The sequence below is a fragment of the Gossypium hirsutum genome, chromosome D13, assembly GCF_007990345.1.
Source record: "Gossypium hirsutum isolate 1008001.06 chromosome D13, Gossypium_hirsutum_v2.1, whole genome shotgun sequence".
NCBI lineage: Eukaryota > Viridiplantae > Streptophyta > Magnoliopsida > Malvales > Malvaceae > Gossypium > Gossypium hirsutum.
The window spans coordinates 21,992,312-22,064,400 of NC_053449.1; the positions used below are offsets into that span (position 1 = coordinate 21,992,312).

At 33.2% G+C, this 72,089-nt stretch overlaps 1 protein-coding gene, 1 non-coding gene and 1 pseudogene across 11 annotated transcripts; 1 reads left to right on the top strand and 2 right to left on the bottom strand.

Annotated features, from left to right (window-relative positions):
- Positions 1-8,369: 8,369 nt before the first annotated feature.
- On the bottom strand, positions 8,370-11,681 carry LOC107920233 (glycine-rich RNA-binding protein RZ1A). Of its 10 annotated transcripts, none has more exons than XM_016849829.2 (5): positions 11,545-11,674; positions 10,007-10,100; positions 9,730-9,848; positions 8,675-9,207; positions 8,370-8,568 (listed from the first exon to the last, which is right to left on the bottom strand). In XM_016849829.2, exons 3-4 carry the CDS (start codon positions 9,838-9,840, stop codon positions 8,689-8,691), a joined length of 630 nt encoding a protein of 209 aa, XP_016705318.2. In that variant the 5' UTR covers positions 9,841-9,848; positions 10,007-10,100; positions 11,545-11,674; the 3' UTR covers positions 8,370-8,568; positions 8,675-8,688. The 10 variants fall into 10 exon arrangements, with proteins under 10 accessions (XP_016705318.2, XP_016705316.2, XP_040964822.1 ...); XM_016849827.2 differs by having other exon boundaries at positions 9,730-9,856; XM_041108888.1 differs by having other exon boundaries at positions 9,949-10,100.
- Positions 11,682-38,088: 26,407 nt separating this feature from the next.
- LOC121225817 (small nucleolar RNA R71) lies at positions 38,089-38,194 on the top strand. The gene has a single exon (XR_005923720.1). It is a non-coding gene; the product is annotated as a small nucleolar RNA R71 (small nucleolar RNA).
- Positions 38,195-53,618: 15,424 nt separating this feature from the next.
- On the bottom strand, positions 53,619-53,719 carry LOC121225895 (uncharacterized; annotated as a pseudogene).
- Between the last annotated feature and the right edge of the window lie 18,370 nt (positions 53,720-72,089).

Consider the following 72,089-nt stretch of genomic DNA (forward strand, 5'->3'; position numbering starts at 1 on the left):
TCAAATGCATGCCATAATCATTTGGACTCATGCCCCGTACTTAGACCATCAAACTTCATACATTCTATACATGCATGATCATAAAGCTTTCATTTTGTATCAGAGTTATTGCATCATACTTTGCTAGTTTCAATTTCACTATTTGGTCACTTAGCATAGAAGTTCCTAGAACGTACATACTACATGCAAGAGCCAGCCTAGGGACTCACCTGGCTTTCATTTTTGACTTCAGATTTCAGATCTAGACTTCCATAGAATGGTTAGCTTCAACTATTTCTTGGCATTAAGCTCTCATAGGTGGAGATTCATATCAGCACATCAACTTTCGTCAAGGAAGGTAGCATTCCAAGTTGATTCAGATCTAGACCAAAAAAAAAATTTCCTGAAGAAGAAAGAGGAAAACTCCACTTTTTTCCATTCCTGATTACCTAATATACAACCTTTATCCCTATAAGAACTTGACATGCGTCAAAATCCTATTCTATCTGTCATATGGGTGGTTTACAGCTATGAGGGAAACATGTACAACAATCACGGTTATAAGTATAAATAAATGTTTCCAGGTCAAGCTCATCGTTCGTTCCTAACCATCTTATTAGAATATAACCAACACCTTAACTAGTCAAACTTGGCTTATAATGTCTTTCGGCGATATCCTGATTTTCTCAAAATTTCTTAATACTTCACTTAGTTCCACTTCTAAAGATGTCTCACTTTCTAAGACAGTTTTCATTCGTTACCCCAATGTTAACGGTTCGCACAATCTATCCACCAAAGTATCATTTGGGTGGATGGAACTATGCTACTGCTTACCTCTAACTTGTTCACCTAACCAAGATTTTGCCCAAGAGCATACCTGTATACTTCGGCTTTTTGGTTCAATTTAGCACCTTACTTACTCAAAATTGATTCCATAATTATTACCTATAAACAACACTCAAGCACTAAGGCTTCGTCGAGTGAGATGTCACATTTATAGTCTCATTATGTTATTAATAAGTGGTATATACCTAAGGTTGAGTTGCTCTTATATTGAGAAATTTAATTTTGGTACTTTAGATGGAAAATGTTAACTTGAACATGAATATATGAATTGAAGTAAATAAGTGTGAAGTCGTGAATAGAAGTTGAAATGTTATTTATATGTTAATTTAATGAAAGGGATGTTTAAATCTTGAATGAAAGCAAATAAGCACTTGATTTTATATACTAAGTTGACTATAGCGTTGAAGTTATAGTTTAGCATATGAATTAATGGTCAAAAAGGTGTTGTAATGAACTTTGGCCATTTAGGCCACTTGGTATTGAATTTAGCAAGTTTAGATTGAATGAGTTTTATATTCTAGAGGAAGTTGCCTCTGAAGTCGCGACACTGCCCCATTAATGTTGCTACACAGAGCTTTTGTTTCTATTGCCGCAATTCTCTCCTATTGAGGTCGTGACATTGAATCCTTTGCCCTCAATGTCACAACGTCCCTTGCTGAAGTCACAACTCACCTTGATCAAAGTTATGACGTCAAGCTTGTAACACCCCCTAACCCAAATCCATCACTGGATTAGGGTTACGAGGCATTACCGATCAAAACACGGTTCAGAACAGTCATTCATTACAATTTAAGCACAAAGTAATATAATCTCCTTTACATTTTTTTCCGAACTCAACTAATAACCATCCTCTTATTCCTACTAATCAAATTCATAAAATTGAATCACATAGTCAACCTATATCACACGGCATATTATTCATTAGCATATAAGACAATAGCTAACATTACAACATGGCCAATATACTTTTGATACTACTAATTTATGGGCAATTCACCAGAATAATAATAGCTATTTCTAAGTTCAATTGCCGAACCAAACATACCAAATTTCTATGCTAAGCATCATGCCAAAATTTCATATACACAACTAATTCACTTCTCATTTATTCGGCTAGCAAATTAGCCTCAAAATTCATTCCAATTTCCATCATTCAATATTAAGCTAATTATACTATTTCATAACCTAATACAAACACCAATATGTCACTTTATAACTATATATATAACCAACAAAACATACCTAAAACATAGTCATTATTTACCAATTAGAACCATACCTAAATAACCAACCAATCAATCATAAAACATATTCATTCTTTGCCATCATTTAATCATCAAAACATCACCTATCATAATAGGCATGCTAAACACATAGCTAATATACATACACATCAATTACCATGATTCATCTCATAACATAATCCTAAACACAACTCCATCATATATACCACTTCTAGACCAACTCACATGGCTAGAATTACAATTCAAAATATACCAAAAGTTCACTAGCTTATATACATGCCATATACCATATATACAAAGCTTCAAAAGTACCAACAAGATGATCGATAGTGTGATGACGTTTCTCGACGATCCCCGAGTCCAAGCTAGCTTTGATAATCTATAAAACAGTGGAAGAATGCACAAAGTAAGCATTAGAAGCTTAGTAAGCCATAAGTAAATAAATCATTTCAATGATATCTATAATTCAATTCAACTAGGTCGAATTCAAATATATCTCAAACATATATACATTTAACTAACTCATATAAATTCATATTATTACATTAAGTACTAAACTTACCTTTATATTTCATAAACATATAGCTTCACACATACCTGAACCATTCAGCTCAAATTCACATTCGGATTTGTTAAGAACACACAGAAATCATATAAAGCTCGTACAATGCCATATTCCGGATATGGTCTTACATGTTAACGCATATCGATGCCACTGTTCCAGACATGGTCTTACACATTTTCTTACTTCGATGTCAATGTCCCAGACATGGTCTTACACGAAATCACACCTCCGAAGTCCTAATATCATGTCATCAATATCAAATACATTTTCTAAGGTTCATTCAGAGCTATCGACTTCGTAATTAAATCATTTCATACACGAAACCATTCATCCAATGCTCAAATCAATTCAACAATATATATTCATATACGAATCAAATTCGGCAACTTATCTTCATATACAAACCAATTTCGATAATGTATAACCATAGACAAATAAATTTCAGCAATTTACAACCATATACGAATTAATTCAGCAACTTATATCCATATACAATTCAATTTCAACAATGTATAACCATATACAAATTAATTTCAGCAATGTATAATTATATACAAATTAATTCGGCAACTTATCTTTATATACAAATCAAATTCAATAATGTATAACCATATACAAATAAATTTCAGCAATGTACAACCATATACAAATTAATTCAACAACTTATATCCATATACAATTCAGTTTCAACAATGTATAACCATATACAAATAAATTTCAGCAATGTACAACCATATACGAATTAATTCAACAACTTATATCCATATACAATTCAATTTCAACAATGTATAACCATATACAAATTAATTTCAGCAATGTATAATTATATACGAATTAATTCGACAATATATATATCTATAATTAATCAAATTCAGCCACGTATATAACATTTACATTTAAATTTAAAAACATTTATTTACTTATGAACTTACCTTGTTTGGAAACGAACGGATCGAAATGACTATCCGACAACTTTCAATTTTCTCCGATCCAAATCTAATTTCTTCCTTTCTTGATCTAAATCAATTAAAATTTAACTTATTTAAAGACATATTCATTCAATTTCATCCAAAAACACATAAATGGGAATTTTTCACTTTAGCCCCTAACATTTCACATTTTCACAATTTAGCCCCTATTTCACAAAATCACAAATTACACAAAATTTTAATACACCCATGCTTACCCGAATTTATTAGAGGTCCCTAGCAGCCCAAAACTTGCATTTCTTTCACATTTCAACCACTCAATTTACACATTTCTTAATTTAATCCCTATTTGACATTTTCATCAAAAATCACTTTATAAAATATGAAAATCTAACATCAAATATTCATATTTCACCATTAAACATCAAAGAAAACATAAGCTCATCAATGGAAACTATCAAAATCTTTAACAGTTTTGAAATCGAAGACACGGGTTAGCTAGTACTAGTTGCAACGACTCCAAAAACATAAAAATCATTAAAAATGGGACAAAAATACTCACCATGCACCCAAGGATATGGCCGAACCTTAATAGCTTAAATGGTGTTCTTCCTTAGCCAAAATCGGTTGAAGATGGTGAAGAAAGATGATAACTATGTTTATTTACTAATTTACTTTATTTACTAATTTACTTTAATGCCATTAATGAAATCATTAGAAAATCATATAATGGATGGCCATTTATGTCATTATCCACTAACTATGGTCTAATCACATCATAAGGACCTCACATTTAATTAATCATAACAATTGAGCACTTTAACAAATAGTATGCAACTTTTGTATTTTACACGATTAAGTCCTTTTATCAAATTAACTAACCAATCGGTAAAATTAAATCACGAAATTTTCACACATATTAAATAACATAATTTAAATACAACAAATAATATTAAAATAATTTTACGACCTCAAATTTGTGGTTCCAAAACCACTGTTCCGATTTAGCTAAAACCGGGTTGTTTCAAAGCTTCTTCCTTAAATCTCGCGATGTATTCCCTCATGGTCGCAACGTCAACTTGGTACTTTGGAAATTTTAAATTTTAGTCTCTCAATCAATATAAACTTTTCACAAGATCTTTCGTATGCTTGTATATAGCCTAGATTTGATTAAATAACACAATATAATTAAGAATTGAACATACTAACTTGTGTAAATTGTTTATTTGATATGCAAATGAAGTTGTAGTTGTTTTGACAATGAATGTGATATCTCATATCTTGGATCCGGCAATCGGGTCGGGTGTGGGGTGTTATATTGCATAAATTTTGTTGATTAACAAAGGGGTTACTATAATCTGTTGAGGATTAATTCAAAGTAGTGGGTTGTTTAGTTGACCAAGTATCTCGATAGAATTTTTGTTAGTTCCAGATTTTCAGTTTAATTGAATAAGTTGTTAGCTATTTTTGTGTTAACGTAGTTTCTTTGTAAGCCTATAAATATAGGCATTTATGTTTTGTTTTATCAATTCAGTGTTCATCAATAATAGAATAACTTTGATGCATATTGTAATTGTCTGTTTCACGTTTTCTTCTTCAACATAATCATTAACCATGGAAGCAACAGGTTTTATATTGACATAGTGGAAACTAAGCCGACCGATGCCATTAGCATCATCGATATAGATTGTGAGGTCGATTTCATTCCAGCTTTGATTACGAAGAGCCTGTAAATCCTATTTCAGTTAATTATGGTTTAAAGGAGGAAGAAACTCAAAATTCCAATTTTAAACCTTTCACGGGTTTAGCTAGAAAATTAAACAAAGAACCATGTTGCAATATTTTTGCCTAATATCAGTAGAAATAGGAAGGTTGGTGAAGCAAATTCAAAGACAAGTTCAATCTTCGAATCGAAGGTTATGAGAGAAAATAAGAAAATTGAGAATAAGCCAAAGTTTCAAGCGAGAAGGTATACATTAGGTGGGTGATCTCATCTAGAGATTTTATTCATCAAAATCTGCTTGATTTTGTTTTTGTTATTATTATTATTATTATTATTATTATTATTATTATTATTATTTCAATTCAGATCAAACTTTTTAGATTTTTTTGGGTTTAAGTTTATTTTTAATGTTTCATTCGTTTTTGTTATAAATGTTTTATTTAATAAAAACTTAAATTTAAATTAATCGGAGAAAAATTGGCAATGTTTAAAAGTTCTTCCAGTCTTTCTTGTATTTGTTGTTCTATTTGCTGCAACTTGGCAAAAAGAAACTTCACTCTATGAAACTATTAGTGGAAAGAACAAGGTAATTGAAAATCTGGGAAGAAATAAAGAGGAAAGATCAGTGGAGATTTATCCATCAAAATCATAGATTAATGTAAAATTGTTATGATAGCAAGCTAATGGAAATGTATGATACCACATTATCAGGTACATTATAGAGATTATTGTATTAATAGAATGTAAAATTATTTAAAAGCACAAGTGTTTAAGAATTTGATTATTTTTACTTTTTGTTATTTGAATTTGACTTTAATGTTTAAATTTATATTCTTTTTCTTTTCAAATTGGTACTTATATTTGGCTTCATTTACACAAAAAGATCCTGTTCAATTTTTAATTATGTGGTTATTTTAATTGACGTTCTTAATTTTCCTAAAATATGTTAGGTTTTAAATTTATATATATAAAAAAAAAGAAGTTCCCGATTGTCCTCTGCATAGCAATCTGTTTGGGATTCATGACTTGTTATTCAGAAGAGTCTGTAATTTGGTCTATTTTAATTTCACAACTAAATGTATTATTCAAAGGAATTGGAGGAAAATAACTTCTAAGGGATGTTATACTCCATAAAGAATTTGATGCTTTTTAGCATACTAAATATGAGAATTGCTTTTACCCTAATTAAATTTCCTTTTATCATACCAAATATCAAAACTTTTAAAGCTAATCAGGTATATTATTTATGAATATATGTTTTTAATAACTAACTAGTGTGATTTCACCTAAGCTTCACATTGGATTAATTAATTATTTTTTAAAATAAAAATTTAAAAGTTATAATATACTCAAGGTTATTGTATTCTTCATATTGAAATTTAATCTCATACTTTAATTTTTAAGAATTTTCTCTCTCTACTTTTTAAATTTAAAAATTTAGCTTCATTTGTTATCACCATTATAACTCTTTTGTTAAATATAGTAACGTAACATTTTGAAAATAAAAAGAAACTCAATTGATATCCATGCAACAAAACCAATGAGACCATAATAGACCTAAATTTAACAAAAAAATTTAACTGTGTTAACAATCCTTAAAAATTCACGACATTTTAATCCATATAAAATATTTAGACCAACTAATGACATTATAAGAATCGAGGTGTCAAAGTATGTCAAAATTGAAGTACAAAAATTCAGTTTCAAATTTGAGTGAAATATAGAGATCAAAATTGAAATTTAACCATTCTTATATAATCTCAAAAAATAAAGGGTCTAAAGATGAAATCTTTTAAGTAAAAGCCTTACTTTTATATAAAGCTGTATAGATGTAGATAGTAGATTCCAAGAACAGGAGTGAAAAACGAGCAAACTCAACAAACAATTGATGCACGGAGGCAGTAATTAAACTAGACAAAATAAGTAGGGCAATGAAATTATAAAAAGAAAAAAAGAAAAAAAAAAGACACTAAACAACACAAATAAGCATATCAAAATCTAAATACCACATATAAATAAATATATAAATACCCTAAAAAACCGGTTATAACTAAAAAAATATACAAACACAAACGAATATGAAAATTGTAAGGTCTAGGTCTAGCAGCAATGCAGGTAAACCAAGAAAATATTCCATCACGCACCAATAATTGGAGGACAGAAGGTCAAAAACTTCAAGTAGCAGTAGGAAAAAATAACAACAAATTCAAGATCTAGGAGAGGAACCAAAGAGCAATTTCATTTCAGCAGAAAAAAATGAGGCATCAATCTCCTACACAGCCACTGGTAGACCAACCCCTCAAAAGAGTTTGGAACCATTAAGAACTTGGAAAGCACGATCAAGCTGAATGAATTACATTAACCAGTTTTTTTTCTCTGAATTTTAGCCAAAACAGATCAAGACGCGGACAAGGCAAGAATGGCAATCTGCACCCAAATAGAGCTACACAGTGTAGACTCATGAGAACCAAAAAACAGCAGTTGCTACTCATCAAAGAGCTTCTAAACAACTTGCCATGCATGTGTTTAGAGGAAATGGAACTCTTCCATCAATGTCCCATGACGAACATGAGGTGTGATTATCTTTCAGTTAGTATGGTAATCCCTTGTATCCAAAAAAACTCCCAATTTTAAGGTGTTTATAAAACCGAGTCCAATTAGCAACAAAGAAACCCAATCAAGTATCCATAAAGGCCAGAAATAGCCAAGCATCCCTGCCAAAATGTCAACAATATTAATACCACACAAACTATTAATTAAAGAACTAGGACAGAGCAAAGCAATACATAAGAAGAATAAATTACCCGATTGACTCCTGTTTATTTAGTAAGATACTGCAACCAGGGCAGCCAAAACTTGGAATTTACTTCTAAAGAAAGATTCTACTCCTCAAGTGAGAATAAGCAAAACCTGAATGGTGGATCCCTCCCCATCATTCTTCCGTATGCAAATATCAAACCATCTTCCGTAAATTCAAAAATGTCATGAGATGTTGGATGGAAATGAAGGCAATGGCTGTCGACAATGCATGTCACAATAAATGGAGCATTCAGAGAGCATAAGACCATATTTGAAAGTGCATGTCATGAAAGTACAAGACTCCATTGGACCAAAATATCAAACACAGCATTTTAGGAACACAGTTGTAGATCTGTGCAAGTTTCACACTTCATAGGACAGAACTATTATATTGTTCCACCCAGACAACAACAAAGAGCATATCATGCAAAAAAGGAACTTCTTGCTTCACAGAGCATAAAAGCAGCAACCCAAGTTCATCAGCTGCAATCAAAATATGCTACCATGAGTAAAATGATATTCATCAGTTTGAATTCAAGGTAGAAAAAGAAGAAATTAGCAAGAAATAAAGTGAGCAAATTATGCATACCACAATCAGTCATCTTATGAACGAGGACCTCCAGTTCCACGACGCTCATACGGTCCAGAACGATCACGATTATATCTATCACCTCCAGCTCCAGCCCCCCCACGACTACCTGCATCCCTGCTGCGCCCACCAAATCGATCTCCATTCCGGTCAGGACCATAACGACCACTGCTGCTGCCACCACCTCCACCATAACGATCCACCCTACCACCATATTTACCCCCGTCACTAGGACACTCCCTAGCAAAGTGTCCAGGTTTACCACACTTAAAACACTCCCCACCATGTGATCCACGCCCACCATCATAGCCCCAGTTACGATCACAGTCATGATCACGTCCATGATCACGGCTACGGTCACCATCAGAATCTCTACCTGACCCTTGATGAGGCTTAGCTTTATCAACAGTTATATTCCGGCCATCCAAATCCATTCCATTCATTCCTTCAATAGCTTCCTCCATTGCTGCTTTATCGTCAAAAGAGACGAATCCAAATCCACGAGAACGGCCAGAAAACTTGTCAACAGCAACCTTAATCAAATGAAAGCTCTCAGTCACAGCTATTTGATCATTTAACTATAAAATATGGTTAGAAATGCAGGCCAAAACCAGAAAAATTAATGTCATAATGCATTCAGAAAATAATAAAGCTCCTCAACAGTTCATCAGTTACATTCCTTAAAACAAATAAGGCTATAATGATTACTAGATTTGTTTCAGAAAACTCATAATTTCATCCGAAGTACTTGAATCTTTCAGGTTTTGAATTGCCTTCACTCTAAATTGCAGAATAAATTGACACCTTAGGGTAGAAGAATAATTTTTGAGGAGGTGGGTCAGGCATTCAGAGACAAAAGGTGGTTACATGGAAGCAAAAACAAAGGCACTGACACAGCTTACAGACTAATGAAAACCAACTTTCAGTAAGAGATACAATGAAAAATTACAATTCTTTGACCAGGATCGAACTCAATGATCATACTCAGTTAAGCCAAGTATTTAGAAAATAAATAAGAGAAGGGATGTCATGAAAAGAGAGATTCAAATCATTACCTTAGCGTCAAGAAGATTTCCAAACTTTTCAAATGCATCTTTTAGGCCCCTATCTGTTGTTGTCCATGAAAGATTACCGATAAAACAGCGGTATTCTACGTCTTCTGACATACTGTAAGCTGAATTTCTTTCAGCAAAGGAATATCACACAAATATATCCATCAGCACATATGTGTTATATCAACTTGATATATCTTCATGGATTAAACATGCCATTACCAGATCAGTAAGGAAACATGCTCTAAAAAGATAAGAATAAAGATGGAGCACAAGGTACCCCGTGTGTTGGTCTGATGGCCAGGGTGTTCACCGCCCCAGGTGTGGCCTGGGTTTGAGTCACGCTAGTCGCGTTGTTGTTAGGGCTTTACCTTCTTCTTGTAATTCACCCAAAAAAAAAAAAGATGGAGCACAAAGAATTCAAAGTAATGGCAACAAAAAGAATAAAAATCAACTTATGACTGTTAAAACTTCTATGACCACGAGAAATCAATTTTCTTGCATTCACAATATCTTTTATTTGAAAAGATCACAACCTAAAAGATTGGAAAACTCCAAATAATAAATGCCAACACACGTTCAAAAGCAATCACTTATGAGAAATAAAAATGGCAAAAGGTATGAAATTTTGATAAAATAAAAATTAAATGAACATATGACAAAATCACTTAATTGCATACAGTTAAACAATTTCAAGTAGAAAATATTAGGCACTGCTTGGTTGTTGCTTTTACACTTCCACAAGTGTTGCTAAAACAGAAAAGCAAATAATAGTAATTGAAAAAAGAAACATATTTGATTGAAAGAAATGGCAGATGATAAAAATCCTACATATATTCAATTATGTGATGTGGGATGAAATTCACGATTGTTATTTCTGTAATTTTCAGTAGTTTTTATGTTTCTTTTGCAGTGGTAAAAACTGTGTGTTCTTGTTTAATGAAACGGTGCGTTCCATGGTAAAACCGTTTGATAGTCAGTTAATAAAATCGAGAGGGAAGGGCCTGAAGGCTCATGACAGTTTTGCACAACAAACTTTCTATTCTCCTTCTCTCAAATTTTCTATTCTTTCCCTTTCTTCTTCTTGACTGAATCTTCTTCTTTGCTCCTTAATCTTCCATTCTCAAATTGGTTCATAACATTATGATTGCTCCATATTAAAGTAAAAATATTATGCCTTTAACTGTTTTAGAAATTTTAGTTTCAACTTTTCAACTATGTTAGTATTTGCTTTTTATATATTCGTGCATCTTGCTCCTGATAGTATTACGTGATTGCTAGTAGAAACAACGAACAGAAAATTGATTTGACCTACAATGCCCCAAATCTTCACCATAGATTAATTACCGAAATCAAGAAAGCCCTTCAAAGAAAAAAAAAATCCATCCTTTCTTAATCATCAATTGTGTCATCCTAACGATATTATCAACCATTTGAATGCAGTTTTGCACCATATCAAACAACCCTGAGTTAGCTAACAGTAAGCATTCAAATTAAAAATTAGTCTCAGACATTCGAGGTTTTCACAAAACCCTAAAAAGGAGTTCGCAACAAATTTGTTCATATAGCTTATCAACAATCGAAAATGATTCCAGAATGTAATAAAAAACCGTAATAAAAAAACCGACTAAATAATAACAGATTGCATTTAAAATCATTACAAGTAAATTCAATCATGTGAAGCCAACAAACAATCGAGCAGAACTTAATCGATATCAAGACAATAAATAAAAGATTGTAGAAAAGAAACACATTTTAACAAGAAAGATTAGGGATTAAGAATAGAGAGAGAGAGAGAGAGAGAGAGAGTTAGCGTACCAAAGAAGAAGAGACGATGGAGAAAAGAAAATTTGCTTTGTTTCGAAGACAAAACCTACAAAATGAACTGTGGACAGTGAGGGAGCGAATCAGCAGCCAAAGCAGTATCCGTGCATCCGAATAAGCAATTTGCCCACCATAAAAAAATAATATAAAAATAATGGTTAAAGGGGTATATTATGTAAATAAATAGTAAATATTATTTTGACTTGTATTTTAAATGTTTAATTAAAAATTTTATTAGAAAATATGATTCTTATTTAATAGAATTGTGAAAATAATTTTTTTGGAAAATTTTTAACAGAATTTTTTTAAAAATAAAACTTTAAAAAAAATTTAACAAAAATATTTAAAAAATCTGATATAAAAAAATTGTAACAAAATATTCAAAATGAGAGTGGATTTAATATATTTTTAATAAGAAATTGTTTTTGAAATAAATTAATTAGATGGATTCAATATCTTAGTAGGTTTTTAATTATTAGTTTACTGGGTTTTTCTCCTCATGCGATCTACAAATTTAAAGTGTGTATAAAATTATTTGGAATATATTATAATTAATATATTACATGCATAAATATTATGAAAGACAAATATTAATATTAAATAAGTAAAATATGCAAAGATAAAATTATAAACCTAAAATTGATTTGGAAACATACTTTTTTATGTTTAGGCCTTATTTAATTTTTATATATATATGATGTAAATTTGTATACTCGTGCTATACGATTCTATTTAATAATAAAAATATATTAAATAATTTTATATTAATAATTTTTTTATTTTTATAGGCTATATATAAAATACAACAAAAGAATATAATTTAAAAAAATAAATTTTAAATACAATTTAGATTATGAATCAATCACTATTATGACATTAAGTATAGCATTAAAGATAACAATTAAAAAGGAATGTTAAAAAAAATTATTATATTTAAAATTATTTTATTTTAATTAAAAGCATAATGTTTCATATTATTTTTAGCCTATAAAGAAAATAATTTTATTTATCAAGCAAAAATCTCGAGGTTAGAAATTGTATTTGAAATAAATAAAATAATTACGTGGTTCAATATTGTAATAGTTTTTTTTAATATTAGTATATTTTATATTGTTTAAATCGTATTTTAATATTTTTAAATTATATTTTAATAATATTTTAAACAAACATTATTATACCATTGTTAATGTAGGAAGCGCATTTTTATTGGTGTTATGAGTAATTTTAAAATTTTTATTTCTATTTTTAAACATTGTTAAATTATCTGTTAACATTTATAAAAAAATCAAAATCGTGTTTAAATAGTTTAAATTTTGTATATTTTTAAATTTTAAAATATGTTTTTAACCAAATATTAATTATGTTTTTTATTAGTTTTAAATGGTATTGTTTAAAAAGATTTTTAAATTGTTTTAATTTAAATAGAGTGGTGGTTAAAGTTTTTGTTAGATACTTATTTGGTACGAGTTCGAACTGTGTTACCCTCATTCTTTATTTTTAATATTGTATAACATAAACTTTTAAATTTTATTTAAATATATAATTTTTTGCAATAAATATAATACGTTTTAAAAATTTATTTATTATATCTAACAATTAAAAAGAATATAAATTTTAAAAATAGGAAAAAAATATATATTGAATTGTTTTAAGATATTATATTTTAGTATTCATAAAAAAGTAGATTTTAAAATTTTAAAATTTGTTGCAAGATTTCAAAAGAACTATTCAAGTTGTAATTAAATATTTTTACTTTATATATGTTTAAAAAATTACTTTAAAAACCAAAATATGTTTAAAAGAATATTTATTATTTTATTTTTAAAAAAACATAATTACATTATTTTAAAAAAAAAAACAAGGTACGTTGTTGACTTAACTCTTTTAAAAAATTTGAAATATATAATTCATAAGATTTATTTACCCCATTACCAAAAAAGAAAAAAAAGAATAATTAGTTTACCAAATTATCTACAAAACTTAGATGTTTATTTATGAAATCAGTTTTAAGACATGTTTGTTAAATTAGATTCAGTTCCATGTAAACTTAAGAAATATGTATTTATTTTGCTTTTGAAAACTCAACACCCTAAAATTATAATGATTTTGTTTTATTTACAATTGCGAGAGAGTAATGGCTTGAGGGTTTTTAAACTCAATCAAACACTAAAAATCATGTAAGCCTGTTCTCATATGGTGAAAAATGATTTTAACTTACATTCAAACTGAAAAATGATTTTTGCTTTAAGAAAAATCAAAACCCATAAACACTTTAATTTTATTATTTCATTTGATTTTTATAAGTTATAGGGTAATGACTTCTCTACTTGGAGAGTATTAAAACCCTATAAAACCCTAAAACCACCGAAGCTTTCTCTCCAACCTGTAATTTTTAATTATTTTGATATTTGTAGAAATTTTCTAAAAGTTTTGAATCTGTATTTTTTCAAAATCGAAATAAATGATGTAACGACCCGATTTTTATTGGTATTGAAAATTTTAATTTTACGATTGAATCTATTAAATTGAGATAGCTAAAAATTAATATTAAGTAATTACGTGTTGAATACAAAATGTAGGATCAAATTATTCGATGAGATTTAGTTAAATGGGTTGTTAAATATAGTACAGTGACTAATGTGGGAAATTAGTAAATTTGAGAGAACTAATTGGGGTTTTGAGCATGTCCTTGTTAAATAATTTAACAAGGCCTTAGAAGCAATTATCCCATTATTAATGTAAGATTAATGGCTAGAAATTATCTAAACCGTGGATTTCCACTATGTTTGGTTAATTGTTAGCCATTCATTTAATGATTAATTATTTTAAATATAAGGTTAGTGAGAGAGCTAAAACATGAGAAAACCCATAACTTACTTCGTTATCTTTCTATTGGAACATAAATCTACTTATGTCTAGTTATTTTTTCTCATACTTTATCGAACCGACATTAGATTAGAATACATCAAAATTAGTCTAGTTTAAAACTATAAATATATAATTAACTTAAAAATCAATAAAATAAAATAATTAAAATCTAACAAAATTAAATTATAAAATAAAATAAAGACCCTAAAATCGTACTAAAATAAGGAACAAATAACTCTAAAATAGTTATCCTAAAATCCTAAAACCCTAACAAAAGAAAATGACACTTAGCTACCCTACTTAGATCAATTAGTCCTAATTGTTCTCAGAAATTACCTCAATACCTTAAATGAAAATTAAGTTAAACAATCTCAAATTCTAAGTTTCCTTCTACAATTGATACTTAGTGTGTGTGAATGTTTCAAATTTAGCAATTAAGCATCGAATTACAATGAGTTAAACATTATTGAAAAATGTCTAATACATTTTCCTTTCAATTTATCTCTTCACTAATGCATGACAAAACTTAGTTAAAGGTCAATAGAACTTTACTCGGCTTGTAGCATATGCTCGGGTTAAGGTATGGATGAAGAGTCAATTTAGGCTCAAACCCTAAGCACTGGTTACTTATGGATTGAATATAAGCTAAAAATATCGTTCCCCCACTTCTCCATGCTAAGCACTCAAATCATGTTCAACTCCAGCCTTTACAGCTCACCTCATTATCTCTCAATTCCTCAAAGACAAAGCATGATATAAAGGTAACAAAACCAACAGGGACTCCAAAAGAAAACTAAATTTAAGAAGTACTAAACTAAAGAAACATGAAGCACCTCACATTTGTTTTTTTTTTCAATGATAATATAAGTGCTTTCATTCAAAATTTTTTTTTGTTTTCCCTCTTTTTTTCTATTTTTTTTCAAAATAATATAATATAATAAAATAAAGACACAAGGAAAAAAAACATGTTTATCCTCTCTCTTTCACCAAAAATATCCACCTCGATGTCTCTACCTATCCCAATTGATACCTTAAGCTAAAAAGATTTATCCATTAAGTACTAATAATTAAAGTAAACAAACAAAGGACTGAAAAGGGTTAATGATACAAGTCTCAAGCCCAATTTTAGACCCATGGACATGATGGGCTTACACTACCTCAAGGTCCAATGACGAGGTCAAAGGCCAAGCAAATCAAAGCAAGACTAAACATGACCATGCAAGACTTCGTTACAAAGGCCTTAGATGCACAAATGAAGGAAAAAATAAAGATTCACTTTCTTGTTTTCAAGAAAATGAAGAAACCTAATATTGCTCCAATTATGCAGTTTTGGAGATTTCAAGAATCAAGTAAATCAAGATATCAAATCTTGAAACTCTTGGTCCAAGAAACCGAATCTTGAAGTTGATGGATTACACTTGCGAGCTTGAACGTGCCAATTTTGGGAGCCAACGGGTCACAAGTCCAAGTTCTTAAAAATCGGCCTATTAGGATGTCCACAAGCTTATCATGAAGTTTGGAGAAGGACTTAGTTGAATATTAGGCCAAATTTTCTATCCAATTTTAATTAATTAGTGGATGAATATGTAAAAATTCGGTCCAAGGAGCCTATTTGGACCCTTGGATGAATTTCCCTTTCAATTCCACACTTAGATTTATTTTCACAAGTTAATAGTTAGTTAAGTTAGTTATTTGATGAGTTGACATGCTTATTGGCACACTTCAAATCCTATTAGGATTAGGAGACTAGTTAGTGTTGGATCTGGTGCTCTAAGTGTAGTATTTTCGTCCAAGTACACTTGTAATTTTTCAAACAGTTTGATTAATAATAAAATTATTCATGAATTACATTAAATACTTTGTATATTGTCATCGCATGGTTTTTGCACGCAAAGAAAAATGGAAGCAAATGTTGCTCGCTGGTTGTCTAATGGGTTAACTAATATTAAACGGTATTATGTGGTTGGGTCGTAATACATAAAGACAACTTATATTAGTAGACAAACCTAAACATGTCTTTAGTTTAATCGAAAATGAGCAAACTGATTGAAAGACTAATATGTCGTCTATCAAGTTTAGTTAGGGAGATTCTTTGTCTTGGGCATCAGAGCAGATGACTCCCAGAAGATAGAGACATAAATGTGACTGACTGGACTAACAGTACATCGGACTGAACCCAATAAAAATAGATCTTGAATCCATTTATGGATTTTTTCACTTGTGACATTCATAGTGTGGCATACCTAAATCTTGAGTGGATGACAGACTATATATGTGTGACTCGTACACTTTGATGTAAGTAAAAACCTGAATTTGAATAGATAAGGAACTGAAAGTTGGTGCATTGGGTGTACGACTTCTACAGTATGTAGCGTCATTCACAACAGTGGAATTTATAGCCCAAGATTGGGTAAATGATATCCTCTCATTGACATTACATAATTGATGAAAAGTAAACGTGGTTATGAGTCATTTGTCTTTATGATGAATGACTTGATTACTATTTGATAGTAATTGAATTTTCATGAAGGGAGATGTAATAGTTACCATGAGATAAAATAGGACCATATTGGGAGAACGTGTAACACCCCCATTTCAATAGTTTGAATGGCGAACAACAATGTTATTAGAAAGTAGAAATCATTTTGTAAAGACAAAAACATTGTTTTTAGCAGTTAAGTCATTTAATACAATCTTAAAGTGACGTTTGACGAAGTAGTTTTTTTAAAACAAAAGTAGAAGAAAATAAAGGTATATGTTCCAAAATGTTACTTAGCGGATTAAAAGAATTAAGGCATAAATCAAGGAAAAATAAGAGTAACCTTAATTCACGTAACATAAAAGTTAATAAATTGGTGAAGTGCCACCATTTATTGTATACAAACAATTATATAAAAGAAATTCAAATTCATTTTTCAATTATAAGAGACTTTGTAACAACCCATTTTTAGTGGTGCCGGGAAACAGTAGTTTCGGGACCAAAAAACTGTCTAGTGAGTCCATAATTGTTATTATTATATTTTACGAGTCAAATATAGTATTATATTGCATTTTGATCTAATAATTTTTGCTAATTGAATAAATAGTTAAGTACAAGTGGTTTGTTCTTAAAGTCAAATGGTTTTGGAAAATAAGGTATCAGGACCTCGTTTCTGTACATCGAGCCCATAAATATTTTTATTAAATATTTACAGAGTTACTATATTGGTATGTTGAGGTTTGGTTCTGGAATTTTAATATTTGGTTAGTTAATTAAGGAAAAAAGACTAAATTGCAAAAGACATAAAACTTAATCGCTATTGAATTTTATTGATTAAATGGTTAAATTAACATAAGTGGAAGGATTTATAAGTCAATAATACCTTAATATATATGATGGACGGTTAGTGATGTATTTTGATTAATTTTATATGTCAATTATATGTTAATAATAAAAATAATAAAGTAAAAATTTTAACAAAAGCATCATCATCTTTCTTCTCCATATTTGAAAACTTGAATGCACCATTAAATAACATCTTAAGCTTTCGGTCATCTTCTCTACCTAGCAAGGTAAGTAATTTTGATATATTTTTAGTAATTTTTATGTTTTTGAGATCGGTGTAGCTTAATCTAGGTAACCGAGGGACTATTTTGTAAAACTGTTAGAGATTTTGAAACTTCCATTGATGTTGTTTAGATGTTCTTGGTATTAAATGGTGAATTTGTAAACTTGGTAGTTGATTAGGACTATTTTGTAAAGGAATTTTTGTTAGTTTTGAGTTTAGGGACTAATATGAAAATAAGTAAAATTTAGTATATAAATTCAGAAAAATTTCAAGTGTTTGAAAGTTGATATAGGATTATAGTAAATTTGTTTTGATATATTGGTGTTAATTGTGAAGTTTTTAATAGTTTTGGTTTCAAGGAAAATTTGTAAAGTGGAATTTTTAGGTCATATGCATAGAAATAAGTTTGATAATGTATTTGAAATTGATAAATTGGATTTAACTATTATATAGATCAAGAATTGAACCATATGGAGGATAATCGGGGAAAATGGAAAATCGCAGATTAGTCCCCATGAGTTAATTGTCAACCGTTTAAATATTAGGTAAGTTCATAGTATAGATGAATGTATGTATTTATAACTTGTGCTAGTATGAGTTGATTTAATTGTGTTGTGGTTGAGTTTTAATAATAGATTGAAATTATAATTTTTTTACAATTAAGTACATGTGAGAAAGTGAATATTTGATAGTTCTTGAATATTTGGGAAATAGGGTTATATGATTTTGGAATGAACTTAGCTGATTGACAGCATGTGTACAAGTGTATTTCTGGAAGTGCCTCTGATTTATAAATGTGATAAATTATGTTAAAATGCCCGTTTGAACGTTGTAAACAATTAAGATACGATTGGCATGTCAATAGGGTTAGAACGTGTGCTGGTACGGGATTACACTTCGGTGCCTCTATTAGCATTTCAATGCTCTCTGGTGTGATGTGGTTACCCGAGTATCCGAGTTATGCTAATATAGTTCATCGAGCTATTAAAATTGTGATAAATCTTAAAATGATTTGATAATTCTTGTGTTTATCCATCAGAAAGTTTGTGCCAGTGAATGATCATTCTAGACTATTTCACTTTGGTATTGATTCAATGGAATGTATATATATATACATAAGAATTATTTTGATTAAACTATTGATGAATATGAAGTAAAAGATGAATTATTACTAATTTTATTTGTTTTCGTTAATTGTTTGTTAGGTTTAATTAATCTTATTTGTTTTTAGTTTTCAAAATGTTAAATTGAGGTAAGTTGATTTGAATTTTACCTATGAACTTACTAAGCTACATAAGCTCACTTTTTCTATTTTCTTGTTCTTTGTAGTTAACGTTTTGCAGAACTTGTCAGACATATCAACTTCAAGGCTCACACTATCAAACTTCTATCTCGGTAGATTTTGGTTCTTTTTTTGGTTTTGTGGCATATATATAGGGTATTTTAAGTTGATGAATTTAAAGTTATAGATGGAATTTTAATGTGTTAAAGTTAATGTTTTCATGGTAGGCTTACATGATGAATGTGATGAAGTTATTTTGGAAATGTCATGTTGATTCTATTTTGTGAATGGTTGAACTTGAGATTTAAGGTTTGGTTTATGCTTAGGTGATTGGATAAATGGTAACATTGTGGTACAAACATGTGCAAGTATATGGAAAATGTTGTTATGTAATAAGGCAATGATATGAGTTCATTTTGGTATTAGTTGGACATGATTTGGTTTGAATTATAAGCGTGGTAGATGGAAAATATGGTATGTGAAACATTAATGAATATATATGTGATTAGGTGAATGTTTTGAATTATTAGTTAGGTTGGATGTAAAGGTGCCTTCTGGCATATTGGTTTAAATTAGGAATTTGACATGTTTTGACATATTTTCAATGTGTTTTGAGTGGTTTGAATTCATGGTTTTGGTATGCTTGGGACCTAAATAAACCATAGTTGAAAATCTTGCATTTTAAGTTACCATAGAACACACACGGTCTACCATAAGGTTTGACACACGGGCATGGGAGACGATCGTGTGCTTTGTTCGATTTTCATGATTTTAGATCCACACAGTCACAATTAGTTACACGGTCTAAAGACATGACAGTGTGCCTCCTCTCCTACACGGTTTTTGCCTTTGCACACGGTTGAGTGACACGCCATATCTATTGCACCACATGGCCTCCGTTCTGTCACACGGCCTAGCCACATGGTCGTGTGATCCCTGTTTTCAATTTTTACCCTATTTTCATGTTTTGATTCAATTTAATCCATGATTGTTTCCCATCTATTTTTAATGCTTTGTAGGCTTGATTTAAGTCCCGTTTTAGTTTGAATAACATGTTTATTGAATGAAATTTATTAATGATTGGTTTAAAAGTAAAATTTTGAATTGAAATAGTTTTTTTCTCTTCTGTTAATTGTTGTAACTTCCCGTAACTCTACTCCGGTGACGGAGACGGGTGAGGGGTGTTACAAACTTAGTCCATAGGCCACCCCAATTTAATATACATGTTACAACAAAAAGATGAATGGCTCACAAAAGAGTCTGTTGTGTAGCTGAGTCCTTTCAAAGGCCCACTTTCTCAACAAAATCCTGAAATGGTAAGGGAAACTAAGTAAGTTCATAACAAACTCAGTGAGCTCCGAGGATAAATAATAAAATTTTGAACAAGGTTTTCAAGAAGTGAAATTAAGCTAGGATTTTACAACACTTAGTAATACCAACAATTAGGATTCACTGGCGGATACTATCCACCACTAAATACATTCACCATTAACTTCAATTTTCATGCAGATATTAGTTATATCTAATCACAAACACAAACAATTTCAAACTACAACCAAAGTTAGTTCACATGCCGATACCTTTCTCTGTTAAGCACAACTCACGTGGATGCCCATTCATCTAAGCATTATTCATGTGCATTAACTTTGCGTAACATTCACTTGCATACTTTGCATGGGCTGTTCATGGACCCCTTCCCTGCGTTAGCTTCTAATCCACATATCACTCCAAAGATCTATTGTTTCATATTCGCAGTATTACTCCATTGAGCAGGTATTTTTTATATCCAACCAAACCTTCGCAAATCATCCTTTTTAATTTGAACACTTACGTGTTCCCCCACAAGGCCGGGGTATTCACCAATCACGATTTGCATTTTACATGCCATACCAGAGGTAAATCTCATATCATATCATAACCTCCATACATTTCTCCTTTCACATCTCAATAGTTTCCATCATTTCCCCCTTCCATCATTCTGGATATGGAACTTGTGCACCAAGAAAGAGTATCCATTTACAATCATTCATGCATGTACCATTATTATCATTTTAGTTTGGTAACACAGCCATGCACAACTGATTTCAAATAAACTTACTTAACTGGAAGACAATATTATCATAAAATTAGCTGGGATTTAATAGGAAAACAACTGAAAGGAACTCACCATAGATTACTAGGAAAAACTTTGCCTATTCTATGGGTTCTTTCCCTTTTACAATAGGGCATTCTCTCGTTTCTTTAGCCAAATAAAATTAAACACTCTGTTAAGTACGGAAAAAACTAAACTTTAATGTAAAAACACGAATCAAAAACATGAAAACGTTAACCAAAAGGAAGATTCCTTCCCTCCAACCTCCCATAAAAACCTATATAAATGGTTCCTATAATCTTATTATTCCTTGATATTTAACTAAAGAATGACCCAAGAATTTTACCAACAGTTGGCTTGAAAACTGGTACCTTCTTCACGCAGTAAAGAACACACTAAGTTCTTTCTAAAAGAACAAGGATAAACAAAAAAATGGAAAACAAAGTCTTTCTCTATTAAGATTTTATTCTATTTATATAGGAATTAGCCTTTAATTCCATTATAACAGGTTTCCAAATCAATTTACATGCAAACAAAATTCCACTTATCACACACAGTTCCACTAATCTGACACAATTCCACTAATCAAACACCATTAACGAGGTTCTATAGGTGTCATGCAAAATGGCACATTTCTTATTAAAAGTTTGACACGTAACTCATACGTGTCCCCTTTACCCTAAGATTAAAATATTAGATTATTAACTCAGGTATAAAAGAACTCGCCACTAGCGTGTTCACTCACCGTAGAACTCGCCAATGCAGGAGTTTGCCAACACAAAAGAAATGAAAGTCTGCTAGATGGCAGATCACAACGAAATAATTCACCGAATAATTTCACCGCAAAATCAATATAATCTTGCTGATTTGACAGACTAACTTACAAGATTACACTAACCGTGCCAGCCAGCCAAAATATGGATTCCAAGATTTGAAGTGTGATAACTCTCCCACCTTTAAGAGAATTTCATCCCCAAAATTTCTTACCTACAAAAATATAAAGGTATTTCTCTTTCATAAAGCTTTCTCTTTCCTACGTCGCCTCTTCCACCTTGTGGTTGCTCCAAAGCACCTGATGACCGCTGCTAAACGTGTAAACATTTGATTAAGAAATACTACACCAAAATATAATAAATTCAAGTAGCAGTGTCTGCAATTATTGTCACGTGTAAAATGATGTGCAATTTTGTGCAAGCATACATGTCGGTTCAAGTAATAAAGTGATGAGTGAGTATCGTTCCCATGAGGATCAGATTAAGGCACAAAATTTGTCAAGTTATTGTAATATGGTTAATGTTATGGCAAGACTAACGGATAAAATGCTATGGTAAACTAAGGTAAGTATGCAGTGATAATTCAAAGGAATGATGATGCATGCGATAGATGGAATTGATGAATAATTGGAAATTCCATGGCAAAAGTGAGAGCAGAAATATAATGGCAATAACGAGAGTGATTATTCAAATAGAATGTAAATAAAGAAATAAACAACTAAATATGCAGTGGAAAAGATACTACGATAAAGAATAAGGATAGACTGATGTTGATTTGGAAGGTCGAGATTACCCAGAATAGATCTTTACTATCAACAATGCCTTGGCAAAATCGTATCTACTTTACTGTACAAAAGAGTTCTAAAATGGCATGCCTCTTGCGAGAGCAAAACCTTAAGTTACATTGCTTGTGTCTATAGGATTTTTAGATATCTTACATGAGTTCCTTTTGTATAATGTGACTCTATGTCTAGAGTTGACTACAAGTGTCTATCAAATACTTGCTCATTCCATTTAATTTTAATCCAACCGATCCAACCCTTTCAGAATTAGAATTAGTTTACAAGTATGCGAACAGTCTTCTATGTCTAGAGATCATTTGCATTTTAATTAAGACATAAGAACAATAAAATAAAACAGTAAAGTAAATTAGATATATACTGCATCCATAAAAACATTTTAAGGTTTCATCAAAAGTAATCCCAACCCTATGAGACTTAGCTCATGGGTTGGGAAATAAAATTCCAAACCAAAATATTATCCGACATTGTGTTCAACTACTTCAATCAATATTATGAAGGAACAATAATGGAAATAACGAAAGAACTTCGGGAAACAACTTTTACTTTCCCAGTCCACACTGCGGCAGCACAATGTCTTATGATGGCTAAGAAGAACTGCCTTTGACTTCCTTTCCTTTGCGTAGTCGAACCCTTATTCACGCTTAAGGATCTCTCCCACTTTTTTTGTTCACCATTTAGGGTTTCCTTATTTGGCTTTTTATAGCTTTTTTCCTAGGGTAAATCCAACAACCCATGTTTATCTTCTCCTCTTTTTAAATTCTTTTTTCAACAACCCAAGATTATCTTCCTTTTTAAAATTCTTTTCAAGAGTTATCAAGTATACGAGTAAATTTGTAATATAGTATTGTGTTACAACGGAACACATGGAAGTATTCCGAGGATCGTACCTAAGGGAGGATGGATTAAATCTATTGCAAATCTCTTTACAAGAATAAGTCTAAATAGTAGTAGTTAAATTCTATATTACGATAAACCATAAAAGAAATGAATATTAGAAAATAAATAACTAAAATAAAATAAAAAATGACTAAATTGATTAGACCAATTGTTAGCTCGATAAAACATACCGAATAGCCAAGAGGGGGTGAATTGGCCTTTAAAAAAATTGGTGAAAGCAAAGACAGAAGATTAAACAATGAACATAAAGATTTAGAGTGGTTCGGCCCCAATTGCCTACTCCACCACCTTAGCTTTCCACCACTAACGATTTTCACAAATTCGCTAATTGGATAATCTTTGAGGACAATGTTTAACCTTACAACTCTCTTAAGATTTCTACCCCAAATCTTAAGACACAAACCCTCTCAAGGAAATACAAATATGCAAACAAAGAAACAACCCTTACAAGATCAAAGTGTTTACAAATTAAGCTCAAATACATTGAAATACACTTGAGCAAAAGAATAGGAGTAAAGCTCACAAGTGTATAAAAAAGAAATATGGAAATAGTAAGCTCAAAGGTTGTTTGATTGAAGATTTTTACTTGAAAGTGTTTTTTTTATTGCAAGTCTTTGGAAGATGGTATTTATACCCCCTAATTGATTTCCAACTATTGAGGTTGTTGGTGTAATGAGTACGACCGTTGGGGATATAAAACCAGAGCATTTATTTCACTTGCAACTGCGAGTATCGATACCAAATAAAATGGTATCAATATTTTTTTTGTAATAAATGCTAATTCAGTGAGCATTGGGATCTATTAATCGATACCAAAAATATTTTATCGATACTTTTGGAAAAATGTATTGATACCGGATCGATACTTTGTAGGGTTTGTAAGAAACAAAATGCTATTTTGGTATCGATTTTAAGGAAGGTATTGATTTTTTTCAGAAAATATAGATACCTCAAAAAAATTGTATCGATAATTTTTTTTTGGATTTCTGAAAATAGTTTTCAAGTTTGCTCTCACATTTTCTAAGGGTATAGATAGTTCCAAAATTATCAATACTTGGCCAAAATGGTATCGATACTTTTTGGCTTGAAGCAATTCTGACTTGTTTGAAAATCATTTTCATTTTGATGTGTTAGAATCATTTTAACTTGGTTAAAATCATTTTAACTTGATTTTAAAATTGTTTCAAAATTTTTTAAGAGTTGAATGTAAGTATTCAAAACTTTATCTCTTAAACTTCAAATTTAAAAATCATTTTTTCAATTTTAACTTATATTCAAAAACACTTCAATCTTTTATCAAATAAAGCTTGGATTAACAATCTCCCCCTTTTTGATATAACAAAACATTTGGTAAATTTGTTTTTGAATAATTGCTCCCCTTTAATAAAAGACATTTTAAATTTGAGGCCAAAATATAATTTTTCATTCAAGTTGGCGTTCATTTTTTACTTTAAGAAAAATTGGTCACAAAATTTACATTTAGCTAGCATCAAAGAATAATAAAAAAACATAATCAATCAATTTACCTTAATTTACCTTTTCTTCTCCCCTTTTTGCTATATCAAACATCAAATAAAGCTCAAGGGGAAAAGAAGTTTTTTCATCACAATATATAGATAAAATTGAATTAGTAATGAACTAAAAAAAATCAGTGTATCTTAAAATACAAAGAAAGCAAGAGAGTGCAATAAAAACAAATACATAGGCATAAACATAGAAATGAAGGTGAAAATGTTATGAAAATGAAATGTATGTCCTAAAGCTACTCTAATCATCATGAGGAGGGGAGAAAGGAGGCATCGAAGGAAAACATGCAATGAGAGACGCCATTTGAGACTATAAAGTAGATAACCGAGAATTAACGTCATCTCTATGAGATCGAACCTCTTCTCAAAGTCCCCAAACTTCATCGCTATTAGTTCTAACTTCTTCTCGAAGTCTCTAGTCATCATTGTTCAAGGACTGTATGGCATCGAGCATGGCACTATTGATTTCTGATGAAGGTTGAGCAGCATGTGAAGAGGAAGTTAATGAAGGAGCGTGCACAGGTGCCGGGAAATCTTCAAACGCGGCATTGGTTTCATCTTCTTCATGTTCTGTCAGATGGTCACTTTTAAGCCATGTACCAGTGTCGGCATTGAAAAGATATCCCATATAATTAAGGGCCTCATATGTAACAGCCCGACTCTAGGCCTAGTCGGAACAGTGGTTTCAAACCACAAATTCGACGAGAGAAAATATGGTTATTATTATATTTTCATGGTCTACAATTTCACGGAAAATTTTCGTAAAAATTTCGTTCGAAAATTTTGATGTTTGGGCACTCAATTTAGTCAAAAGGACTAAATTGTAAAAAGTGCAAAAGTTGAGTTCTACATCTTAGAGGTATCTAATTGTTATGAAATTTTAAATTGGAGGTCTTTGTGTGGTAATTAGACCATTAGTTAGTTGATGGACAAAAATGGGCATAGAATTAGTGAAATAGATTTTTTTAAGTAAGGGCATTTTAGTCATTTGGTAATTAAATAGAATTAAATGGGAAAAAGATGGCAAAATATGCTCATCTTCTTCATGGTGAACGAAATCAGCAAGGGGGAAGCCATAGTTAGGGTTTTCAAGCTTCCAAGCTCCATAGTAAGTGATCCCAAGCCCCGTTTTTAATGTTCTTTACGTTTTTAGAGTCCCGGTAGCTTAATTTAGCTTATTCTAGCAATAATTCGTGCTAGGGTTCATATTTGGAAAAATACCCATAGGTGAAATGTGTTTATTTTACTGTTTTATGGTGGAATATGAAGCTAGAAATTATGTTAAACAACTTTTGCTAAGCGATTTTAAACGAAAACGGGTAAATAGACATAATCGGTAAAACTACCTAATGTTCAAAAGTGTGTGTTAGAGTGAGAATTTGATGTTGTCATAGAAGGGAAAAATGTTCAGCATGTCATAAAACATAAGAATAAGTGATGAAGTTTAATTTCCGAGCTTGGGGACAAAATTGTAATTATGCAAAAGTTTGGGGGCAATATTGTAATTTTTCAAAAAGTTGGGTGGTGGATTATTTTAATAAATGTGGACATTAAATGAGTTAAATTTTCCATTATAGATCAAGAAAGACGAGAAGACTACCTCAAACGGGGAAAAGAGAAGGTAGTGGAGTAAATTACAAAATTTTGATATTTTGCACCGAGGTAAGTAAACATGTGATTTAATGCGTTATTTTGATATTATTCAATATATGTTATTATTTAATAGAACATAGAATAAATATTTGGCAAGATCCTAAAAATGTGGTTAAGTTGGGAAAGGTGGTAAAGTGTTGAAAATATGGGTTTTGGTTGAACACTCGGAATAAGCCGGAGTACATTGAATATGAAGGGGTTGCTAAGTGCTGATTCCCCGACTCATTGGTGGTTGCTAAGTGCTGATTCCACCGTATCTTTAAATATAAAGGGGGTTGCTAAGTGCTGATTCCCCCAAGGGGTTGCTAAGTGCTGATTCCAACGTATCTTTAAATGTGAAGGGGGTTGCTAAGTGCTGATTCCCCAATTCATTGGTGGTTGCTAAGTGCTGATTCCCCAATTCATTGGTGGTTGCTAAGTGCTGATTCCACCATATCTTTGAATGTGAAAAGGGTTGCTAAGTGTTGATTCCCCCAATCACTGGTGGTTGCTAAGTGCTGAATCCACCGATAACGGTTAACATTCCGAGTGTTCAACGAGGAAACTGGGAAGGTGAATATTTATGTATGGTGGACAAATTTATGGGACGAATATTGGGTTTGATACATAGTCAACCCATGTATAAGGTAAGAGGAAGTATCAAAATCTACAAAAGAGCAAATTAAATATAAAACTGTTTTGAACAACAGCAGTTGGGAAACTTTGAAAAATCACCATAAATGGTGGAAAATGAATTGGAGGTTGAATAATATATGAAATTAAATCTGAGTGAGTCTATTTTCATATGAAAGAAACAGAGCAAGAAAAAGAGTTGTATATTTGGGGATATTTGAATTTATTTGAGACAGGGCTGGATTGATTTTGAAATCCCCTGTTCCAACTTTGGAAAATCACCAAATATTGTAAAAAAATAATTATGGCCTGAAATTTATATGCCTGGATTCCTTATTGAGTCTATTTTTAATAGAAACAAACGATACCATTTTTTGAATTTTTTACAGAGAGTTAAGTAAATTTTAGTAAAGGGAGGTCAGAACCACTGGGTAGTGAAATAGGGGAATCTTTAGAGAATAAAATGTACTAATTTTCCAAACTAAAAATTATGAAAATTTTATGGTGGAAAGTTATATGAGTATAGTTTTGGGAAAAATTTACAGAACTTAATTTAGAGTCTTGTACCTCTAGATAAAAATAAATTAGCATCAGTGACGCAGAAAGACAATTTGCTGGAAATTAAACGAACCTTGAAATTTATGTGCGACTAAAATTATGTTGCTATGAAATCATGTGGGAAATTTATTTATTTGTCATATGTTTACTTACTAAGCTATATGCTTACTCGTTCTTATTTTCCCTTGATTATAGTGACATCAGCCTGCTCGAAATTTGGACGAAGTCAGATAATCATCTACACTATCATCAATGCTTGGGTATTTTGCAACTCATATTTTGGAAACATGGCATGTATAGACGACTTTATGTATCGTGGCGTAAACTAATATATATATATGTTTCGGTTTAAAATGTTGGTATTCATTATTAAATAAATTGTGTTTGGTCATACAATTGTTTTTGGTTGGATTATTGGATCTGTTTGAAAGTGTGATTGAAAACTTACAGGGGGTTGTATGTAAAAACAAGCAGAAATGCTGTCGAAATTTAAAAAAAAATAGTAATACCTCATACTATGTTCCGTTAAGGAATACGGGTAAGGGGTGTTACACCATAGCTAAACGATTGGTTTGAAGTAAGGGGGTGTCTCCATGGGTACGAGTACCTAATTGCCTAAAGAGGTATGAAAAATACTTGCCATGAGGAAGAGTGATATTTGTATTCATCCCCCTTTTGATAGCTTTATTAATGTCATTAAAAATTATTAAGGCAAGGTCGGGATGCCTATCAGATTTAAAGCAATTGAGCCACCAATAATCGGTGTTTCAAAGCTTGGTATGCTTTTTGATAGGTCTAAGGTTCCAAGAGAGAATTAAATGGAGGACACGATCATGGAGATTTAGTTCAGATGCCGATCTGGACAAAATAAAAAAGGAGAGATCAAAACACCCTATTTCATCAGAGGAACCTTTGGGAGGTAAATGAGGATAATCGCCAAACTCTTCGATAGTGAGGCAAATAGGGGTTCCCATTAAAAATAAGGTGATGGTAGTAACAGTATCGCCGGACTCATCATGTTCGAGTTTGGAATTGGAAAAGAAAGCTTGAACAAGATTCAAATAAGTTGGTGAAGAAATATTTTAAAAATGCCATCAACACCTAAATTTGTACAATAGGGAGATAAGAAAAATTAATAGCCTCTAACATGGCTACATGAACTTCCCTAGACTCTCATACACGTTTTGAAGCAAAATGACAGTTAAAACAAGATATTGAGTTAGAGTTTTGAAAACATTCATTAAAGGATGATTCTAACACACTAGAAAGATTAAAAGATGATGCACTAGTCCTAGAACATTTCTTTGGGGCCATTCTAACAATTAACCACTTAGAAAAACACTAAAACCAAAAAAAATCTCTTTGAGGAATTTTATCAAACACTTGGTGGGTTAGGGTTTTGGGTAAAAAATTTAAGAAAACCTTTAAGAATAGGTGACCTCTTACAATAAAACATGATATATGGAGTTCAAAACAACTCAATAAACCATCAAGAAGCACTATTTCAACCTTCATTTTATAAAAGTAACAAGTTGAAAGTTTTAGGTTTTTATCTCAAAAGTGTTGAAATATACAAAATCTTTAAGAAATATTGAACAAATCTTGAGGAAATGATGTTTGAAGATGTTAAAAAGGACAAGATTTGTAAAAAAAAAAATGAACTTGAAATTTTTTTAAGATGAATTGAGAAGTTTTTCGATAGAGGAAAGAAATTTTAGGTTTCTTTGTTTTAAAACTATTGCAAGAACCTTTAAACACCCCGTGGTATTGATATTTTTATAAAAATTTTGATAATATTAAATTGGTATCGATACCAATTTGCGATTTTATTTTCCAAGTGTAGTGAAAAATGCAAAATCAAGATTTTTGAATCTTTAGAGGTTCTAAGGGTCCTAAAATGACTTTAAGAACATCTCTATATGTTTCATATGCAAGGAAGTGTAAAATGAAAGTATAATGCATAAAATTTATAAAGGAAGCTTAGATTTTAAAGAAAATTACTAAATTAGTAAGAATATGACTAATTCAATAAGTGCAAAAACATCATAAAAGCAAGTCATGTTAGATAAATAAGGTCAAAATAGATCAAAGTCTACATAAACTCCCCTATCTATATGCATGCAAGAGCCATGAAATCTTTGCTTAACAAGATTTTTGCAACAAAAATAATCAAAGAACATAGAAAGTTTCAACACAAAGTCAGGGCAAGGTTGTTAAACCTAGTTCTCTCCTAAGTGTCCAAAATCTCTCTTTGTCTAATGGTTTTGTAAATATGTCAGCTAATTGGTTTAATGTGTCTATATACTCTAGAACTATTTTGCCCTTTTGGACATGATCTCTAATGAAATGATGTCTAATTTCAATGTGTTTAGTCCTAGAATGTTGGATGGGATTTTTAGTGAGACAAATAGCACTAGTATTGTCACACTTGATAGGAATGACATCTATATCAATTCCATAGTCCTTAAGTTGTTGTCTCATCCATAAAACTTGGGCACAACAACTATTGGCAGAAATATATTCCACTTCAGTGGTGGACAATGCAACACTATTTTGTTTATTTGAAAACCATGATATTAACATGTTGCCTAGGAATTGACAATTACTAGAGGTGCTCTTCCTATCTAATTTGCATCCTTCAAAATTCACATTCGAGAATGCATGCAAGCTAAAGGATGAGTCTCTAGGATACCAAAGGCCTAAATTTGGAGTGTCTCTAAGGTATTTAAAGATTCTCTTAAGGGTTTGTAAATGTGATTCCGTAGGACAAGATTGATATCTAGCACATAAGCATACACTAAAAATAATATCGGGTCTACTTGCGATAAGATAAAACAAAGAGCCAATCGTTAACCTGTATAATTTTAAATCTACACATTTACCTTCCTCATCTTTGTCAAGCTTTGTAGAAGGGCTCATTAGAGTAGCTTGTGGTTTGAGAGTGTCCATCCCAAACTTTTTGAGCATTTCCTTTGTGTACTTAGCTTGATTGATGAAGATGCCATCCTTTCTTTGCTTGATTTGGAGTCCCAAAAAGAAATTTAGTTCTCCCATCATGCTTATCTCAAACTCACCTTGGATTAGCTTAGAAAATTCTTGACAAAGAAGATCATTCGTGGTACAAAAAATAATATCATCAATATAAATTTGAATTACTAATAAATATTTGTCTTTTCTTTTAATAAAAAGTGTTGTGTCAACCTTTCCTTTACAAAAAACTTTTTCAATAAGAAAATTTGATAATCTTTTATGCCAAGCTCTAGGAGCTTATTTTAAACCATATAAAGCTTTTGAAAGTTTGGAAACATTGTTTGGAAATTTTGGATCTTCAAAATTGGGTGGTTGTTCAACATACACTTCTTCATTTATAAAACCATTTTGAAAAACACTTTTTACATTCATTTGATACAATTTGAAATCATTAAAGCATGCAAAAGCTAAAAACATTCTAATGGCTTTCATCCTAGCTACGGGAGCATAAGTTTCATCATAGTCTATTCCTTACTCTTAAGTGTAACCTTGAGCAACAAGTCGAGGCTTGTTCCTCACTATGTTACCACTCTCAGATAGATTATTCCTAAAAACTGATTTAATACCTATAGTAGATTTACCACTAAGTCTATTAACTAGAGTCCATACTTTACTTCTCTCAAATTGATTTAACTCTTCTTGTATAGCCAATATCCAATATTCATAATTTAATGCTTATTTGATATTTTTAGGCTTAATGCATGAGATAAATGCAACATACTTACAAGTATTTCTAAGAGAAGATCTAGTAATTACCCCTTGAGATGGATCTCCCAGAATCATACCATCCTTCACATAGTTGAATTCTCTTAGACGAATCATTTCCTTTTCCTCAAATGAAAGTTTTTCTAATGCATCTTGTGTTTGTTCTTGAATTTTGTCATTTGGTGATTGATCTTCTTTATCATTGTTATTAAAAAAATTGTATCATTATAATTAACACAAGAATTCCATACTTTCTTTCATCTATTGGGATCCCAGATTTGTACAACATTAAGCAATTGTTGAAGAAAATCCCAATTTATATTTGTCATCATAGCAAAGTACTCAACTTCTTCAACATCAGGTAGGTTGAACAATTCATTAATGGATTTAGAAGTTAGGGTACCTTCTTCATGCGAACAAGAACTTTAGTAGCATCTAGCATAGTTAAAATAGAACTCTCAAACTAAGTCCTTTTTGGGCAATGTTTGTGCATCGCAAAAATAGTTCCAATTGAGGGCATCAATTGTCTTTCATATTGGCCAAGGCACAAACATCTTGTCATTGCTCTCCATGTTGAAACCTTTTCCAACATCATGGGTTGATTTTTGAAGTTGGAATCAAACCTTTCTTTTACTTTCTCATCTTGGATCACAATTAGATTTTCAATAGAGGTCTTAGAGGATCTAGTTCTTTTGTGAGACATGGTGATTTTTTCCCGAAAAATAGGCAAAGTTTTGGTAAAAGGAAGATAAAAGAAATTGATAATGGGTGGTAGCAAGGTTTTTACAGTGGCGATAGGCTTATGACAGTAATTGGATTATGGCGGCGATAGGCGTGCTTCGATAAAAGAACTGCGGCGGCAATGAGGAGGCTTTGTGATAAGGGAAGGAAATCTCAAGAGATTCTTCGGGATTCAAGGCTGATGGCTAAGAGGAAAAAGAATGAGTGGCTAGGGTTTAAGCTATTTGGTTGAAGGGTTGTGAAAATTATTATGGTAGAGAGGGGTTTATATAGTAATGAATCTGGGCAAACTTGTAGCAAAAATTTAGCTACAAAAGGTGACTTGGGAGGAAAGTATAGAGGAAAAGATGTGGTGACACAATTAGGGTTTTGAAGAACCCTATGGACGGCAACATGGGGTGAATTTTCTCCTCTTTATTGTTTCAGGCATTGAGCCCAAATTGTATTTACAAAATAGTCTACTTAAGATAAATTAAACTGATTAGTACTTGGGGCCAAATTGAGCCCCTTATTAAACATAAACAAATAAAATGAACATAAAAAAATGAAAAAAAATTTCAAAATTAATTAGAAAATTTCTTCTCAAAAGATTACATTAAATTAATTCCAAAGAAAGGTTGGAGGGTTCCAATCTCCTTAAACATAACTAATTAAATTTACTAATTTAAGAAAAATAATTTATAATTATTTATTAAAAAGTAAGATCATAAAAATTAAGGGTCTATTAATTTGAACGAGGTTTTAATTCGCTCAACTTCACCATCCCAATAATGCTTGGGACGTTGACCATTAATTTTAAACGTATCTCCATAGTTGTCATATAATTCTACAACTTCATATGGATAAACTTTGTAGATGGTATAAGGTGCTTTCCATCAATATTTGAGCTTTCCCAGAAATAAATTTAGCATCAAATTAAATAACAACACTTTCTAACCTTCTCTATATTCGCGAGGTTGTATACAACTGTCATTCCATCTCTTAGATTTTTCTTTACACATCTTGGCATTCTCGTATGAAAATAAACTGAACTCTTCCAACTCATCAAGTTGTAGCATCCTTCTCTCACCGGCTTACTTAAGATCCAAATTTAATTGTTTCAAGGTCCAGTGAGCTTTATTTTCCAATTCAAGCAGAAAATGACATGCCTTTCCAAAAACTAACCGATAGGGAGTCATTCCTAATGATGTCTTAAAAGCAGTTCGATAGGCCTATAGAGCATCATCGAGCCTTCGAGACCAATATTTTTTATTAGGGTGCACTACCTTTTCAAGAATACCTTTGATTTCACGATTCGCCCTTTCAACTTGCCCACTTGACTGTGGGTGATAAGCAGTAGCAATTTTATGTTTCACGTCGTACTTGTCAAGCAACCACTTAAGCCATTTATTTACAAAGTGAGATCCTTCATTGCTAATTATAGCTCTAAGAGTCCCAAACCGTGTAAATATATGCTAATATAGGAATCATATGACTACCTTAGCATTATTTGTTGGGTATGCCTTGGCTTCAACTCACTTGGATACGTAATCCACAACTACCAAAATATACTTGTTCCCATAAAAAGAAGGAAACGGGCTTAGAAAATCAGTGCGATACATCGAATAGTTCTACCTCTAAAATATTTGTCAAGGGCATCTCGTTCCTCCTTGATATGTTTCCGGGTCTTTGGCATCTATCACATTTTTTCACATATGCATACGCATCTTTAAACACTATCAGCCAAAAGAACCCTATTTGAAAAATCTTTGTTGCAGTACGAGAACCACGAAAGTGTCCCCCACTCTGAGATGAATGGAAGTGGACAAAATCTCATCAATCTCACTTCCAGCTATGCACTTCCTGATTATATTATCTGCATATTGTTCAAACAAAAACGGATACTCCTAAAAATAATACCAACTATCATGAAGGAATTTATTCCTTTGTTGGTATGTCATTTCTTGAGGAATTATTCCACATGCTAAATAATTGGCAAAATCAGCAAACCAAGGTTTTTCATGAATTCAAATTACCTCGAAGATATGCTCATTAGGAAAATTCTCATTAATTGGAAAAAGTGAAGAAGTTACCTCATTTTGTTCCAGCCTCGACAGATGATCAGATACTTGATTTTCAACACCTTTTTGGTCTTGAATCTCAAGATTAAATTCTTGGAGTAAAGGTATCTAATGAAATAGCCTCGGTTTAACATATTTCTTCTTGAGTAAATACTTAACAGCCGCATGATTGGTGAACACTGCAACTTTGGTACCTATAAGATATGAACAGAACTTGTCAAAAGCAAAAACTATAGTAAATAGTTCTTTTTTAGTTATCGTATAATTTAGCTAGGCTACTGTCAAAGTTCTACTTGCATAGTAGATAGGATGAAACACTTTGTTTCTTCTTTGACCCATCACTGCTCAAACAACGAAATTGCTTACATCACACATCAACTCAAAAGGTGAGTTCCAATCAAGTGTAACAATTATTGGGCCTGAGATTAACCAGTTTTTCAATTCCTCAAAAGCTTCTAAACATGCTTTGTTAAAATAAAAAGAAATACCTTTTATTCCAAAGCATACACAAAGGTTTAGAAATTTCTGAAAAATCTTTGATAAACCTACAATAAAAATCGACATGGCCTAGAAAACTTCTAACTCCTTTCACACTAATTGGAGGTGGTACTCTTTCAATTACGTCCTCCATTGCTTTATCCACTTCAATTCCATTTTTGGAAATTTTATGTCCTGAGACAATTTCCTCATTAACCATAAAATGACATTTCTCCTAGTTAAGGACAAGATTCATCTCCTCGCATCTTTTTAGTACCTTAGCCAAATTACTCAAACAAACATCATAAGTAAAACAAAATATCATCCATGAAAACCTCAACAAAATTTTTAACCATACCAGTGAAAATTGCCATCATACATCACTGAAATGTGGTAGGTAAATTACATAAGCCGAAAGGCATTCTCCTAAAAGCAAATGTACCGTATGGGTAGGTAAAAGTAGTTTTATGTTGGTCTTCTAAGGGTACAACTATTTGGTTGTATCCCAAATATACATCTAAAAAGTAGCAAAATTCATTACTTGCCAGTCAATCTAACATTTGGTCCATAAAAGGCTACAAAAAATGATCCTTACGAGTGGCTTTGTTCAACTTTCTGTAGTCACTATAAATTCTTCAACCCGTGACAGTTCTCATCGAGATTAACTCATTACGTTCATTCTCGAAAATCATGATTCCACCTTTTTTTGGTACACATCGTACTGGACTTACCCAAGAATTATCTAAGATGGGGTAGATGATTCCCCCATCTAACCATTTGATCACTTCTTTTTGTACTACCTCTTTCATGATTGAGTTTAGTCTCCTTTGCCCATCAATTATACCTCACTCACCTTCCACTAAAATAATCTTATGTGTATAGAAGGAAGGGCCAATTGCCTTTTAAAATTTCTTTAAAACAACAATTAGTTGCTCCTCTTGGTGTTCTGTCAGTTTTGCTGAAACAATCATAGGCAAAGGAGAACTACTACCTAAAATAAACATATTTTAAATGGGACTGAAGTTCCTTTAGTTCAAGCTTAGGCGGTTCCTCGATTGACAAGTTGGGTTGTGTAAATTCTTGAGCTTCCAGCTCTAGTAGTTTGAACCATAGTGGTTGAACATAACTCCTCGGATTGGCTTCCATCAAAGCCATGTTTTTATTACCTTTTTCATCTTCCAATGGTTCAAACTTTAAAAAGTTCTCCAATGGGTCTTCTTTAAGATTGCTCTCTCATTCCATAAAAACTATGGTTTCTAATTCCTCCATTACCGAACATTCCTCTGTCAGATTGGGAAATTTCATGGCCCTCAAAATGTTAAATGTTACCTAGTCATCTTGAACTCTCATTGTGAGTTCTCATTTTTGCACATCTATCAACATTCTTCTTGTGGCTAGGAAATGTCTCTCTAAGATGATCGGAACTTTCTTATCTACTTCAAAGTCTAATATAATAAAGCCAGCAGGAAAAATAAACTTATCAACTCTTGCCAAAACATCCTCGACCTTCCGCTCGGGATATGCTAACGAATGATCCACTAGTTGAAGTTTCATAGTAGTGGGTCTTACTTCACCTATTCCCAACAGTATGAAAATATATTTGGGCATTAAGTTGATTCTTGCTTCTAAGTTGCACAAAGCTTTACTGCACTAAGATTCTTCGATGCTACAGGGTATAGTAAAGCTTCTAGGATCTTTCAATTTTAGAGGTAGCTTACTCTGTAAGAACGCATTGCACTCCTTCGTTAAAGCGATAATCTCATACTCACTAAGCCTTTTCTTCTTGGATAAAATATCCTTTATAAACTTCACGTAATTAAGCATTTACTCTAAAGCCTCCACCAACAGGATGTTGATGTGAAGTTGCTTTAGAACATCCAAGAACTTCTTGAATTGCACATTTTGTTTCTACTTATGCTGCTGGAGTCTTTGAGGATATGAAACTTTAGGTTGAAATGGACAACTTTTCTGAGGAGGCAATTCTACAAAAGAAGGTGTTAGCTTTTTAGAATTCACTAGTTTAGGGATTACCTCATTAGATTTTTTAGCATCTAATTTTTTCAGTATAGGAACTTCAACTATTGGTTGACTTTCCTCCTTTTCAGTAGGCTTATATTCAATCACAACCTCCTTGGGCTCCAAATATTACAAATTCGTAATGCAACTACCTTGTAAATTTTTTTACCCAAACTCCTTGGATTTTCTGTATCGCTCGGCAAGGCTCTTAACTGACCCATCTGGTTCTCGAGATTTTTTAGTGTTGTTGCTTGACTTTAGATCAAAGGGTCATTTTTCTCCATGTACACCTTTAACAAGTCCTCCAAACTATTTGACGACTCAACTTAAGTTGGTTTTGGAGCTTGTTGACTAAACCTTTGGGATTGATTGGGTCTATGCTGCATACAATTGTTCGATCCATTTCCTTGGTTACTTTAGGAAAAGTTCGAATGATTTTTCCATGATGGATTGTAGAACTTGGAATATGTTCCTTGTCCACCTCTATTTGGATACTGATTCTGTAAATAACAAATAGACTCAGGTTTTGAAGGGAAATTCTCGAAAGAATGACCATCCCCACAATACACACAGGAAACAACATCATACTGACTTGGTGATTGAGTTGCAAAATTATTCAAACCATTAGTGGTAAATTATTTTAACCTTGAGGAAATAGAAGATACCTGAGCAGAGAGTGAAGTTAGTGCATCCACTTCATGCACTCCAACCACTCATCTTCTAGAAACTACTCGATTTGTCAGCTATTAGTAATTGTTGCTAGAGATCCTTTTGATGATCTCATAAGCCTCATTATAAAACTTAGACAAAACCGTACCATTCACAGAAGCTTCTACCATTAATCGTGTATGTGCATTGAGACCGTTATAAAATGACTTTAGTCGGAGACAGTGTAGAATCCCATGATGAGGACACTTATGAAGTAATTCCTTGAATCTTTCCCATGCCTTGTATAAGGACTCTGCATCTAATTATTGAAAAGTAGTTATCTCATTGTGCAACTTTACGTTCTTGCTCGGTGGAAAATACTTTACCAAAAACCTTTCTGTTAATTCTTGTCATGTAGATATTGAACTTGGTGGCAATGAATTCAGCTATGATTATGCTTAATCTCGTAACGAGTACGGAAACAACTTTAACCTTAATGCATCTTCAATCACACCAGTTATCTTAAACAAATCACTCACCTTCATGAATAATCAAAGCTGAAGATGTGGATCTTCCGTGCGCATACTACTAAATTGGCTTACTATTTGGAGTATTTGGAACGTCATTAGTTTCAATTCGAATTGGGGTGCCTCGATATCCAACCTCTTAATTCCCAGATTTAACTTATTAAAGAGTGGCACATCGTATTGTCTTATGACACAATCCCTATCATCAGCAATAAGGATTGCATTGTGCACATGATTGAATCCATTACGTTGTCCATCATTTTAATTTCCAAGGTCCATCTCAGCTTGTCTTTTAGCAAATCTTTCGCGTCTTCTCTACCTAAATGTCTGCTCAATTTTAGGGTCTATAGATAATAGATCGATGATTCGATCTATGCTCATAAACACCTGATAAATAAATCACAAATAAAGAATAAAGAATAAATAATAAATTAGTAATGTTAGAAATTAAATAAAAACCAAACTGCAAAAATAATTTCACAAAGAATGATTAAGGCAGCAATCCCCGACAATGGTGCCAAAAACTTGTAACAGTATTTTGTGTAAGTGTACACAGTCGACCACATACTGATCTAGATCAGGGAAAAGTTAAAGCTTCAAATTAGTCGATCTTGTTTCTATTCCCTAGTCGTTGAGTTAAGTTCGTATGAATGAATATCATTTTAATGTTATTTCAAATCATATGCTAATATGTTATTTGCCATGTAACTAAAAAATGTATGTACAAGCAATGTTATAATGGTTATTGAGTCCCGGTTGAACCTTAGTAATTCGTAAGATACAAATGACATGTCATTAGGGATTTCATGTTTCGGGTGTTGGCCTTAAATGTCTTACCGATAGCTGAGGTTGTACATTTATTGTGGATACTCCAAAAATTGTGTGAGCAACATCGAGTAGCTTACGTTCCGACCCATAGCTCGTGTGAGCAATGATGTAAAGGAAATGTTACAGTTATATGTTTAAGCACACTTTGTGTGAGCTTTCTCGAGTATCCAATGATATTCTAGATGGTTCAACGGCCATGAAAAAGAAAGGAAATGGTAAGTGTTCAAATGAAATATATCCATGTACTTATGAAAAGAAAATGGTCATTTAAATGGTATAAACAAAGATGTAAGTTACTTGTTATGGATGAACTCATTTAAATTATGTATAAGTGCACTAACTTGTGTATTTGTTGATGTCTTATAGGAATTGTGCCAAGCTTATGGTATTAGTTGATGCTTTAATTATGCTATTTACATTATGCAAATGAATGGTAAATTGTGTTTATGTTATACGAATTTACTAAGCATAATGTGCTTACGTAGTTTCTTTTCTATGTTTAATAGATTACGGAAGCTCGATTGGTTTGGAAGCTCGTCGGAGATCTGTCACACTATCCAAAATAAATATCGTTAGTTTTTGATGTTTTGCCAATGTTATAATGGCATGTATAGGTTGACCTATAATGATGTTTAGTTGAATGTTTGGTTGATGATTTGGTTTGTATAAGTTATTTGATTTGTTACATTTGATGCCTTACAAGTTTGTGCCAATATGGTTATGTTGTTGCATGTTTGAATGGCTCAAATGGAATGATTTTGTGATAGAATGGTAATGGTCAAATTGTGGCATATTTGGTAAGTTTTGAAGCTAATTAGTTGATGAATGAAAAGTGGCAAAGTATGCATGTTTAGGTAAGTTTGGATGGTTACGATTGAGGTGCCTTGAATGACACATTGGTTAGTAGATTTTAGGACTTTTGAATTGGTCATTATATGCATGTTTTAGTAAGGTTTTAATGTCTTAATTATGTGCACAAAATGCCTTTAGGTGCATGCATGATTTGGTGTTGGAATTGGTTTAATTTCATGTTCACATGACTTGAGACACGGGCGTGTGACTCAGCTGTGTGTGACACATGGCCTGGTGACACGACCGTGTGTCCCCTATAGGTACTATTACATGCAAGTCAGTTAGTTACACGACCTAGCACACAATTTGGCACACGGTTGTGTAGTGCTATTTCGAGAGTTACACGGCCTGAGACACGGACGTGTGACATAGGCATATGACACGGCCGTGTGACCCTTCTCACAGAGTTACATGGGTGAGGACACGGGATAAGAGACAATCGTGTGTTCCTAGTTCAAAGGTTACATGGTTTGAGACACGGGCGTGTGTCTTAACTGTGTGAGGCACACGGCCTGGCCACACGGCCGTGTGACTCTTACAGTCAAATTTTCTAGCTTTTTCTTCAACTTTTCAAATGTTTCCAACTTGGTCCTGAATTATTTCTAAGGTGTTTCTGGGGCCTCGAGGGCTCGATTAAGGGACGATATGTATCTGAATGAATGTATTTTAATATGTTTTCAATGATATATGAAAAGTTTGTTTTAATGTTTTGTTTGTACGGTAATACTCTGTAACCCTAATTCGATAATGAATACAGGTTAAGAGTGTTACATCTAGTGGTATCAGAGCTATGGTTTAGTCGATTCTTGGACCGAACATAGCATGTATGAGTCTAGAAATACATGCCTTTATATAACCTGCGATAGTGTGATAACTCTTGACTCAAATTGAACTATGTTTTCATATAGATAAAATGTCATCCAACCGAGCTGATTTTGATGAAGTTAAAAGTAACGCGTAAGGGCAATGTCTAGCAGTAGTCGGCCTGTATCTAAAGGATGGGGAGGAGAGGCTAAGGAAGCCTTCTTCCAAATGATGTTTGAGTGGTTCTCAGAGTTCGTGCGAATGAACCCATTGGCTCAACGACCTCCACCCCACTTATACCCCAACTAGTCCCCGTAGTTCCTCAAGGTTTTTAACCAGTAAGAGTAAACAAGCCTCCAGTTGATAAAATTTGAAAGTGTGGGGTTGAAGAGTTCTGAGGTATAGTTGAAGATAATCTAGAGAGAGCCAAGTTCTGGTTGGAAAGCATGGTGAGAGTTTTCAATAAATTATCTTGTACTCTTATGGAATGCTTGAAATATGTTGTTTCATTGTTAAAAGATTCGACTTATCAGTGGCGGAACACATTGGTTGTGGTAGTATCGAAAGATCGAGTAAATTGAGAATTCTTTCAGACTGAGTTCAAAAGGAAATATGTGAGTCAAAGAGTTCTCGATAAGAAATGCAAAGAGTTTCTTGAAGTGAAGCAAGGTCGTATGACAGTAGCTGAATACTAGAGGGAACTTGTGCGACTCAGTAATTATGCCCGAGAATGTATACCAACAGAGGTTGCTATGTGCACTCGATTTGAAGATGGCCTAAATGAAGATATCAAGCTGTTAGTTGGGATTCTCGAGCTGAAAGAATTTGTAATTCTAGTTGGCAGAGTGCACAAAGCCGAGAAACTTAGCAAAGTAAAGAGAAAAGCTGATTCTAAGGCTTGTGATTCAGGGAAGCGACCTATGGGAAAGTCATACTCATCACCATCGAAGAAGTCGAAAGAATTTCATAGTCATTCATCAGCTTCGGTGGGTTATTCTGGAAAGGATAGAGGAAAATAACATTCGAGCTTGAAACCTCAGGCTACGTTTGTAGTGAGCATGGGCATTGTAAAAAACAACAAGCCCGAATGTCAGTAATGTAATAGTCGACACTTTGGTAAATGCAGATTGAAAGACAGATCATGTTTTAAATGTGGTTCCTCTGATCACTATCTTAGAGATTTCGCTGAAAGGTCCGATAAAGAAATGGCTCAGGCTACTCGACTGAGAATAAAACTGCCAGATGGAGACCACCCCAGAACACTAGAAATGCGGGTAATAGTCATAGTCAGACAAAAGATTCTACTGTGAGATCTGAGGCAGGAGCACCAACAAGAGCCTATGTGATTCGTGCTCAAGAGAAAGCTTTAGCACTTGATGTGATCTCGATACATTTTCTATCTTTGATACTAATGTAAATGCTTTGATTGACCCAGGGTCAACACACTCATATGTATGCATAACTTTAGTGTCAGATAATAAAATATCATTCGAGTCTACTAAATTTGTGGTTATAGTAACAAACCCTTTAGGTCAGTATGTGTTAGTTGATAAAGTCTGTAAAAACTATCCTTTGATGATTCGAGGTTGCAACTTTTCGGCTGATTTGATGTTACTACCCTTTGATAAATTTGATGTAATTCTGAGAATGGACTGGTTAACTCTGCATGATGCTGTAGTGAATTGTAGACGAAATCATATTGTGTTAAAGTGTCAAAACGGTGAAAAGCTTCGAATTGAATTAGACAAACTAGATAGTGCGTCTACTGTTATTTTGTCTATATCGGCACAAAAATATGTTAGAAAGGCTGTGAAATGTATCTCTCTTATATATTTGATTCTAGGGTTTCAGAATTGAAGTTAGAATCGGTTTCAATTGTATGCGAGTTCAAAGATATGTTTCCAGAAGAAATACCAAGGCTACCGTAGACTAGAGAGGTTGAGTTTGCTATTGAATTCATGTCAGGAATATCTCTAATATCAATAGCTCTGTATAGAAAGACACCCACAGAATTGAAAGATTTGAAAAACACAGTTGCAAGAGTTGAGAGATAGGGGCTTTGCTCGGCCCAGTTTTTCTTCTTGGGGTACTCTTGTGTTATTTGTTAAGAGAAAAGATGGGTCAATACAACTATGTATCGACTATCGAAAGCTCAACAAAGTCACGATCAAGAATAAATTTCCATTGCCACGTATTGATGATTTGTCAGTTGAAGGGTGCGACGATATTCTCAAAGGTGGATATTTGTTCTGGTTATTATCAGTTACGGGTTAAAGACTCAGCTATGGTAGAATGGAAACCTCCAAGAAATGTATCTGAAGTCGGAAGTTTTCTGGGTTTAACTAGATATTACAGAAGATTTGTCAAGGGATTCTCGATGATTTCTACGTCACTGACGAGACTGGTGCAAAAAGATGTCAAATTCGAATTCTCGAAGAAATGTCAGCAAAGTTTTAATCAGTTGAAAGCTTTGTTAACTGAGGCACCTGTGTTAGTTCTGTAACACCCCCAACCCGTATCTGTTGCAGAACAGGGTTATGGAGCATTACCGAAGTTTAGAATTCAAACGGACAGAAATTTCAAACATTTCATATCATAGCAATAAACATATAAAAAACAAGTCAAATCATACATATTGTCCCTTATACAAGCACTCGAGGCCCTAAATATGCAGTAGAAATAAGTCAGGAGTAAATTAGAAACTCATATAATTTTTCAAAAAATAGTGAAAATTTTCAACACTGCAGAGGTCACACGGTCGCGTGGCCAAGCCGTTTGACTCACACAGTCAAGAGACATGCCCGTGTCTCAGGCCGTGTGGGCATTCAAAGTAGGGACACACGACCGTGTCCCAGCCCGTGTAACTCTCTGACTTGGGTTACATGACCAAGCCATATGCCCGTATGCCAGGCCGTGTAATAGCTTGACTTGCAACCCTTTGAAAGCTACAGGGGACACACGACTATATCACTTGGCCGTGTGTCACACACGGTTGAGACACACACCCATACTTACAATCAACATTGTATATATTTACAAGCCATAACAAGGCATCCAAATCAAGCATAAACAAGCCATAAACATATAGTATAACATCATACAACCAATATGCCCTTAGGCACCTCAAATGACAATATATAAACATGTCTAACCATGTATTTAATTTGACCAAATAATCATCTAACTTGTATGCATATTTGCATCAATACATACCATGTAATTTACTTACCAAAACACAACCATTTGGTACCAAAATGCCATTCTATAACTAGCATCAAATAACCAATTAGATCATGCATATCAAAGTACCAATTCACAACAAGTTGCAAGATGTATACAATATGTACATTCAACTATCATTTCATCAAAAAAATGCCAAATCACAAGCCAAGTTAAATGGCCAAAACAACAACCAAAATATAAGGCCAACATTAACCAAAATACCTATACATGTCATTATAACCAAAATTAAACAACCGAATGTACAAAAAAAGCTGATGGATAGTGTGATATAGCTCAGACAAGCTTCCAACCCGCACAAGCTTCTGATTCACTATAAAACACAAAAAATAACATAGAGTAAGCATTTAAGCTTAGTGAGTTCGTATAATATAAAATAAAACTTACCATTTAGTTACATAATAGGTAAGTAAACATATCATATCCCAACATAATTTGGCGAAATGCATAAGCACATATACATCAACCATGTTAGCCATGTAAATACATAGATAAACCAATAATCATGGATGAGCATATCAAATGATTTATTTCCTATACATTTATCATCAAATTCCGTTTTCCATATAACATGTAACAACATTTCCATGTAATTCATATGTATGCTTGTAATAGTCTGTATCGAACGCTTGCCAATTCGTATTAGAATGTTTCCCGTTGAACCATTAGAATACCTTGGATACTCGAGATAGCTCACACATACTGTGCTAACTCATATAACTGTAATTCGTCAAATCTTGTACATGTATGCTCATATGAGCTGTGAATCGGTATGCTCACTTGAGTTGTAGATCGGTGTGCTCTCACGAGCTGTAAATCGGTATGCTCACATAAGTTGTAGGTCAGAACGTAGCTACACGATACTGCTCACACGAGCTGTGGAGTATCCGCAACACATACAAGACCTCAGCCATCGGTAGGATGTTTAGGACCAGTACCCAAATCATGTAAACCCTAAGGACATGTTATTTGTATCTTATGAACTCCTAAGGTTCAAACGAGGCTCAATAGTAGTCGTACGTTGTTGGATATGTAACCTGTATATACGTATAGAAATTCACAACACAAGTATATTTCAATAAAAAACATATTTACCCAATTTAATTACACGAACTTACCTCGACGAGTATACGTAGATACTAAGGCGATTAATCCGAGACTTTCTCTTTATCCCGATCTAAAGTCATATGAGGTCTATCTTGATCTATACAGATAAATTTACTCAATTTAATATATAACTCATTCCATTTAGCCCAAAATCATATTTTGGCAAAATTACCATTTTGACCCTATACTTTTAATTTCTTTACAATTTAGTCCCTAGCTCATAAAAATGGAAATTCATAAAATTCCATCACAATCCAGTATGGATGAATATCAATTAGGTCCCTGACATGCCCTATATTTCATTTATGTCACAATTTCACCATGTAAAATTTTATATTTTTCAATTTAATCCCTATTTGACAATTTCATCAAAAATCTCTTTACAAAAGTTGTTTATCTAACAATAACTATCCATTTTCTATCATCAAACATCAAAAATCAGTTATATTCATCAATGGAAAAACTCTAACAGTTTAACAGTTTCACAAATTAGTCCCCGGGCTAGCTAGACTAAGATACAACGATCCCGAAAACATAAAAATCATTAAAAATGAGACAAAAATGCATACTAATTAAGGAAACAATGATGGCCAAATGTAGCTTCAACAATGGCTACTCCTTTTTTCTATCTTTGGTTGAAAGCTGAAAGTAAAAGATGATGTTTTGTTTTTATTTTATTTAATTTATCATTTATTTACCTTTTTACTAATTTAACCTTTAAAATTAATCAAATTTACACAAATGCCAAGCCATGCTCATCCACTAACAACTCTAATGGTCTAATTACCATACAAGGACTTCCAATTTAAATTTCTATAGCTATTTAATACCTTTAGCTATTAGAACTCAACTTTTGCACTTTACGCGATTTAATCCTTTTTATCAAATTGAGCATGTAAACGGTAAAATTTCTGAACGAAATTTTTATACGGTACTACTATCATGCTGTAGTAAATAAAATAATAATAAAATAAATTTTTCTAACTTCAGGTTTATGGTCTCAAAACCACTGTTCTGATTTCACTAAAAACGGATTGTTACAAGTTTAGCCAGAGTTCGATAAAGAATTTGTAATTTGTAGTGATGCTTTATTGAATGGTTTAGACTATGTTTAGATACAAGAGGGAAAAGTGATAACATATACTTCTTGACAGTTGAAGTTACATGAAAATAATTATCCGGCTCATGATTTAGAGCATGCAACTATTGCATTTGCTTTGAAAATTTGGCGACATCATTTGTACAAAGAAAAACGTCACTGTAACAGCACGTTTTAAGTGAAATCAGAATAGTGGTTTTGGGACCACAAATCTGAAGTAAAAAATTTATTTTATTATTGTTTTATTACCTAGAACATGGTAGTAGTATCGTATAAAAATTTCATTAAGAAATTTTACCGTTTACATGCTCAATTTGATAAAAAAGACTAAATCACATAAAGTGCAAAAGTGAGTTCTAGTAGCTAAAGGTATTAAATAGTTATAGAAATTTAAAGTAAGAGTCCTTATATGGTAATTAGACCATAAATGTTGATAGTGGATGTACATGGCTTGACATTTGTGAAATTTTAATGTTTTTAAAGGCTAAATTAGTAAATAGGTAAATAAATGATAAATTAAGTAAAACCAAATTAAGGTGTTATCTTTTACTTTTCTTCTTCAACCGGATGTTAGGGCTTGAGAAGCCACTTTTAACCTTTGAAATTTTGACAACTTCACCTTACTAAATTGGTATGTACTTTGTCTCATTTTTAATGATTTTTATGTTTTGGGATTGTTATAGCTTAATCTAGCTAGCCCGGGGACTAATTAGTGAAATTGTTAAACTATTAGGGTTTTGTTGTTGATGATAGTGTAGGAGTTTTGATGTTTTATGGAAGAAAATGGTTAGCTGTTGATATATAAACAACTTTTGTTAAGTGATTTTTTATGAAATTGTCAAATAAGGATTTAATTGAAAAATAAAAAATTATACATGGTGAAATTGTAAAATAAAAGAAATATAGGGCTTGCTAGTTACCTAATTTTTTTCGGCTATGATGGGTTGTGATTAAATTGCATGAATTTCTATTTTTATGGGCTAGGGATTAAATTGAAAAGAAATCAAATGTGTAGGGGCAAAAGTGTAATTTTGCTAACATGTGAATTTGGATTGAATGTAATAGAATAGTTATTAAATTTTTTGAATTTATTTATTTAGATCAAGATAGATCTCAACCAGATTTAAATCGAGGGAAGGCGAAAGTCGTGGATTAGCCGATCGTACTCCTTCGTGATAGTGTCGATGTAAGTTCATAGTAATTAAATTATATAATTTGATTTACTTATGTATTTGTATTTTATAATCAAGTAGTTAATTATTTTATAATTATACCCCTGATCGTACTTACGAGCCCCTATTGTACTTCGGTACCCTTTATCGCACTTACGTACCCTTGATGTACTTCGGTACCCCTGATCGTACCTATATTCTCGTGTTGCACTTCGATACCCCTGATTGCACGTACATTCCCTTGTTGTACTTCGGTACCCCTGATTGCACTTACGTGCCCGTGATGTACTTCGGTACCCTTGATCGCACCTACATGCCCCTGTTGTACTTCGATACCCCTGATCACAGTTACGTGCCCCTGATGTACTTCGGTACCCCTAATCGTACCTACGTGCCCCTGTTGTACTTTGGTAGCCCTGATTTCACTTACGTGCCACTATTGTACTTCGGTACCCCTGATCACACTTACATGCCTCTGTTGTACTTCGGTACCCCTAATCACACTTACGTGCCCCCTGTTGTACTTCGGTACCCCTGATTGCAATTTTGTGCCGTATTTACATTTCAGTAAAATTTATTAAATAAAATAAGAGTTCATTCATTTAATGTCAAGTTAAATAAAATTCTATGTACTTACTAAGCTTTATAATCTTATATGTGTTTGTGTGTTGTTTTGTAGATTACTTTTGTTCACTTGGGACGGATCGAAACTTCGGCTCACACTGTCTATCATCGTTAGTAGCTTTTGAAATGTTTTGGGATTGTGGCATGTATATGTGGCTATAAGTATATATGTATATATGTCTAGATAATTTTGGTATAATAATGAACTACTAAGTTACGTGTTTGGACACTTTGTTTTATAGGTTGAATATATGCATCGTTTTACTTAATAAAATGATATGGATGCAATCACTTGTGATACGATGAATTTGTGGTGAATTGGTATTTAGTATGTATGACTTTTATGGTTAATTGGTGCTAGTTTAGAATGACATTTTTGGTACCAAATGGTTTGCGTTTGCTTGGTAAATCAAATGACATGTGAAGATTTAAACTTAGTTTGAAGTTAGTGAACATCTTGGCAAAAAATCAAGTATCTAATTGTATATGAAATGATTTTATGATTGAGGTGCCTATGGGCATATTGGTTGGATGAGTTTATATCATGCTTGGTTAGTTTGATTATGCATGAATTTGGTGTCTTATGCTGGTTGAAAATTTGTGCAAAAGTGTTTATAAGTACATGCTAGTTTGGGTAAGAAAAATGGCTTCAAAAATAGCTTATTTTTGTCCATACAGGTAAAGGCGCGGGTGTGTGTCTTAGTCATGTGTGACACATAGCCAGGAAACACGACCGTGTGTCCCCTGTAGCTTTCAAAGGGTTGCAAGTCAGGTTGTTACACAGCCTAGCACACGGCCTGACACATGGGTGTGTGGCTTGGCCGTTGGATCCAAGTCAGTAAGTTATACGGGCACAAACATGGGCTGGGACACAGCTATGTGTCCCTACTTCGAATGCCCTCACGGCCAGAGACACGGGCATGTCTCTTGGCCGTGTGACCCTGCAATGTTGAAAATTTTTAATATTTTCTAAAAAATTCTCTTAGTTTTTGATTTAGTCCGACTTATTTCTAACGCGTATTTAGGACATTGAGGGCTTGTATAATGGATAATATGCATGTTTTGAATTGGTTTTAAAGTGTTTATTGATATGATTTGAAAATTTTGAAATTTATGCTCGTTTGATTTGAAACTCCGGTAATACTCTGTAACCCTGTTCTGGCGATGGATACAGGTTAAGGGTGTTACATTTATTGGTATCAGAGTTATAGTTTGGTCGATTCTAGGACTAACATAGCGAAATAGGAATTAGTATATACATGCCACATATACCCTGTGATAGTGTGATGTGTTTAATTCGTTCTAACAATTTGTTTCTTATAGATTCAAGATGTCAGCAGAATCTAATCGAGCTATAGTTAACGAAGCTGAAAGTAATGTTCAAGGTTCGAATCCAGAGGCAAGTAATAGTGCTCTTATTCCTCAACCGATTGGTGATGAAATGAAACATATGTTTATGGGAATGATGAATCAATGGTTCAACGAGTTTAAACAAGCAAATATAGCTACTCTGCCTCTTCCACCCCTTGTTGTGCCTCCTTTGGCACCCTTGAATACTACCACCCCTATATCGGTGTTGGTTACTCGGGTATCCATAGATAAGGATCGAAAATGTGGAGCGAAAGAGTTCAAAGGTATAATAGATGATGATCTATCGAAAGCCGAGTATTGGCTATTAAATACAAAGAGAGTTTTTGCAGAAGTACTGTGTACCCTTGAAGATTGTTTGAGATGCGCGGTGTCTTTGCTAAAAGACGAGGTATATTTGTGGTGGGATACTTTAAGTTTGATGGTATCAAATGATAAAATTAATTGGGGTTTTTTCCAGAATGAATTTAAGAAAAAGTATGTAAGTGGATTATTTATTGATCGAGAAAAGAAAGAATTTCTTGAATTAAAGAAAGGAAACCAAACTGTAGCTGAATATGAATGAGAATTTGTGTAATTAAGCAAGTATGCTCGTAACATTATATCGACCAAGTAGGAAATGTGTATCAGATTTGAAGATAGGTTGAATGATGAGATCCGGTTGTCTGTAGCAGCACTAAAGTTACGAGAATTTGTAGAACTATCCGAGTGAGCATAGAAGGTTGAAGAGATTTGTAAAAGTGAATGACAATCAGATTCAAGATTTAGAGACTATAATAAGATAGGGTCATTCAAGCCTGCTCAGTCATCTCCCTCATGAAATTTAGAAATGACACAAGTCGGTTAGTTGCTCTTTCAGAATTTATTAACCGAGAGAAATTAAGAAAAATCAATTTCAAGACAGTTAATGCTCTAGCGACAAGTGTTGGAAGTTTAAGAAATGTGGAGAGAACTGTCTCGATGTGTGATGATTGTAATAAAAGACATTTTGGTAAGTGCCGATCAAAATTGGGAGCTTGTTTTCGTTGTAGAGCTACCGATCATTTTCTCCGTAATTGTCCTAAGAAGCAAAGTGATTACAGTAATCAATCAAATAAACTCGAAGCAACCTCTCATAAGGGTAGAAGATCTGGAAATTTTAGAAATACTACTCTTGTTAGAGGAAAGAATAGCGAGATGAATGAACGGTCAGAAGCAAGAACATCGGCTAGAGCGTATGCAATCTGAGCTCGAGAATAAGCTACAGCTCCAGATGTACTTGCCTTACTTTTTCTCTCTTTGATATTAATGTATATGCATTGATTGATCCTGGATCAACTCATTCATATATATGCACTACATTAATAGACAAAAAGAAAATACCTGTTGAATTTACTAAATATACTGCTAAAGTTACAAATCCTTTAGGTCGATATGTTCTAGTTAATCAGTTATGTAGCTCTTGCCCACTGAAAATTAGGGGTAACAACTTTCCCGCTAGTTTGATGCTATTACCTTTTGACGAATTCAATGTGATTCTAGGAATAGACTGGTTAACAAGCATGATGCTATTGTGAATTGTAGAAGAAAATATATCGTGCTAAAATGTCAGGATGGTAGGCGGGTCTGAATTGAATCAGATAGATTGGATGGTACATCTAGTTTAATCTCTATTACAAAGGCATGTAAATATGTTAAAAAGCGTTGTGAAGCATATCGCACTTATATAGTTGACTCCAGAATTTCAGAAACGAAATTAGCACCGGTTCCAGTGGTATGTGAATTCTCAGATATATTTCCAGAAGAGTTGCCTGGGCTACCTTCAACTCGGGAGATTGACTTTGGAATTGAATTGATGCCGGGAACATCCCCATATCTATAGCAACATACAGAATGACACCTACAAAATTGAAAGAGTTGAAAGCACAGCTGCAAGAGTTGACAAATAGAGGCTTTACTTGACCTAGCTTTTCTCCTTGGGGTGCTCTTATTTTATTCGTTAGGAAGAAAGATGGATCTATGCGGTTATGTATTGATTATTGACAACTCAACAAAGTGACGATAAAGAATAAATATTCATTGCCGCGTATTGATGATTTGTTTGACCAGTTGAAAAGTGCAACAGTACTTTCGAAGATTGATCTTCGTTCTGGCTATTATCAGTTGCGAGTTAAAGATTTGGATGTGCCAAAAACTGCATTCAGAAATAGGTAAAGACATTATGAATTTTTAGTGATGTCGTTTGGTTTAACCAATGCGCCTGTAGCATTTATGGATCTAATAAACAGAATTTTCAGACCGTATCCAGATAGATTTGTTGTGGATTTTATCGATGATATTTTGGTTTATTCACTGGATGAATTCGAGCATGCTAAACATCTGCGAATTGTTTTACAAACTTTACGCGAAAAAAAATTATTCACTAAGTTTAGCAAATATGATTTTTGGCTTTGAGAAGTTTGTTTTCTGGGACATGTTGTGTCAGCAGATGGTATCAGAGTAGATCTGAGTAAAATTTTAACTATTGTTGATTGGCACAAAGGGCGAAAATTGGCTTGGCAGATAATGCTCGAAGAATAAAATTGAGAAGCAATTTGAAGCATCGAGGAAAATTTATTTCCAGCCTAAGGTGGTCTAAAAATGTGTATTAATTCGTAATATAATCAATTTTAATTTATTCCCAATTTAATTTGGGCTAAATAAATTATTCTTAATGAATTATGGAAAAAAGGGCCCAATTGAACCGCATTGGTAGAATCGAATCTAGTAAACCGAACCAGCCACCAATTGGGTTGCCAAGAACCGTCCATATGCTGATCCAAATCAGCATTTTAGCTGACTAAATAAGCTTGCAAAGAAGCCCTTGCATTCAAACCCCTCCAAAAAATGTGGCTTTATGGATTTGCCCTAGGCCATTTTTAGCAAAGTTGAATCTTTCAAGTTTGCCATGTGTGTCGCCAGCCAAGGGGGGTCTCTTTAGTTGATGGAATTCACTATTTTTAGCAGCCACAATCAGCTATAAAAGCCACCCCTTGTTGATCATTCAACACATCCCTCACACTCACACTCACACTCTCATCTCTATTCTCGTCTCTCACTTTCTCTCAACTTTTCCTTCCCATTTTCCCTTTTGTTCAAGTGCCGATTTCTTCTCTTGGAAAAGAAGTCCTCATTAGCCATTTTTGAGCAGCAATTTAAGTGTTTATAAGCCACCTTGATAGCTGAGGACAACAGAGAATGAAGAACGGAGAAATCAGTCAAGCCACCTTATTTGAAATCGTACATTAGAACCTTTTTATTTTTAAATTTTTTTACTTAATTTTTAACCCTTAGTTTTTAATCATCTTTAAACCAAAATATTTTCCATCACCAAAGTGTTTTAACATTAATTTCATAAATATTTTTTTTACAGTCCTTGTGGTTATGATAACTCGACATTTACTTGTCACTTTATTACTTGTTGCGATTGTGTACACTTGCACATTTTCATCGTTCCAAGTTTTTGGCGCCGTTGCCAGGGAATGTTTTTTAAAAAAAGCCATTATTTGTGAATCTGTTTTTACATTTTGGTTTATTTATTTTCCTGTTTAAATCTTTACTTACTTAATCTTTCTGTGATTATTTCAAGTGTTTATGAGTATTAACCAGATTATCGAGTTACTCCGTGTGGACCCTAAAATAGAGCGAACCTTTCGACAGCGAAGAAGACAAGCAAACCAAAGAAGGACTGAAGAGATAAACTTTGAGAATATGAATCAAGGAAATGGAGCAAACATTGCTCAGAATCCTATCCTTATTGTTGATGATAGGGATAGAGCTTTACGACAGTATGCTGTGCAAGTATTTAATGATCTTAATCTGGGTATTAGGAGACCAAAAATCGAGGCACAACAATTCGAGTTGAAGCCAGTCATGTTTCAAATGCTTCAGACTGTGGGCATATTCAGTGGAATGCCTACTGAAGATCCTCATCTTCACTTAAGACTATTTATGGAAGTGAGCGATTCTTTCAAGTTAGCCGAAGTACCCGAGGATGCATTACGACTGAAGCTGTTCCCATATTCGCTAAGGGATAGAGCTCGTGTTTGGTTGAACTCATTGCCACCGAACTCTATTTCTACATGGCAAGAGTTAGCCAAGAGATTCCTCATGAAGTATTTCCCACCGAGCAAGAATGCCAAGTTGAGGAATGAGATCACTACCTTCCAACAAATAGATGATGAGTCCTTGTATGAGACATGGGAAAGGTACAAAGAGTTATTAAAAAAGTGCCATCATATGGAATCCCACATTGCATTCAACTTGAGACATTCTATAATGGTCTCAACACTCACTGAGGATGGTAGTGGACGCCTCTGCTAATGGTGCTCTCATTTCTGAGTCTCATAATGAGGCTTATGAAATTATTGAGAGGATTGCCAACAACAATTATCAATGGCCAACCAATCAAACAGCGTCAAGAAGACGAGTCACTGCAATACATGAAGTGGATGCTCTCACTTCACTCGCATCTCATGTATCTTCAATATCCTCAATGCTTAAGAATCTTACCACTAATGGGTCTAACAGTTTTGCAGCCTAACCACCTAACCAATTTGAGAATATAGCCTGTGTATTATGGAGAAGGACATTTGTTTGAAGATTTCCCATCGAACCCCGAATTTGTATATTACATGGGTAACCAAAACCTAAACCAAGGGAGGCAAGGACTGCAATCCAACTCTTATAACTCATCGTGGCGAAATCACCTGAATTTTTCCTGGAGTAACCAAGGGGCTGGAACCAGTAACACTTACGCCCAACCTAGACCAATTCAGTCGCCCAGTTTCCTCCAACAACTTTAGAAACCAACCCAAGCGGAACCATCCAATAGCTTAGAGAATCTATTGAAGGTATACATGGCGAAAAACGACGCCACTCTAAGGAATTTGGAGAATCAAGTGGGCCAGCTTGCTACTGAACTCAGGAATCGACCACAAGGTGCTCTACTTAGTGACATGAAAAATCCAAGAAATCTGGGGAAGGAACATTGTAAAGTGTTGACATTGAGGAGCAAAAACACAGTAGAGCCCAACACTGTCGAAGTTTAAAAGGAGCCAGCTGACGCTCAAGATTCACAAGAAGTTCAACCAAGTGTTGAAATTCCAGTTTCACCAGAACCAAAATCTGCAAAACTCGACAAAACAACCTCAGGACCAGCTAATTCTGATCAACTAACAATGTCGTTAGATGCAAAATTGCAGCCAAAGACAAATCAACTAGAATTAGTCCCAGTAATGAAACCTCCACCACCCTACCCTCAAAGACTTCAGAAACAGAAGCAGGAGATTGAATTTAAGAAGTTCCTTGACCTACTCAAGCAACTTCACATCAACATCCCATTGGTTGAAGCACTTGACCAAATGCCGAACTACGTCAAGTTCATGAAAGATATCTTGTCTAAGAAACAAAGACTTGGAGAATTTGAGATGGTAGCTCTGACGAAGGAATGCAGTGCATATCTTTAAGACAAACTATCCCCAAAATTGAAGGATCCTGGATGTTTTACCATACCGTGCAATATTGGAGTAACATATTGTGGTAAGGCATTATGTGACTTAGGTGCAAGTATCAACTTGATGCCTATGTCAATATTTAGGAAGTTAGGAATAGGAGAAGTTAGATCAACTATAGTTACGCTTCAACTAGAAGATCGATCCTTAGTACATTTAGAAGGAAAAATCGAGGACGTATTGGTACGTGTAGATAAGTTTATCATTCCTGCTAACTTTGTAATTCTAGATTTTGAACCAGACAAAGAAGTACTAATCATCCTAGGAAGGTCGTTCCTAGCAATTGGAAGGACCCTTATTGATGTGCAGAAGGGCGAGCTCACTATATGTGTTCAGGATGATCAGGTAACATTTAACGTCTTTAAGTCTATACGATTTCCTAACACAATGGATGATTGCTCTGCAGTGTCCGATTTAGAGGATTTAATAGTGGAGAAGGAACTCAATTGTGTTGAGGACCCACTGGAAAGAATTTTAACATTGGATCCTCCAAATGATGAAGAGGAGGATGAATACTTAGCTTTACTAAAAGCTAATCAAAGGGGATTTAATCTGCAATCCTGTTTTGAATTTTTGGAGTTAGAAAAGAGGGACTATTCCCAACCAAAAGCGTCGATCGAGGAGCCACCTAAACTAGAACTCAAGGTATTACATTCTCATTTAAAATACGTTTATTTAGGTAACGCTTCTACTCTGCCTGTGATTGTTTTAGCAGAATTGACCACTAAGCAAGAAGAGAAACTTATCTTAGTTTTGAAACAATTCAAGAAGGCCATTGGATGGACCATAGCCGATATTCACGGTATTAGTCCATCTGTATGTATGCACAAGATTATCCTAGAAGATGGCAAAAAAGGGATGATCGATGGACAATGGAGACTAAACCCCATCATGAAGGGCGTAGTAAAAAAAAGAGATCATCAAGTGGTTAGATGCGGGTATCATCTATCCCATCTCAGACAGTTTATGGGTAAGCCCGGTCCAGTGCGTGCCAAAAAAAGAAGGTATCACGGTCGTAGAGAACGAGAACAACAAGTTGATACCGACTAGAACGGTTATGGGATGGAGAATCTGCATCAATTACCGGAAGCTAAACAAGGTGACTAGGAAAGCTTACTTTCCTTTTCCGTTCTTAGACCAAATGCTGGATAGACTCGCAGGACGAGATTACTACTTTTTTCTCAATGGATACTTAGTGTATAATCAGATTACAGTAGCACCGGAAGATCAACACAAAATGACATTCACCTGCCCGTATGGTACGTTTGCATTTAGACGCATGCCATTTGGTTTATGTAATGCACCTGCTACATTTCAAAGATGTATGATGTCTATTTTTACTCACATGGTTGAGAAATATTTGGAAGTTTTTATGGATGATTTTTCAGTATTCGGAGATACTTACGATGATTGCTTAGCCAATCTAACTAAGGTACTAAGGCGATGTGAAGAAATGAATCTCGTACTAAACTGGGAAAAGTGCCATTTTATGGTACGAGAAGGAGTTGTTCTAGGGCATCAGATAACGAGACATGCGATCGAGGTAGACAAAGCAAAGGTACACGTTATTGAGAAATTCCTACCTCTAACATCTGTAAAGGGTGTTGGAGCTTTTTGGGCCACGCCAGTTTTTATCGAAGATTTATTAAGGACTTCTCCAAAGTAGCTAAACCCTTATGCAAATTATTGGAGTAGGACTATATATTCAAGTTTGATGAGGAATGCTTAAAAGCCTTCAACGATTTGAAGAGTCGATTAGTCACAGCACCCATAATCGTCACACCAAACTGGGTTTTACCATTCGAATTGATGTGTGATGCAAGAGACTTTGCAATTGGAGCTGTCTTGGGCCAGCGAAGGAACAAAGTTTTTCATCCCATCTACTACGTAAGTTAAACCCTAACAGGAGCTCAATTGAATTATACGGTAACAGAGAAAGAGTTACTTGCTATTGTGTTTGCTTTCGACAAGTTTCGATCTTATCTGGTAGGTACCAAAGTTTGATCTTATCTGGTAGGTACCAAAGTTTCGAACAAAAATGCTAAATCGAGGCTGATCCGATGAGTACTTCTACTTCAAGAGTTCGATCTAGAAATTCAAGATCGAAAGGGAGTCGAAAATCAAGTAGCAGATCACTAGTCCAGATTGGAGCCACAAGAAGGGAATTCTCCTCTTATACCAATTCAGGAGATGTTTCTAGATTAACATATCCTGAAGGTAAATCATGTCCATAATACCCCTTGGTTTGATAATATTGGTAACTATTTAGCTTGTGGTTTGATGCCAATTGATAAGACGTATCAACAAAGGAAAAATTTTCTTCACGATGTGAAGTACTATTTCTAGGAAGAGCCATATGTGTTTAAAAAGTGTGCAGATCAGATGACCAGGAGATGCATGGCAGAAGATGAAATACCGAAGATTTTATACCATTGTCACTCAGCTCCAAGTGGAGGACACTTCGGAGGTTCACGAACAACAGCCAAAGTATTGGAAGCCGGATTCTTTTGGCCAACACTATTCAATGATGCATATGCTTACGTGAAGAGCTATGATTGATGTCAAAGGGTTGGAAATGTCACCAACAGAAATGAGATGCCTCGAACAAACTCATTAAGGTAGAGTTGGTCGATGTATGGGGTATTGACTTTCTTGGTCCTTTTCCTCCGTCTTGCGGTCACAAGTCCATACTAGTAGCAGTAGACTATGTGTCTAAGTCGGTCGAGGCTGAGGCATTTTCGACAAACGATGTTAAGGTTGTGATGAAGTTTCTGTAGAAGCATGTGTTCACAAGGTTTTGAACCCCAAGAGCTATCATCAGTGATGAAGGATCCCACTTTATGAACAAGTGGTTAAAATGGTTATTAGACAAGCACGAAGTGAAACACAAGGTTGCAACAGCTTACCATCCGCAGAAAAATGGGCAAGCTAAACTAGCAAATAAGGAGATCAAAGGCATACTTGAGAAGGTAGTCTTCCTGAACCGACGAGATTTTTCCACAAGATTAGATGATGCTTTATGGCCTTACAGAACAGCATACTAGACACCGTTAGAGATGTCACCCTATAGGTTGGTCTTTGGGAAAGCCTGCCATCTACCATTGGAGTTAGAGCACAAAGCTTACTGGGTTCTTCAACAGCTTAATTTGGATCCTAAGCTCACGAAAGAGAAACGTATGTTCCAACTCAATGAGTTAGAAGAGTTCCGAATGTTCTCATATGAAAATGCCAAATTACTTAAAGAAAGACTTAAGAAATGACATGACAACCACATTCGAGTTCGAGAATTTGAAGCAGATTAGTAATTCTTGTTGTTCAATTATAGGTTGAAGTTCTTTCTAGGTAAGCTAAAATCACGTTTGTCTAGTCCATTTACGATTCACCAAGTCTATCCATACGGAGTTGTTGAACTCCAATGTAAGGGAGATAATTTTCGAGTTAATGCTCAGCGCCTGAAACATTATTGGGGAGATAAAATTAAACGGGATAAAATCTCATTCATTTTATCGAATACTTAATTTTTCGTTTTTCTTTTCGAATAAATGATTTAGGGTATATTTTCAGGTAAAGTATGTTTAAATAAATTCTGTCTAGGAGATTGGAACTTAAGCAGGACTGTTTGTGACCCCTTCAATCTTTCCTGGGAATTTATTTTGACATAATTTTCCAAGAAATTATCCCTTAAAAGGAAAAATAAATTTGTAGTTTCAAATAAAAGGGTCAACTTTGATCCAAGTTTTAATTTGCAACTCAATTTTAAATTTTCATTAAGTCTAGGGACTTAATTGAATTATTTTTAAAATTTAGTCGCTCTTTTCGTAAATAATAAAAAAACTAGGTGCCTTTCTTTGTGACTATTTTCAAAAAGCATCTAGAATAAATATCTTTAATATTATTAATAATTTGATAAACTTTAATATTTAATTATATTATTTATAATTTATATACTAATTTTTATCAATTTAGCTTAGAATTAGGATTAATTAGAAATTTTTTTTATCTCTGCACAATAAAATAAGAGATGGGAATCAAAAGTAAATATGGGCAAGTAGTAAAGTTTAAAGTGTGGCAATAGGTATATACATGTCTAGGATTGGATCTAGGAAGAGCTTGGTACTTAAGCATCAAATTGACTCACCTCCTCTTTTCTGGAATCCTACCTGGTGTATAGTATCTATTCACTTTAAACAATGAGAACATTGTTCATTTTAAGTTGTGGGGACCAAAAATTGAAATTATTTCCACTCAGAATAAAATTTTTCTTTTAATCATGAATATGATATATTATTGTTCAATAAATTTGAATTTTGTTAAGTATGCTAAATTTAAGTATGAATAAAGTTTGATTATTTCAATAAATTGTTATCTTAGCTTAGAAATGATATGAAATGTATTTCTAATAAAGCATGCAAATCATACCATAAAATTTTAAATCTTTAGGAAAGTTAGGTATGCATGAAAGTTTAAGTCTTTAGAATTGACTTACTAGTTTCTTGAGGCGAAATCCTAGGAAGCATGGAACGTTGAAAATAATTTAGGCAACTGTTGTTTGGACCGTTTGAGCCTTTCAAGCCAACTATGATGAAATTTTTATCCTTTGAAACCCAACTTTAAGACTGTATGGCCTAATTTTATTTGAACCCTTACAAAGTTAGCCATCACTTTTCTTAATTATCTTAAAAATGTCCCAAACACTAGACTCAGTACTATTTAGAGTATTCTTTGAAAATAAGTTTGAGGGAGTTGCAAAGAAATATGAAATGCTCTAAAAATTGTAGTACATGCAGTAAAATACTCGAAAAAAAGCATATGTACTTGAAGTAAATTGCACTAAAGAGCATGTGAAAAGGAAAGAGAATTTGATGTATTGAAGGTAATTATTTCGAAAGGTCCGATACAAGCTGAGTCTAGGGTTTTTTTTTAAACTAAAATTATCTATCTTTTACTTGCCCCTAAGCCCAGCCACGTTACAACCTTTTTAAAGACCTATTGATTCAAAGTTCCAATGTTACCTATATTAGTGGAGAGAATTTTCTCTATTGAACATATAAAGACATCAGTTAAGCTTAATGATTGCAGTTTAATTTTGAATAAGGGATTAAAATCAAATTGGTATGGATTAACATGTCTTTATTAAGAAACATTTAGTCTAATTTTGCTATTGTAGTAATTGTTGAGATTAATTTGAACGATATATATACTTAAGTAGCATAATCATCAAATTTCTTGTTTTTGAGCATAAGTATATTGATTTCATGATTTTGGGAAGAATGTTGTTCTGAAGGAGTTTTTCAAAAAGAGTTTCTAAGAAAATTCTTTTCAAATTTGTGCATTACTCGGGACAAACAATGAATTAAGTTTGGGGGTGTGGAAACACGAAAATTTATGTGTTTTTACATGCCCTTTTTAACTTAAAATCATGCTATTTCGGTTAAATTATTGTCGAAAAATAATTAAATATTATAAAATAATTAAATTATGTTAAAAATATGAACATGATGAATTTTAATTAATTTTATAGTTAATTTTGATTAATTTGACTATTTTCGACAGATTCACACAAAGGGTGAAAATTGGCTCGGCAGACAATGCTCGAAGAATAAAATCGAGAAGCAATTTGAAGCATCGAGGAAAATTTATTTCCAGCCTAATATGGTCCAAAAATGTGTGTTAATTCATAATATAATTAATTTTAATTTATTCCAAATTTAATTTGGGCTAAATAAATTATTATTAATTAATTATGGAAAAAAAGGGTCCAGTTGAACCGCATTGGTTGAACTGAATCTAGTGAACCGAACCAGCCACCAATTGGGCTGCCCAGAACCGTCCATACGCTGACCCAAGTCAGCATTTTAGCTGAATAAATAAGCTTGCAAAGAAGCCCTTGAAGAAATTTCAACCTTGCATTCAAACCCCTCCAAAAAATGTGGCTTTATGGATTTGCCCCATGCCATTTTTAGCAAAGTTGAATCTCTCAACTTTGCCATGTGTGTGGCCAGCCAAGGGGGGTCTGTGACAGCCCAAAGTTGACCCTAGTCGGGAAGTGGTTTCGGGACCGCTAAACCGAGTCACCAAAATGTTTGAATGTGATACTTATTGTCTAGAATATGTAATTATGAATGTGTGAAAATTTCAAGCTTCAATTTGGTTGATTTCATGTGAATTTAGTTAATAGGACTTATGTGAGAAAATTCTAAAATGTGATAGGTCAATGTGTGAGGACCTATTAGTGCATGTGGACAAAGGGGGGGACTTGCATGTCAAATTTCCCCCCTACTAGTAGTGGCCGGCCATGATGGGCATGATGCACAAGTGTGCAATTTATTTTATGGAAATTATGGCATGAGTATGGCACAAATAAGATATGTTAATTTGTGTCATAAAATGTTGGGATAAAACAAATAAAATAATAAAAAGGAGTATGGAGAATACAAAAAAAAAATGTGTGTGTAGTTGTTTGTCCCCCCCATTGCCGTGAGCTAAAGAAGAGAAAGGAGAGAATTTTGTTCATCCTTTTCTCATCTTCATGCTTGCCGAAACTAGAAAGAAAAAAAACAAAGAAAAATTTTCTCATCCTTTGGTTCATCCTTGGCCAAAAATTTTAAGGAGGAAAGAAGAAGAAAGGTGAAGAGATTCGGCCATGCATGTAGCTAGGCTAAGGTATGTTTGATGATGTTCCATGAGATGCATGCATGTTTTAGTTGTTAGCTTGAGTTCTACTTGGCCCATGGTCTAAATCTTGCTATGTGATGGAATTGGCACTTGACCATGGATGCATCATTCTTGGTTGGTGTTTGATGTTGTGGTGATGAGGCATGAGGATGAGTTAAGATTCGGCCTAGGTGGAGGTTGTGTTAATGCCATTGCATGCAAAATATGAGGCTTGTTAATGATGCATGTGATGATGGCTTGATGATTCTTGAACCTCCTTTTTAGCATTTTTGTGTGAGCACATATGTGCATTGGTTGCTAAATGGAGAAGAATCGGCTAGCAAGATGTGTGCTAAGGCCGAATGTAACTTTGCATGTTGATGAGCAATGCATGTGTTAAATCGATGAAAAGGGGGAGGATGCTTTACTAGTGTGTGTATATGTGTGTATTAAGTGTTGAGATCGACCCCAAAAATAGACATGCATATTCGGCCAAGGGGAAAGAAATTAGCTAATATGTTGTGTTGATGCATGATTTTTGCATGTATGAGACTTTAATGTCTAATGTATAATTATGGGCTAAGTGCCTTGTGTTCATCTTTTTGATGCCTAAATGATGAAATCAATTTATTTGTTTGATTAAGCTCAAGAGCAAAGGGGAAATAAATCCGATAAAGGGAAGGAAAAAGTGGTTGAATAGCTAGCGGAATCGTTCGACAACACCCGAGGTAAGTTCTTGAGTAAGAGAGCTTAAATTACAATGTGATTAAATCATGCTCTATGTGTGGCTATTGAGCCGAAATCACAAGAATGATAAGTGTCTTGTGTTGGAGTTTTGCTAACGAAAATGAAATACGAATGTGTCATGATTTATTGTTAAATGTGCATGGTTATTTGAATGATGTCCGGGCTAAGTCCCGAAGGCTTTGGGCTAAGTGACCATATCCGGACTAAGATCCGAAGGCCTTTGTCCGAGATACTAAATCCGGGTTAAGTCCCGAAGGCATTCGTGCGAGTTATTAAATCCGGGTTAAGTCCCGAAGGCATTCGTGCGAGTTGTTAAATCCGGGTTATGTCCCGAAGGCATTGTGTGAGTTACTAAAACCGGGCTATGTCCCGAAGGCATTTGAACGAGGAGCTATATCCGGTTAAATCCCGAAGGTACGTGATTTGGTAATGAATGAGCTTGCTGTAAAATTCCAGCGAATACTCGAAAAACATCCCAATATGGGGATATGTTACGTATGTGTTGAATTTAATCGAGCCCTTACAAATAAATGTTCGCTCAGTTGATAAACGAGCTACCGGCCTTCGGCTAAGTTAGTCTATTGTGTATGTACATAAGGGTTGTGAATGTTGTGAAGCAAGTTTGATATCGGTAAATTGCGTATTATGAAATATTCCATTTAGCTAAATGTGTGTTATTCTTTGTTTATGCTGAAATTTCTTGCTCAAAACTTACTAAGCATAAATTGCTTACTTCGTTCCATTGCTCCTCTGTTTTATAGATTTTTTGGTTCTCCAGCTACCGGACTCGGGATCTTGACGTCGAAGTCGCCCACACTATCAAAGGCTCTTATGGGTACTCTTTTGGTTGAATTTTGATATGGCATGTATAGGACGACCCATTGTTGTTTTTCGAGTACTTTATGTGATGTATAAGTTTTGGATAGCCATGTGAAAATGGCTTATATGTGTTTAAGTATAATGTTATAATCATTTAGTGTGGATATGCTTGACAAGGATTGGCCACGGGGATGGTTAATCACTTTCATAAATTGTGCTATGTATGCAAAAAGGGCTAGTTGAACCATGAAATAGGTAAAGCCTACCTTAAAGGTAGATGCTGACAGCAGCAGTGACGTAGATTTGGAAAATCACTAAAAATAGTAGGAATGGAATTAAATAGTGAATAAATTATGTAAACAAACCTTGAAGAATCTACTTTCATAGGAAAGTAACGAAACAATCATATGGACAGTACAGTAAGAGATATTCGGGTTCTTGTGGAACAGGGCCAGAACAGTTTCTGGATTCCCTGTTCCGCCTTTGGAAATTCACTATAAATTGACCAGAGATAATTAGGGGTCATACCATATGTGTATGGATTCCTCTCTGAGTCTAGTTTCCATAGAAACAAACAGAATCAGTATTGAAGCTCTGTGCAGAGAGATATCCAAGTCGTAATGGGAAAAGGTCAGTGTAGTCGACCCCTGTAACATGGGAGACTTTGACTAATAAACTGTACTAATTGGCCCGACCAAAAATTCTAGAAAAAAATACATAGGTGGGGACATGAGTCTAGTTTCAGGGAAAAATCACCAAACTGGTTTTCGAGTTGTGAAACTCAAGATATGATTTTTGAAGCGACTAGTACTCAGACTGGGCAGTGTCTGGAAGGAAATTTTTCAAAGTTTGTTAACATCTCGTGTCCGACTCCGGTGTCGGTCTCGGGTTCGGGGTGTTACAGGGTCTCTTTGGCTGATGGAATTTTCTATTTTTAGCAGCCACAATCATCTATAAAAGCCACCCCTTTCTGGTCATTCAACTCATCCCTCACACTCTCATTCTCTCTTCTCGTCTTTCACTTTCTCTCAACTTTTCCTTCCCATTTTCCCTTTTGATCAAGTGCCGATTTCTTCTCTTAGGAAAGAGGTCCTCATCAGCCATTTTTTAGAATCAATTAAAGTTTTCATAGTCCACCTTGATAGCCGAGGAAAATGGAGAACGAAGAACAGAGAAATCAATCAAGCCACGGAGAAACACCGTATTTGCTTCTTGTTCCCTATCTCTTTAAATTTCATTGTTGTTTTGATAAACATGTTTAGGAATATTTATGCTATTGAAATGGTTATTTTAATCACTCTAGCTTGAATTTAATCCGTGCTGGGTTGGTAATATTTTTCTTGCTTGAATTATTAAAATTGTGTTTGTGCTGTTATAGGCCTCGGTAAGATGCTTGATTAAGTAAAATCATGCCTAAGTTATTCTTGCAATATTAATTGTTAGATAACTAATGAATTAATTATTAAATCGTATTGAAGTTGTAATTTATTGACACAATACTTAATCAGTGCATGTTTATTCTTCTAAGGTAGCTGAAGTTAATTTAGCGTTGTATTTGGTGATATATATGCCTTGCATAACTTGCAAGATTATTGTGATTAAACTGTTTCAAGGTAGAAATACTCTGTTACCTCACTTGATCTTTTATATGCTTGTGAAGATTGATTAATCGCTTGGACTAACATTGAAAAATGTTCAAGAGATTGATTAATTTAATAAGTATGTATGAGCAGTAGTTAGCAAATTACCGAGTTACCGTGAATTTGTTTGTAGCAGTATAAACATAAGTTTAATAATTCTAAGTTAAAGGAATGTAATTAATCCAACACAATTATATCATCTTGATTAAACCTTATTTGAAATCGTGCATTAGAACCTTTTTATTTTTAAATTTTTTTACTTAGTTTTTAACCCTTAGTTTTTAATCATCTTTAAACCAAAATATTTTCCATCACCAAAGTGTTTTAACATTAATTTCAGAAATATTTTTTTTACAGTCCCTGTGGGTACGATAACTTGACATTTACTTGTCACTTTATTACTTGTTGTGATTGTGTACACTTTCACATTTTCGTCTTTCCACTTATGCCTTCCGACAATTAAAGCCGCACAAAAAGAACTATTCAACACATGACTTAGAGTTGGCAGCTATTGTGTTTGCATTGAAAATTTGGCGACACCATTTGTTTGGTGAAAAGTGTTATATATTTATTGATCATAAGAATTTGAAGTATCTAATGTCGCAAAAAGATTTGAATTTGGGACAGCGCAGATGGCTCGAGCTATTGAAAGACAACGATTTGATTATTGATTATCATCCGGTAAAAGAAAATGTAGTGGCTATTGCTCTGAGTAGAAAATCTCTGTTTCCTTTGCGAGCGTTGAATACGCAGTTGTTATTGTCTGTCGATGGTTCGATTTCAGCTGAGTTTAAAAGCTTAAAAGTTGTTCTTACAACAGATTTGTGAGGCTCAGAAATACGATGATGTTTTGGTAGCTAACAGAAATCGTGTGAGTTGACTCTTAATTCAAATTTTCAGATAGGGTCCAATGATTGTTTGCTTTTTAGAGGTAGAGTTTGTGTACCGAGAGATTCAGAGTTAATTCGAAAGATTCAGAGTTAATTCGAAAGATTTAGTATGAAGCTCATTGTGGTAGATTGTCCGTTCACCCTGGAAGCACTAAAATGTACAATAGCTTGAAACAAATGTATTGGTGACTGAGAATGAAGCGAGAGATTTCAAATTTTGTATCGAGATGTTTAGTATGTCAGCAAGTTAAAGCTGAACATCAGGTGCCTTTGTAACACCCCTAACCCGAATTCGTCGCTGGAACAGGGTTACTGAGCATTACTAGAGTTCACAAGTTAATTATCAGACATTTCATTTTATGTAGCATTCATATTTGAAACCAATCAAAATTAAAGCATTAATGAGCTAACGTTGACCAATTTAACTTATACGTGTCATTCAATGCATTATTCCCTTAACATGCACAAACTCAACATTCAAGTTATTTCAATAATTTCCATGTATCAATAATATATATACCATGATTGATGAGCTCATCAATACCATGATTTCCATTCCCTTGTTTTTTTCCATATTTATCCCGTTGAATTTCTCGAAATTTCGATGGATTTTCAGGGGTACACTTTAGTGTACAAATTCAGGTCTGTCAATTCATATTCATGTGCGGACATTTCCATTTTAGAGAGCACACACCCGCGAACCTCATCCTTACAGCGGGATTACCAGTCCAGGCTAAATCCCCTGTAATATAAACTTATAGAGTATTGTCGGGATTACCAGTCCAAGCTAAATCCATTGCGATGACAATTACTCTAATGAGCTTGGATCTGAATTACCAGTCTAGGCTAAATTCAGACCCTAATTCGGATTACCCATCCGGGCTAAATCCATTTTCCACATATTCTTCGGGAGGGCTATATCAGGATAGGATCACCCTCCGGGCTAGATCCTTTTTACCGTCAATTCCTTTTCAAAGATCCATCGAATTTTCCTTTCATTCAACCGGGATTTATTTTCTCTTTTCATCAAGAATATCAATACTTCATAAATTATCATACAATAAACATCCAAATCATATTCACATCAAGAAAAATATATTTCAAGTATTTAAGAATATAATTCAAGTTACATGAACTTACCTCGTTACTTGTTCGTGTTTACAATTTCACTAATTCGATGTCTTTTCTTTTCCACGTTCAAGTCTCGTATTTGAGTCATTCGGATCTTTATAAATAAATTTGATCATCATTTTCATTCATTTCATATTCTGATACATTTAATTAATGCTCTAGGCAAGATTATCATTTTGCCCCTAAGCTTTTAATTAATGACGATTTTTAATCCTTAGTCTTAGAAAATAAATTCTTGTAATTTAAATAAATAAACAATCCAATTCATGCAATTTGGTCATTTTTGACATTTTTATGAAATTACCCATAAAGTTTTACTTTTATTCAATTTAGTCCCTGAGCCTAAAACGTGCAAATTATCCATGCTAGCTGAATATTCATATATATATATATATATATATTCCTCCTCCTCCTCTCCATTCCACATCCTTAATGTATATAACATGCTTATATGAAACATTATCTATAATTTCATTATTTACTTATTTATTCATTCAAAGTTGTCCACTTGAGTCATAGTCACAAAATTATTTATATCTTGAGCTACATAACTCCAAATTGAGATCCGTTAATTTTATTTGAAACTAGACTCACATATCTTCTTACTAAAAATTTTTATAATTTTTCGTTTATCCAATAAATATATTTTATTTTTTAAATTTTCCCCTATTTCACAGTTTGACAGTTCCGACCCCTCTTTACTAAAAATTAATTATCTCTTTGTACAGAATTCGTATGATGTCCCTGTTTGTTTCTCTTGAAAATAGACTCATTAAGGATTTTAAAAATATAAATTATAACCCATAATTATTTTTGTACAATTGTTAATGATTTTTCCAAGTCAGAATAGGGGAACCCGAATTCATTCTGATCTTGTCTCACAAAATTTATTATATCTCATGATTTACAATTCCATTACGTACACTGTTTCTTCTATGAGAAACTAGACTCAATTTATTCATATTTTTTGGTGATTTTTCAAAGTTAACCTACTGCTGCTGTCTAAAACTATTTTAGTGCAAAATGTTGATTACTAAATTTGTAACACCCTTATTTCCTTTCTCTATAATATTTCCCTTCACTTTCTCTTATTTTCCTTCACTAATATATTAAGAACATAAGACTTTATTTAAGAAAACTCTACTATAACATCATTTCCATGCTTTTTCAATAATATCAAACTTAAAAATATATTGAAATCTTGATATTCTTACCTTATGCTATTGATTTCAATCTTTAACTTGATTTTCTCTCTCCTTCAGCTTCTACTTCTTGAATCTAACTTGATAGTCTAGCTCCCCATAGTCTTCTTATCAATTTTCTCTCTTGGTGGCTATGGAAATTTCTTTGATTTCTAAGTGAAAATAATGAATTTTGGGTGGGAGGACCAAATTGTAAAGAAAGCAAAACTTTATTTCTTCTCTTCTCTTCTAACGTGAAATGCATAGAAAAATGGCGGAATGGATGATTCTTCATCTTCCTTTTCTTATATGTACTAAATTAAATTCTAATAAAATAATAAAATATCATTTAAAAATCAAATTAAAATATTAATAAACTAATATATATTTATTTAATTAATATAAAATATCTTCAACATCATTATTATCTTCTAGATTTCTCTCTATTCTAATTGACCATTTTGACCTTTATAATCTTTAAAATTCCATCCTTGAGTCATCACTTAATTTGGTAAAATTACGATTTAGTTCCTCAAAATTCTTTACCTTTTCAATTTGGTCCTAATTCATACATTTTCCTTAGTTTCTAGATTATTCTACCCTTAAAATATTTGCACTATTGGTCCTTTAAAATTTTCATATTTACACTTTAACCTCTCAAATTTTGAGTATTTACTCTTGGACAACAAAACTTTTCTCACTTTTACAATTTAGTCCTTTCTTGAATTAATATATAATACACCATAATATACTTCCCAATGTTGACATAACTCAAAATTTCCCCTTTTTGTCGCTCTATTTCCTTATTTTTACTATATCGAGGATACTACCTTACTTTCTTACTGTAGTAATTTTCAGGGTATTACTGTCTTTTGGTTTATTGCAACCAGTGATGATACCGGAATGGAAATGGGAGAAAGTTACTATGGACTTCGTATCGGGCTTGCCCCTATCTCTGAGATAGAAAGATGCCATTTGGGTTGTCATTGATCGTCTAATGAAGTCAACACATTTTATTCCTGTACGTACATATTACTCCCGTGTCTTAGACTGTCTGGACAAGAAATTGGCCAAAATTAAGTCATTTCTTTCACCCATTCAAACATGTACATACATGCCATTTGCACATGTAACAAAGACCTTAAAGCATGCCCAAAACATACATAAAATGACAAAATCCTATACCAGTAATCCATACAACCAATATGCCAATAAGGCACCTCAAATACAATCCATCATACCTATCTAAACATATGCATACTTGGCTATTCATCAACCTTACAAATCTAACTTATTTCAACTCAAAACATACATTAATTGACCACATTGAAAATACACCATCACATATAGGTTATTTAAAACATGCATCATCTTGACCATAAAAACACCAACTATCAAGGCATCAAAATACTATATGTACATCAACCATAATAACACTTATACATGCTAAAAAAAACTAGATCATTAAACACAAGTCCACCTATTCATGCCATTATAACCTTGACCAAAACATCAAAATCTACCGGTATAATTGCTGGATAGTGTGATAGGTCTCCAACGAGCTTCCAAATCGATCGAGCTTCCGATAATCTATAAAACATAGGAAAGAAAACTATGTAAGCATATAATGCTTAGTAAGTTTGTAAATCATGAACATAGCTTACCATTTCAAAGAAAAACCTTACAAACTAAATATGAATCAATCCAACATAAGCTTGGCACAAGCCTAAGCATCATCAATAACATATGTTAGTGCTTTAATAAATAACTTAACAAAGTCATCACATGGTAAGATAGATTTCATGAACATTTTATAATTGAATTCATACTTTCCACAGGTATAATTTTACATACTTTGATCATTATAAATTCATACCTTTCCATAAGTTCATAACGTAGTCATAGGAACACTTATCATTCCTTCCCTTTTCATGCTCGTTGAACCACTTAGAATAATATCGGATACACGGGAAGCTCACACAAAGTGTGCTAAACATATGGTTGAAACCATTCATTTTCCTTTTCCTTTATATCGTTGCTCGCTTGAGCCATAAATGAGACTGCTCACACAAGCTGACGGTGGGAATGTAGCTACATGATGCCGCTCACAAAATTTGACAAGTATTCACAACAAATGCCAGAACTCAGCCATCGATAGGACATTTAGGACTAGAACTCGAAAGATGGTAACCCTAATGGCATGTCATTTGTATCCTATATATTCCTAAGGTTCAAACAGGGCTCGATAATCATTGTACGTTGTTGGATTTTCATCGTTTCATGACATGATAAATAACATAATAGCATGCATATATCAAATAACATTAAAATTTTATTTAAACATACGAACTTACCTCGATTACAAAAAGGTCGAAATAGGACTAATAATCCCAAATTTTAGCTTTTCCTCAATCTACATCCGTATGAGGTTTATCTTGATCTAAATAAGAAAATTCAATCTATTTAATACACATAATATTCAGTTTAGTTCAAAATTCATACTTTTACAAATTTACATTTTTGCCCCTAATATTTGAACTTATATACAATTTAGTCATTAATCTCGTAAATGGAAATTTATGCAATTTCATCCACATATCATGCTAGCCAATTTACCTGGGGGCTCATATAAACCCATACAAACTATCATTTCACAAATTTATCATGGTATTTTACTACTTTTACAAATAAGTCCCTAAATGATAATTTCATCAAAATCACTTTACAAAAGTTGTTTATTTAACAACAAGGACTCATAGTCTTTCATTAAACTTCAAGAATCATCCAAACATGTTCATGGAAAAACCCTAAACCTTTAATATTTTTACAAATTAGTCCTTGGGCTAGATAAATTAAGCTACAATGACTTAAAAAACATAAAAATCATTAAAAACAGGACAAAACATCACTTACATGCAATAGGAGTATCTACCCGAATGCTCAAGCTGCTTCAATGGAGTCTTCTTAACCTAATTTCAGTGGGGATGAACCAAAATGATGATAATTTTTTTGCTTTTTTTCTTTACTTTACTACACTTATGTACTAAACTATTTATTTAACCTTTATTATTAACCTTAAAAATCACCTATTTAATGTCCATAAAAGTCCACTAACAATAAAAATGGTCTAATTACCATTTAAATCCATTCAGATTTAAGTTTCGTAGCAATTAGATTCCTTTACCTACTAGGACTCCATTTTTACACCTTTTTCGATTTAGTCCTTTTAACGAAATTAAGTATGCAAATGTTAAAATTTCTTAACAAAAATTTTATACGACTTTACTAATATTTCGTAGACATTGAAATAATAATAAAATAAATTTTTACTCATCAGATTTGTGGTACCAAAACCACTATTTTGATTTCACTAAAAATGAGCTGTTACAAATGGGATGGGAATTTTGTAGGTAAGGGGTTAGTTTGATATTCTTGATGGTAAAATCTAATCCATGCAGACATAAATCAAAGTCTTGAGAGACTCTCATGTTTATTTATTGTTTATGCCTTATGAGTTATGAAGTAGCCAAACATTCTCAATCATATACCTGTATTAATTATTTGAAGTAGTTGATAATTAATACTTGGCTCTCCAACATTATAAAAAAGTCAATTTAGTTATCTTTTAATTTTTCATATTTTTGAACTATTAAATTTGTGTTTTTCTTTCAAATCATACCAAAATAGATGAAAAATTTAATGTTTAAACTGACACATGATATGTCAACATTTAAATAATTAACACCCTTTTTTCCCTCTTAGGATTTGTTTACTATATGAAGACCGTTTTTCACATTACTAGGAGGTCGATTTCCTTCATTAACCGGCATAGCTATTTAACAATCAATATATATACATATTAAGATTGGTTGAACACATCCATCATCTCTAACAATATTTTGCCTTCCATCATCATGCGAGGGCCTACAAACATGAAATATATATCTAAACTATAGTTGCTACTTTTGATAGAGGCTACTAAGGGTAGCAAGAGAAAACGAGGGCCTACAAACATGAAAAATATATTTAATCTTCA

Bases quoted from the DNA above. Each gene is read 5' to 3' on its own strand.
- LOC107920233 (XM_016849831.2), bottom strand. From the start codon at position 9,840: ATGTCAGAAGACGTAGAATACCGCTGTTTTATCGGTAATCTTTCATGG. The intron at 9,208-9,729 runs GTAATGATTTGA...CATTTGATTAAG, and splicing joins GAAATCTTCTTGACGCTAAG to GTTGCTGTTGACAAGTTTTC.